General features: G+C 41.1%; 1 long non-coding RNA gene across 1 annotated transcript; it reads right to left on the minus strand.

Annotated features, from left to right (window-relative positions):
* Window positions 1-33,921: 33,921 nt before the first annotated feature.
* LOC309504286 lies at window positions 33,922-34,700 on the minus strand. The gene is made up of 2 exons (XR_014208050.1): window positions 34,629-34,700; window positions 33,922-34,501 (listed from the first exon to the last, which is right to left on the minus strand). It is a non-coding gene; the product is annotated as an uncharacterized lncRNA (long non-coding RNA).
* Window positions 34,701-72,089: the final 37,389 nt, after the last annotated feature.

Consider the following 72,089-nt stretch of genomic DNA (forward strand, 5'->3'; position numbering starts at 1 on the left):
CAACAATCCAAGAAGGGAACGGAGCTGATGTACATCTTTAGGAACAGGAGCATGAAGCATTGCACTAAGATGATCCTCATCTGGGTGAATACCCTGTGCAGACACAGTATGAGTGAATACCCTGTGCAGACACAGTGCAGACACAGACCCACAGTGCAGACACAGCGCTTCCTTTAAACGCTTCCTTGTTTAAAGGAAGCGCAAACTGCTTTTATTAAAGTGACATTTTGAATCATTCAACTGTAAGCCTGCATCATGTATACGCTGAAGAACCACTTTAAGCATGTGGTCATGGTCACTTTTTGTGCGTCCCCAGACAATGACATCATCCAAATAATTGGCTACGTTTGGCAATCCTTGTAATACAGTTGCTAGCATTTTCTGAAATGCAGATGGAGCTGAAGCAAGGCCATAAGGTACTCGACAGAATCTAAATAGTCCTTCATGGGTGATGAATGCAGTCAGATCACGACTTTCTTCATGTAACAAGAGCTGGAAATAAGCATTCTCTAAATCAATTGTAGAAAAGACAGTTGCTCCACGCAGCATAGACATCATCTCATCAATATGGGGCAAAGGATAACTGTCCGCAACAACAGCTTTATTTGGTTCTCGCAGGTCTACACACATGCGAATACCACCGGTCTTCTTCTGAACAACTACAATTGGAGAAATCCACGGTGATGCATCCACTCGTTCAATAACACCCAAGTCAAGAAGGCGTTGAAGTTCATCACTGACAGCATTTCGAACAGATAATGGCAACTGTCTGAGTTTCTGACGTACAGGTTTCTCCACTGAAGAAGTTTTTACCTTATGCTCAAATCCTTTTGCACATCCTAGCTTAGTAACAGGCACAGAAGCAGAAAGTCGCATTACAGAGGCTGAAGACGGAGTCGGTCCTGGAAGTATGGAAGAACCTTCAAACTTGAGATGCAATCCATTAATTAAATCCATTCCAAGAAGAGCAGTGCCACATTCGACTATAAAGATTGAAGTATTACAGGTCATATTATCTCTGGTAACAGTAACAGGTAGACAACCAAGCACTGGTATTGGATTTCGTGAATACGTCACCAATTTAACAGCAGGAGGCAGCAAAGAGTCTTGTTTAAAGTGTTTTTCATACACAGATTTAGGCAGAATGGAAATGGAAGATCCAGAATCCACAATCAACTCCACAGGTACAGAGACTGATGCAGTCATGATAGTAGTAGTACACTTTATCTTATTAGATACTGAATCATGCATGTAAAGAATCTGAAGCTCAGGAAGTTCAATCTCATGTACAGAATGTGTTTGCTGTGAACGACACACTCTTGAAAAATGTCCCAACTTTTGACAATTATTGCACTTTACAGAAACTGCAGGACATCTGGAATCATTTGCAAGATGTTTTGTAGATCCACATCGATAACATGCACGAGCCAAGGAAGTAGCAAAAGACTTTGAAGGCACAGGCAGAGGTTTCAAAGGTGATTGTCTTTTGTAACGATCAACAGCAGGCACACTTGTTGCTTGTATTGCTTGCACAGGTACTGAAGTCTGATTTGAAAAAAGTTTAGCTTGTTCACCAGCAGCCTCCCTTTGTGTAGCAATAGTAATAGCCTTGTTAAGCGTCAAATCAGTCTCTAACAACAGACGTTCTCTAATACGATGACTGTTTACATTCTCCACTAATTGATCTCGCAACATTTCATCATTATTAGATGCAAACTCACATGTGGTAGCTAAGTCCCGAAGAGAAGCAACATACTGCAGGATTGTTTCACCTGGTGCTTGAATTCGTTTTCTGAATGCATGACGCTCAGCCACAACATTACGTCGAGGAATAAAGTGTAGTTTCAAAGTCTCAATAGCATCCTCCATTGTTTCTCCTGGGTTTGGTAAAGTATAGAATAGTCTCTGCCCTTCTGTTCCCAGGCAATGAAGAAACAACGCTCGCTTTCTTGCAACTGGCCAGTCATCTCCTGATGCATTTATGACAAGTAAGTAATTCTCAAACATCTTCAACCAGACGCCAAAAGGAATAGACGGCTCACCCGGACATGGTAAGAATGGCGTAGGAAAAGAAGCAACAGCAGACATCTTTCATGTAGAACAGCAAAATCCTCGTCGCCAATTTGTTATGTCTAGGTCCAAGTAATCAGGAAGACAAGAAAGTTCTCATTTCTTCAAGGTTTATTCAAACCCACAAGCAATATAACAGTGCCAGCCATGTACATGATTAGGCAGCAGGTGCAACAACTTCCATTCTTACTCTACACCTTTTATAGGTATCAACATGTGAACTACAGCGCCATCTCCTGACAAGTACATAAACACAACAAGAATCAAACTCTCTTCGATACAAACACATACCCTGTGTGAGTTTCTGTGTTTAATGATGATCACATTATATGAAGATCCACATGATTGCGAATGTGACATTGATTTTATACAACAGTTCAACAAACGAAATATTAATATTAAGTGATGTTCATTTTCAACACAGTTGTCAACATTTTTTTTTACAACAAAATAATAGCTCCAACGAAAGCCACCGCAGAACTGCAGCACACAGCAGTGTTTGTGAACGAATCTGCGGTTTTGAATGAATCATTAGAGTCAATGATTCAATGATTAATTCATAAATACAGCCACTTGCTTCATTACTGAATGAATGACTCGATGACTCTCCACCTACTGGCGGTTTTAATTCAATATTTAAAAGCATCACTTCGTTTTTAGCATCATTGCATATTTCTCTATTGAACATTTATTATGAACATTCATTATTTAAATCATTATTTATTTTATAAAGGTATTTGTAAAGGTAAAAATGCACTGGAAAAATTGATTTAAGGGGGCAAATATTGTCCCTTACTGAAAAAGGTGCGACTGAAGAGTGGGTAACTTATGCAGAAGGATGTTAAAAGCCTCATGGGGTACAACTCTAAAAAGTTTGAGAACCACTGGGACAGGGTTAAAGAATAGAACAAAATAAACATCAACATCAAAGCACAATACACATATCAAGGGCAGAAAGTAGGCCTAATATACAGAGGTCACTTACAAAGTTAGGTTAAAGACACAAAACAAAGAGGGATTCAAACAAATAGCATATCAATAACAATGTAGAATTTACAGACTGTGAGCAGAAGAGTAATATTAAGATAAAAAATGTTTTTGAAGGAGAGAAGAGTGGATGTTTGACAGATGTCTTGAGGAAGAGCATTCCACAACCTCGGAGCCACTACGCTAAAAGACTCCCATGGTTACCAGACTATTGAAACCGACTGAATATAACACAGCCCCACCGAAGATATTTTTCACCAGCCGCCACTGACGATGAGTGAGTGTGTGTGTGTGTGTGTGTGTGTGTGTGTGTGTGTGTGTGTGTGTGTGTGTGTGTGTGTGTGTGAGAGAGAGAGAGTGTGTGAGAGTGAGTGTGTGTGAGAGAGAGGAGAAATGTAACAAAGTTTAATGTTGTAAGTAAACTGTGTTTGAGAGAGAGAGAGAGAGGGAGGTGTTCAGAGAGGAGTCTGTTGGATGTTAAGCTGTTATTTGTTTTATGGACTCAATGTTGACAATTTAAAACATTTCAAACACTGTTGGCAGAAGTGAAAAATACATAATTTTATGAAGTTACAATTTTGTTTGATTCCATGATGTATTTTACTGAACATGAGTATTTACATGCAAATCCAAATTATTGTAATTTACTGACAGTTAGGCTACTTATATCTTGTCTTTTCACTTTATTAAGATCAGATTCTGCAGGTAAAATTACAATAATAAGGTGACTTGACTTGACCTACTACAGGACTTGACTTGACTTGACATAGCCTGTGACTTGACTTGACTTGACTTGACTTGCCCAAGAAAAAAATACTTGGGACTAACTTGAGACTTGAAGGTTAAGACTTGAGACTTACTTGAGACTTACACATGTGTGACTTGGTCCCATCTCTGTGAAAATCCTGTCATCATTTACTCACCCTCAAGTTGTTCCAATCCTGTAGGGTTTCTCTGTCCTGCTGAACACAACATAAGATATTTTGAAGAGTATCGGTAACCAAACAGTTGATTGACCCCACTGACATCCATCATAATTTTTACCCCCATACTATGGAGGTCAATGGGGTCCATCAACTGTTTGGTTACCGATACTCTTCAAAATATCTTATGTTGTGTTCAGCAGGAGAAAGAAACTCATACAGGGCCATGAACTATTTGTTTGGTGTTTACTATTCCTTTAAAAGTACTAAACTGAAAGAAGGTCATGTGTGTTTTGGTGATTAAACCAAATGTTCCGTTACATATTACAATCATCTTGTGTTTTGAAACATTGATTATGTGGACTGAAAATGTGCATAACTGTAATGAAAGCATGGATCAGGTTTTGAAAGAATGACTAGCTGGGTTACAAGTGTGATCAGTTTGGATTTTTTTAGCTAAGAGTTTTGAAAATTGTAAAAATTTAATAAATACTTTTTTTTTACTAAAACAAGAGAAATTATCAAGACGAAAATATAGCAACGAAAAAACATCCTGCAATTATAAATGCTTAACAACATCATTTACCAATAAAGCCATTATCTGCAGTATATTTATCTATATAAAACGGGTAGTTCCAGTCCTTGGCTCTGGTTAACGTTAGTGGGGTTTTTTCCAGATAAAACACGGCAATGATCGCTTCAATGGTTCAACATTTCACTGCACAACACCCCTAGCAACCATCTTAGCAACATAAACATAAACTTCTCATTGATATTGTTCATTGAAGCTTATAGAGTAGAGTATTACGAGAGTACCTGCATTTACAGTAGATATAGTCATATATTCATAATAAAAATCTGTTTGAATGTCCGCTGCAATATCTTGAACTTTTAACAGTTAAGGGGTTTTCCCGTGCCCTGACACCCTAGTCATTTGCGTCTGACAGACTGTCTCATAAAGACAGTCTTTGCCGCCATCTAATGGCGAAATAATGTAAATATAGTTGTTCCTACCTCTGATGTCGCGCGATGCAGCAGATTCACTTCTCCACACTGCATTCACTCACCGAACTCTTGACTGAGTGCTTATGACGTCACAAAGGCCGCGCCAGAACTCCTGAGGATGGAAATGGTTATTATTTAAATGTTCTAGTTGTTGATTCAAACAATTACATGAACCTTTTTTTTTTTTTTTATCACGTGTGAATGTTTTAAATTACTTTTATATATAGATTTTGATTTACCCTGCCAGCTCTAGACTTTCAATCTAAAACTATGAAAATTCATTGTAAAACTATGATAAACCTAAAATAAATAAATATATAACATTTGAATAGCCTATTTATCAAGTGAAAATGATTTCTTAAAAAGTTATTGTTTCCAGTTACCAAAGAGCCAACAAAATGAAATGAGGTGAACAGTATACATAAAAACCAGGTACATTTCACATATAAAATATTCTTATTCTGCTGTTTTTGTCAAATTATGCACAAATAAAAAGATAATTTGTTAGTAGTTAATATAAAATATTATTGGTTTGTATTCATTCACCATCGTCAATATAAATGCTTCATTCATTCATTCATTCATCGTCAATTTCAACACTGAATATTATCAAAAAGAATACATATTATTTTTTTAGTTGGCCCATTGACTTCAATTTTAAAACATGTTTGCTCAACTAGTTTCATAGTTCATTCAACTGAGAAGTTTTATTTAGTCCAACATTTAGAAATCTAGTGTGAAGATTCTGTCAATTACAAATGACAAAAAACAGTTTATTGTTATTATTTTATTTGTTACATGTTATATGATAATAGGAATAGTTGTTGAATTAGTTACTAAGCAATTTTATACTGACGCTGCTAACATAAAATACTTAACTGCCAAAAGATACATACAATTATTTGCATTTAAAGCACAAAAAAAAAAAGCATGGAATAGTTCAATCAACAGATGCTTGACATACGCATGTTGAAATACAAATACAAAATTAAAATGTAGTCAACTGAAATGTGCTTAAACACTACCGATTTTTTTTTATATACAAACTCTTCAAAAAATGTCATCTTAAAAAATGAAAATGTACAGTTCACTTCACCTCTGAACCGTTACGAGCATCAAGACACCGTTATAGACTTAAAGCAACATCCAGTCTAAAGAGTCTATTTAGTCTGTTACAAAATCTATATTTACTGACAAATTTCCTGAATAAAGACTGAAAACCAATTAAGTATAAACTGTCTTTTACATTAAAATGTACAAAAACCCGTTGCTATAAGCATACTTACCATACTCAACTACATTAAAGATCATGATGTTTAATGTCAGAAATGTCAGACTTTAATCTGCAGGAAAACTAGGCTAGATCTGGTTGTGCTGAAGCTCTCTCTCACTCCTGATGTTCAAAACAAACAGTCAACACTTTGTTAAGCCTTCGCTCAGCCCAAAAGACCGGGACAGGAGAAGGAGAAGGACCAGGACACTAAAAGTGTTTGTAGAATAATCTTAATTACTTCTCAATGCTCAGTCGGACTTCATCTGACCAGCACAAAATCAACAAGTGTTCATGAAGACAATGGGAAATTACTGCTTCACAACATCATCCCGTGACGTTAAACACCTTCAAATTGAGACATATTTGTACAACACAGCACAAAACATACAGTAAAATTTGAGAAAAATAATGTAAAGAAAAAAATGACTGATATAGAAAGTAATATGACAGAGATAAAGTAATATGAAAAAAGATTTCAAATAGCATGAATGAAGGGCAATGCAGATGTATGTTTGCTCTCTTAAAGGGGTCATCGGATGCCCATTTTCCACAAGATGGTATGATTCTTTAGGGTCTTCATGTAAAGTGTGTAACGTATACTAAAATTCCTCAATGGGTGTGTAAAACAACACCCTTTTTACCTCCTCCAAAACAGCTCTGTTCACAGCGACCCGTTTCGGTGCATGTCTCTTTAAATGATAATGAGCAACTGCTCACCCATGAGGGGTGTCCACCCAGGGCCGTTTCAAGATATTTGGGGGCCCTAGGCAAAAGAGTGGTCCCAAGTCCTCCCTCAGGAAAATTTTTTAAATTCAGATGGGATTTCTTGAATTCTGGTGCATTTTAAGAGTCATGAATTACTGTTTAAGTGTTTAAGAAATTTAAGCAAAGCACCTAATAAAGCAACAAAATAAAAAATAAAAATAAAAAAAGTGAATAGCCATACGTTTATTGTTATTCTCATTGCATATCATGAAAGTGAAATGTGGAGGATTCGATATTTACTTTACAGGAAAAGAACTTAACTTCCCATAATGCCACAGACAGTAACGTCATACGCAAAACTACCTGTTGTTACGGTAGCCTACAAAGTGTTGAGATGTGTTGATGGAGAAGAATAAAAGGACAAACGCGAAGGAAAAAGGGCATTTTTCTCCAGATGGAATAGAAACATCACCAACGGAAATTGATAGCCTGCATACGCCTAAAATGTAACCGGACTTGATGGATTATTTTGTTTGGACCTAACTGCATGGGATGGGAGTCATAGGACCAGCTCATTTTGTTTGGAATTGACAAAGTTTTTACCGGTGACCGCAACCGCGGGCAGACAGCCGTCAAGAGTAAGTTACAACACTTCTCTAGCTTTTGCCTTTATACATGGCAAAAAATCTCATGCGATCGTAATCTGGGCTCGTGCATCAAGAGGATTTAGCTCAAAGGAAGTTTTCGAACGCTGTAGCTACAACAGTGAAGGGGCGAGAAGTTGTCTAGTGTGTATGTTATGCTTAAATTCTGCAAACAGAACAAAGTTGTGTATGACTATTAGTTTAACTTTTTCACCCTCTAACAACGCTCACATACCGTTGTGTTTGGTCACTGATGTCAAGGTTTATGTTCGCAGAGATGTGAAAACACGTCAGACAGTTGCATTTGGAGCTAATAATGGTTTACTTGCCGCTGTGTCTTGGGCGTTTTTATTCTTTCTTTCTCTGTCTTTTGGAAAATCCTGAAGGGTATGAGCGCTTCATGATGACATTTTTAAATTTAAATGCCCGCGTAGCGCTGTTACTGACAGCTAGTGGGGGACCTGATGGGGGGTGCGCGACGGTGGATGTCACTTCAACATTACAGTGATTAGGGCACTCATAGTGTTTGTCGTTGCATAGGAGGAATCCCTCTAGTTTGGGGGGCCCCTCTCACGGAGCAGTACTGGAGAGTGATTGCGCTGTCTCACTGTGATAGTTTGTTTACAGTGGTTGATACTGTTTGACGAGGGCAGATACACAACCTAAACGACCGTGCGGCCATCGGGGGCCCCCTTCAGCTGGGGGCCCTAGGCAGCTGCCTACCTTGCCTACCCCATTGCGACGGCTCTGTGTCCACCATAGACAGTATAAGAAGTGGACAGAGCCATCTCATTGGAACTCAATTGAGACAAGTGAAGCCCATTTTTAGCGATTTTTTTGGACTTCCGTTCCTGACGCGCAGACTCAAACCGAGCTTGACGACGTAGATGTGACGTGAGCAACCCGTCTGTCTTCTAGTGGCTGTGGCATGAGAAATCTGAATCATTCCCTTCCGAATCTTGCAGAGACGGAGAGCGTGAGTAGGAGGTATCCACGAGCTAGGAGCAGGAGAAACTTTTGCTAGGTATTCTGATTCATTATTTTGTCATTTTGCCTCCATATCCCCCCGATTGCCCGCGAGCTTCTCCTCCTGTCCATACGGTAATCTCTCTACTGTGCGACAGAGAGTCGCGTGGTTATGACGCAATCTTTAGCCTACTTTTACAAAAACTGCTTCTACCGGGCCATAACATAAGCTACAAGGTAATGGAGCATTTTATACATTGTTGTGTTTCTTTAGAAATAAATAATGGACAAATGGAGTCTTTAAACGCCTCAGATGTGAAGTTATTCGCTGTCAAAGTGACGCCAAAATGAATGGGAGTCAATGGGATGCTATAACAGCAGGTGAAGTTCTGCTACAAGATGGTGGCACGCGGCCGGCTTCAACTTCTGGTCGACTTCCTTCCCGCTTGGTGTCCACACAAGACATTTTTAAGTGTTGCCTTGGGCCCAGTTTACACGTACATGGTTATTTTGAAAAACGGAGACATTTCCCTTCGTTTGCACCCTTCGTTTTCACGCAAATGGAGAATTCGCCTCTGAAACCGATTCTTTCTAAAAACTCCGGCCAGAGTGGAGATTTTGAAAATCTTCGTTTGCATGTAAACTGAGACAAACGGATGTTTAGGCAGCCAACGTCACAGTATGCGCCAGAGCTCGCACCTACGCCAAAAGTGCGACCTATGTTTACATTTTCATTTGGCTTTGGTGATCATGGAAGCGTTCAGAGTAGCAGTCACATTTATGTTGGTGCAAACTCTTTTCGTGTGTTTGCATTTGCAAATACAGCTGCTCCATTATGTCGAGGAGCAGAGACGAATGAGTGCTCGGAGGTCAGCAATTTTGCAACAACTTCTCCTCCCTCCAACACGAAGAACCAGTCCGCGTCACCGCCAGCGTCGCCGGTTTTGGGTCCGACCTGGGCGAACTGCTGTCTGGTGGGAGAACTTTGAAAATGAAGATGTTGTCCCGGATGAGTGGCGTGAAAATTGTAGGATGTCAAGGTCATCGCTGCTGTCACTCTCCGAATTGCTGCGTCCCTACATCGAGGCTGAGACGACCGCCATGCGGTTCCCTGTCGCCTGCACCTTGTATTACCTGTCCGACGAGGGTAGACTGCGCAAGACAGCCAACGTTATGCCAACATAAATGTGTGTTGGCAGTGTGTGTACACAACCACCCTATAATGATAAAAATCCACCCAGTGCTTTTTTTATAATCCCAATAAATCATAAGCACTGTCTCAGAACAAGCCGTTCTCAGATTCGCGGCAATGTGACGTCACTTTGCACAGGCCCCTCCCACGACTGTTGATTGACACTGCAGTTTGAGCATAGACCCGCCCTGAGGGAGCGGGACACAGTCCGCCATTGTTTCGACGCTTGAGCAGCTGTAGACTAGCCTGACTACGTCAGACTTCGTACTTCCGCTCAATTTCAGTTCGCTTCTGTACTCAGTCTGAGATAGCGACCTATCTCTCAGTTTTCCTCCGGCCTCAAAACAGCCGGCCAATCAACGAACAGAGGGCGGGCTGAGAGCCGTGACGTAGACGCTGATTGTACCGTGGATGCGGAGATTTACTTCACATAATCTGCAAAAGTCGTTCACAGCCATGTTCACTCCGGTATTTCGCTCGATGGTTTTGTTTTCACATCATACATGTGTTTACAGTGGAAGTTCGATGCGGCTGAGCCAGCACATAACACACGTCATAACCAAACGTTATGTGATTGGCTTACGGGTAACCAATGATTTAAAACTTCAGACAAGCGCCGTCATGTGTCACTTTCACTTTCACTTTCACTTTATTAAAGGCACACTATGCAGCTTTCCGTTTTTGTCAAACAGCGACCCCTAGAGTCGCTGTGGAGTACTTGTATTTAATATTACTGTCGCCACTCGCGCAGAGCCGTCTCTGCACTCACGGCCTGATCCCTTCCGCCCTCTATACCGGTACCTGTTCAGTAGGATGGAGGCTGTAATGAGTGGAAATAAGGTGTGGCCCCTTTAAGAGCTGCGCGCGCCCTGTTGAACTGTCGGCAGTCTGTATTGTATGTGCACCTCGAACACCCCCATGTATGCGGGTTATTTCAGTTTGATGCTCATTCTTATCTTACTTTTGTTTATCAAGTAAAGCTGTGGACGGTAGAATGGGTGACAAACAGTTACACGAGTTCGATTGGGGAATAAAGTGCAAGTTGTGAGATGCCAATCGCCTCCGTGAGTCTGTCTGGCCTCTGTAATAACTTCATCTGTGAGCTATCCCTATTTCTCCTCCTGACACAACGCGTTACAAAGCGTCGGACATCGAACAGGCACAGATAAGCTCTGAAGATGTCTACTAGTCCATCAACAAGAACGATATTTACTCGAGTCTGACTCCTTGCTCGGTCAGTCTGCCGTTTCCTCTTTCTTTGGTCCTCCGACAAACCTTTCCTAGCTTTCTGCTTCTTTTTTACCGGTTCAGCCATGACGAAAGTGTGAAGAACTCAGTATCTAACTTTACCTTTTTCTACGTGTACGTGTGCACTGTGCAGTGCCATAAAGCAATTCGTTACAACGCGAGACCTGATATCAAGCGATACACGCCCGCCGGCCCAAAGTTGCAAGGGTGGTTTTTCGGCTCAAAGGCGCTTGGGGGGTGCGAGACGACCACCATTCAACCCGAAATAAGTCATATAACTATTCCAATGACTCCGAAGCTGTTCGGATAAGACTTAAATGCTCACATCTTATACTGTTTTTATTTAGCTGCTCTTACAGTGATTTTCTGGAGTAAAACTAACGCTTCATCTTTTGTGTGATGTACAATAAACTTAATCGAACTCATCAGTATATCTTGGTCATCATTCGGACGAGGTCTGCTACAGCAGGCTTGTATTAATAGTGGATAAAAGCAGATGACAAATAAGTTATAACCATAATTAAGCTAAACTATACCTGTTCAATCTCCATACAGTATATATTCTCTGGCTCTGTGGGCATTATTGTCCGACTCCGAGTCGAAATGAACACCACTAATGAGAGTTTCTGTTTTGATATTATCAGATGAGATTGTCCTGGCTCTGAGCGCGAGCTCGTAAGGCTCCACCCTTTGGGCGGCAGCAGCAGCTCATTTGCATTTAAAGGGATACACACTAAAACGGTGTGTTTTTCTGAGCCCCCCAAAAATGACAATTTAAACATGCTGTAAAAAAAATATCTGTTGGGTATTTTGAGCTAAAACTTCACATACATACTCTGGGGACATCAGAGACTTATTTTTTGTGAAAAGGGTCATAATAGGTGCCCTGTAAGCATAAATACTGTTAACAGGGTTCCCACTCTAAACCAAATGTCAAATTCCCTGACCTTTCCCTGACTTTCACTGACTTTGTTCACAAAACTTTTTTTTTGTTTCACTGACTTTTTTCACAAAAGATGAATTTCCATGACCTATGATGAACGGCAAAACAGGCCGCTGTTTTGCGGAGCACCGAGCAGACAAAAAACAGCCACAGACAGTGTTTTAAATCCAACCAATTTCAAACTTTATTTACCATTATAATCCTAATTGTATACTAGGTCTAAAGTTAGTGCGGCTTAATACACAATATTATACTACACCACGACTAGAATACCGCCTTTTCACATGACAAACGATCCCTCTCGCAAAGTCATTCCAAAAACCATGGCAATGGATGTTGGTAGGTTTACATATATCCCAGAATATTCCTTTTTTGAATTGCCTGAAAAACCACCTCATGAGAGCGTAAAAACGTTTTTGCGATAAACGGGAGTTTTTGCGAAATTGACGTGTTTCCATTGTGCGTATTTTCAATTCGCAATTTCAATTTGCGCAATTTGAAGGGTAATGGAAACGCGGCTTGTGTCTCACACTGCCGTCACTGCTGGGGGTGGGAGCGGCTTCATTAGCTGATTGCCGTTCTCTTGGAGCTATATGGGGAGGCTACCCTGGTAATCCAGAGTTCTCGCGAGAGCACACGTTGAATTTGCTCAGCGAGTTACTCTGGTGTCGAGTAATGATGCTCATTAAATATGCCTCTCGATCTGAGCTGCACCAATCACATCGGGTTACCTGATATAGGCGGGCCAGAGGCGAGCTAAACAGATGACGACAGCGCTGTGACTTCGAAGTCATTAGTAAACATTGCAAGATGGCTATGGATGAACACCATTTGTTTGAAACGGCTTTGGCCGCTACAATGAAAGAATTAGACTTTTTCTCTAAAAGAGGAACAGCGTTTTTGCTTTTTTACCGACTGGATACAGTAAGAGTCTAATCTACCAGTTAGCTCCACTGGTAGCTAAGCGATAACTTGTTGTGATTGGTCGTAGTGTTATCCAATTGCGTGCAGTGAGATTTTCAAATGTATGCTTGGTGCCGCCCCTCGAGCTTGCCGATTTTCATTAGTCGACGCCAGACCATTAATCTTTTAGATTTAGGTCTGGATTTCCAGGCTATGGGGAGGCTGCAGTAGAGCAGTGATGGGCACTTGGGCCGAAGATGATGCTCCTGTCGGCTATTTACGAGTAGCATGCTTCTTGCTGTTTGCGTGGCTGCGAAGTGCACCCTCACCCATATTTGATAGCTCAATAGTAGTTTTACAAACTTTACATTTAGCTTTTCTGTCGTCTACTTTTAACACCCAGGGCCCTATTTTAACGATCTGAAACGCAAGTGTCAAGCGCAAAGCGCAAGTAACTTTGTGGGCAGGTCTATCTATCTATCTATCTATCGTAATAATGTATGATTTGCAAAAATGAAAACTGCTGCTTCTGTGTAGATGAGAGAATCAAAGTGCGTGTTGTGCACACACTACATTGATTATGGCCAAGCTTGCGCCCTAAAAATAGCATATGAATAACATGCGCAACGCGCCACTGACTTTAAACAGTTTTTTTCCTGGTTAGTGGCGCAATTGTTTTCTAAACCTGCAAAATAGCATGAGGGAACGTTTGCGCCGGAACACGCCTCCTCTTTGCGCTGAACCGCCCCCCGGGAGCGCAAGTGTATTTCCTAACTTACCGACGTGCGTCTGAGGAGGGAAAAGTCCGCTTTGAGCGGGTGCAAAATAGGAATGATACATGTGTCGGTGTACAAAGTCAATTGCGCTGGGTGCAAGATAGGGCCCCCAGTCTTTAAATTGTTCATTTTGTAGCCAAAGCTCTTGAAATTTACATTTTCCTGGCATGTTTGCCTTAGTCGAATGCAGTCACCTGTACCTGTTAACTAAGTGATTTCCAATTGAGCGGGAAGGGAATAAATATGGTGCTCAAAATAGCCTAAGCACAACAATACAGAAAGATGTGTGAAACAGCGCGATAAAAAAATCGGTATAGAAAAATTACATTTTGATAAATGGAAACTAAAATTTAAAGCAACAAACTAAATTCCCTGATATTCCATGACTTGGACAAAAAATATATAAAATTCCCTGACTTTCAATGTCTGGAATAGACCTTTTAAAATTCCATGACATTCCAGAAATTCCATGACCCGTGGGAACCCTGTGTTAAGGAAGTTTGTAGTAGACTAATTCACACACACACACACACACACACACACACACACACACACACACACACACACACACACACACACCCTTCATGTTTTATGGGGATTTTCCATAGAAATAATGATTTGTTTTACTGTACAAATTATATCCCCTAATCTGAAACCTCCCATTACAGAAAATGTTCTGCATTATGTATGATTTACAAGCTGTTTTCCTTGTGGGGACCAAAAAAATGTCCCCATAAGATCAATAAGCAGGTGAGTTTGATCAAGGTTGCTGCTAAACTCTGCAGGAAAATAGACCTCGAGGACCAGAGTTGAGAACCCCTGCCCTACACATTGATTGCAAATGTTCTGATTCTTTATTATTGTTGGGTAATTGTCACGGATCTGGCTGTCACATCAGCCATTCACACAGCACACCTTCACCAGAGTACTGAACACTCACACCTGCACTTCATCTGCACCATCATCAAGCCAGCTACAAAAGCACACACCTCGTCTCACATCATTGTCTGGTCTTGTTTCTATGAAGTGCTTACCTGTTCTCCAGCGTTGGTACTCCAGTGTATTCCTCTCCTGTGTTCTCCTGTCATCATCCTGCATACTCACCAAACACGAAGAGGTGTGTGCGTCCATCCAGCCATCCGTCCAACTATCTATGATCTCCTGCACCTGTAAAACAATTAATTTCAACATTTAATAACACATTATTAAATTCAGAAGGATTTAATGGACCTGAGCTAACATGAACTAACAATGATCAGTTGTAGTTTTTTTTTAAACTAATGTTAACAAAGAATAACTATGGTAACAGATGTAGCTTTTGCTCAATGTTAATGTTGGTTAATGCATTAACTGACTTTACCTTATTGTAAAGTGTTACCTATTGTTCTTTATAATTCTTTATAACACTTGAATCAGTTTAAAACATTTGTTTACTTTATGTAGTTTTTGTGTGCATTACTTTATTGGATTGAAATATAATTTAGTTTGTTTTGTTTTAAGAAAAAATATATCCATCCATCCATCCATCTTCTTCCGCTTATCCGGGGCCGGGTCGCGGGGGCAGCAGTCTAAGCAGGGACGTCCAACTATCCATGATCTCCTGCACCTGTAAAACAAGGAAGGTCTTCGTTACTAAGCTTTACTCATTCTTCAAAGTCTATTTGAACTGCATACTCATCCGTATTCTCCATTCTGCTCAGTGCTGTTAATAAAGCTCACATTTCAATGTATTTCTTTGTGTCTGGATCTGCATTCTGTAACAGGTAACACTTTACAATAAGGCTTTATTAGTTAATTCACTATAGTTAACATAAACTGACAATGGACAATACTCCTAAAGCAGTTATTAATCTTGGTTAATGTTAATTTCAACATTTAATAACACATTATTAAATTCAGAAGGATTTAATGGACCTGAGCTAACATGAACTAACAATGATCAGTTGTAGTTTTTTTTTAAACTAATGTTAACAAAGAATAACTATGGTAACAGATGTAGCTTTTGCTCAATGTTAATGTTGGTTAATGCATTAACTGACTTTACCTTATTGTAAAGTGTTACCTATTGTTCTTTATAATTCTTTATTACACTTGAATCAGTTTAAAACATATGTTTACTTTATGTAGTTTTTGTGTGTATTACTTTATTGGATTTAAATATAATTTAGTTTGTTTTGTTTTAAGAAAAAATATATAAAACCTGTTATTGTTTGAAAACGCTCATTTCAATATCGTGATAATACCATATATATTCGGTCAAATTCCTAAAAAAAAACCCAATAATAATATTAATGTCCATGGGAAAATGTGGGTCCCATGGCCAAACCAGTTGAGAACTGCTGGTCCAGTATAAGGGACAATTTCAGATACAGCCGTAGTGTCTTAGTGACTGTTCAAAGTCTTGTTTGTTGAATTTTTCCAGTTGTAAATATTGTAAAAAAAAAAGAAAAAAAAATCAGCTTTCCCATTTATTTGTAATTTTACTTATAATGGCAGTAATTCTGAATTTAATATCTTTGTTACTGTGAAGATGTTTCATTCAAAAGGAATCGATAAAACAAAACTCTTTAATAATTATGTGGCCAAGACACAAACTGAAAAGATATATTGAAGCTCTACAACTATGATGTCACAGAGACATTCTATAGAACTCTCCTGAGCAAGAGTCCCACAAAGACACAATCCTGAGAAGACTTTAATCAGAGTTTGAGGAGAGAAGACTGAATACATTTACAGTCCTGAGAGAACATGGAGAACATTAGAGCAACAGCCTTTGACGTGTTTGATGAAGCACGTTTACTGGGCGAACACACTGACTTGATCATCAAGTCAAATGACAGAGAATTTCAAGTGCACAAGATCATCATGTGTGGCTGCAGCTCCTACTTTAGGTGAGAAGAAGCATTTGAACTGCAATTGTGTGCAAATTACCTAGAAATGATTATAATTATATACATCATTTCCACTGCCAACATTATACGGTTGAAACTGCCTAAGTCCAAATATATAAATGCATGAAAATGAATGAGTGTATTGCCAGAAAAAAGAATGTAACTATGATATCTAGGCAAACACATTCTTGAAATTTTATTCTGGAAGTGGCTATGAATGAAGTTTTACCCAGCATTTCAAATTTAATATAGGAAACTGCATTGGCATCTGCAAGTTGACAGAGGACTTTTCCTCCTGCTCAAAGCTCCGCTGTAAAGCACAGCACTACATCCTGCAGCACTTTGAGGAGGTTCTGCACGTACCTGAGGAGTTCCTGGAGCTCTTCCTGGAACAGCTGGAGGCAGACATGGGGACTTGTGACTTGGTGACTTGGACTCGAGTCGCTATTTTTATGACTTGTGACTTGACTTGACAAAAAATAAAATACTTGAGACTTGACTCGGACTTGGAAGTTAAAGACTCGGGACTTGACATGACTTGAGACACGATGACTTGAATGACTTGAGTGTTAATCACATCATGTTTTCAGTTTGAATATAAAATATAGAAATTATTTTAAAAAATCAAGTTGATTACCCAGCTGGAGCGCAGGCTGAGAATAGCGTTGTCATGACTGGATCATGAAACTATCATCAGTCATGCCCTCTCGTACCTTACGCACACCACGCCCACTTAGATCAGATATCACATCAACATGTCAGCTGGAGGGGTACCGAGGGTCATCGCTTTCGGCTTCAAGAATTGTTCACAAGATGGCAAAAGACGAACAGCGCTTTGCAAGACATGCAACATTAACAGCCATTCTGCCCAGTAAGTGCTTGTCAATTTGTTAATGTTATCTGGTTAGTTGGTAGTTAGCTAATGTAATAATAGCTAAAGTAGCCATAAGGTTTTATCAGCGATTTCAGGCCCAAAAAAGGCCCAAATATAAATGATCACATTCATCTAATCTTTCCTAACGATGAGTGAGTGTGTGTGTGTGTGTGTGTGTGTGTGTGTGTGTGTGTGTGTGTGTGTGTGTGAGAGAGAGAGTGTGTGAGAGTGAGTGTGTGTGAGAGAGAGGAGAAATGTAACAAAGTTTAATGTTGTAAGTAAACTGTGTTTGAGAGAGAGAGAGAGAGGGAGGTGTTCAGAGAGGAGTCTGTTGGATGTTAAGCTGTTATTTGTTTTATGGACTCAATGTTGACAATTTAAAACATTTCAAACACTGTTGGCAGAAGTGAAAAATAAATAATTTTCACTTCTGAGCGCAAACGAAGGGAGACATTTCCCTTCGTTTGCGCCCTTCGTTTACACGCAAATGGAGAATTTGCCTCTGAAACCGATTCTTTCTAAAAACTCCGGCCAGAGTGGAGATTTAGAAAATCTTCGTTTGCATGTAAACTGAGACAAACGGATGTTTAGGCAGCCAACGTCACAGTATGCGCCAGAGCTCGCACCTACGCCAAAAGTGCGACCTATGTTTACATTTTCATTTGGCTTTGGTGATCATGGAAGCGTTCAGAGTAGCAGTCACATTTATGTTGGTGCAAACTCTTTTCGTGTGTTTGCATTTGCAAATACAGCTGCTCCATTATGTCGAGGAGCAGAGACGAATGAGTGCTCGGAGGTCAGCAATTTTGCAACAACTTCTCCTCCCTCCAACACGAAGAACCAGTCCGCGTCACCGCCAGCGTCGCCGGTTTTGGGTCCGACCTGGGCGAACTGCTGTCTGGTGGGAGAACTTTGAAAATGAAGATGTTGTCCCGGATGAGTGGCGTGAAAATTGTAGGATGTCAAGGTCATCGCTGCTGTCACTCTCCGAATTGCTGCGTCGAGGCTGAGACGACCGTCATGCGGTTCCCTGTCGCCTGCACCTTGTATTACCTGTCCGACGAGGGTAGACTGCGCAAGACAGCCAACGTTATGCCAACATAAATGTGTGTTGGCAGTGTGTGTACACAACCACCCTATAATGATAAAAATCCACCCAGTGCTTTTTTTTATAATCCCAATAAATCATAAGCACTGTCTCAGAACAAGCCGTTCTCAGATTCGCGGCAATGTGACGTCACTTTGCACAGGCCCCTCCCACGACTGTTGATTGACACTGCAGTTTGAGCATAGACCCGCCCTGAGGGAGCGGGACACAGTCCGCCATTGTTTCGACGCTTGAGCAGCTGTAAACTAGCCTGACTACGTCAGACTTCGTACTTCCGCTCAATTTCAGTTCGCTTCTGTACTCAGTCTGAGATAGCGACCTATCTCTCAGTTTTCCTCCGGCCTCAAAACAGCCGGCCAATCAACGAACAGAGGGCGGGCTGAGAGCCGTGACGTAGACGCTGATTGTACCGTGGATGCGGAGATTTACTTCACATAATCTGCAAAAGTCGTTCACAGCCATGTTCACTCCGGTATTTCGCTCGATGGTTTTGTTTTCACATCATACATGTGTTTACAGTGGAAGTTCGATGCGGCTGAGCCAGCGCATAACACACGTCATAACCAAACGTTATGTGATTGGCTTACGGGTAACCAATGATTTAAAACTTCAGACAAGCGCCGTCATGTGTCACTTTCACTTTCACTTTCACTTTATTAAAGGCACACTATGCAGCTTTCCGTTTTTGTCAAACAGCGACCCCTAGAGTCGCTGTGGAGTACTTGTATTTAATATTACTGTCGCCACTCGCGCAGAGCCGTCTCTGCACTCACGGCCTGATCCCTTCCGCCCTCTATACCGGTACCTGTTCAGTAGGACGGAGGCTGTAATGAGTGGAAATAAGGTGTGGCCCCTTTAAGAGCTGCGCGCGCCCTGTTGAACTGTCGGCAGTCTGTATTGTATGTGCACCTCGAACACCCCCATGTATGCGGGTTATTTCAGTTTGATGCTCATTCTTATCTTACTTTTGTTTATCAAGTAAAGATCAATTCGCGTTATAAAAAGGCCCTAAAAGCTGCCAGGGCTGAGCACCTCCGCAAACTAATAGAAAACAACCAAAACAATCCAAGGTTTCTATTTAACACCGTGGCTAGACTAACAAATAAACAGACGTCACCCGAACAAAATATCCCGTTACAGTTCAGTAGTAATGATTTCATGAACTTCTTCACTGAGAAAATAGAAAGCATCAGAACCAATTATAAACGTTCAATCTTCAATCGCGCCTTATAATTCAGCTTCAATTATCACCCCGAAAGAACAATTACAGTGCTTTACAACTATAGAACAAAAAGAGTTAAATAAACGTATCACTTCATCTAAAACAACAACATGTTTATTAGATCCTATACCAACTAAACTACTGAAAGAAGTGTTACCTGTAGTGGAAGAGCCTCTCCTCAATATTATTAACTCGTCTTTATCTTTAGGTCATGTTCCAAGAACATTTAAACTGGCAGTTATAAAACCTCTCATTAAGAAACCACAATTAGATCATAATAATCTAGCAAATTATAGACCCATTTCAAATCTTCCATTTATGTCTAAAATATTAGAAAAAGTGGTGTCCGCTCAACTGGGATCTTTCTTGCAACAAAATGATATCTATGAAAAGTTTCAGTCTGGATTCAGACCGCATCATAGCACTGAAACTGCGCTCGTTAAAATCACAAATGATTTACTTTTAGCTTCTGACCAAGGCTGTATCTCAATACTAGTTTTACTTGATCTTAGTGCTGCGTTCGATACTATAGATCACACAATACTCTTAGATCGACTACAAAATTATACTGGTGTTCAAGGACAAGCACTAAGCTGGTTCAAATCATACCTATCTGACCGCTACCATTTTGTCTATTTAAATGGAGAAAAATCGATCATAACTCCAGTAAACTATGGAGTGCCGCAGGGATCTGTATTAGGCCCTCTGTTATTTTCAATATATATGATGCCACTTGGAAATATTATAAGGAAACATGGAATTAGTTTCCATTGTTATGCCGATGACACTCAAATATATATTTCATCACGGCCGGATGAAAACGCTACATTTTCCAAATTGACAGAGTGTGTTAAAGATATAAAAGATTGGATGACGCGTAATTTTCTTTTATTAAATCCAGACAAGACAGAGGTAATACTTATCGGTTCAAAAAACCGCCCACAAAACCTCGCACAATACAACTTTAACATCATAGGATGTCCTGTTACTTTATCCTCTACAGTAAAAGACCTGGGTGTTATACTCGATTGCAACCTGTCTTTTGAAAATCATATTTCATATGTTACAAAAACAGCCTTTTTCCACCTTAGAAACATTGCTAAGCTACGTAATATGCTATCAGTTTCTGATGCAGAAAAGTTAGTTCATGCATTCATGACCTCGAGACTGGATTACTGTAATGCTTTATTAGCTGGTTGTCCTGCATCCTCAATAAACAAGCTACAGTTAGTCCAAAATGCCGCCGCTAGAGTTCTTACGAGATCAAGAAAATATGATCATATAACACCGATTTTATCATCACTGCATTGGTTACCTATAAAGTTCCGTATTAATTACAAGGTATTGCTACTGACTTATAAAGCCCTAAACGGCTTAGCTCCAGTCTATTTAACGGATCTTCTATCGCCCTATAATCCATCGCGCTCTTTAAGATCACTAAATTCAAGGCTTTTGGTCATACCTAGGATATCCAGAACCACCAAAGGAGGGAGAGCATTTTCACATTTGGCTCCAAAACTCTGGAATAGTCTTCCTGATACTGTTCGTTGCTCAGACTCGCTCTCCCAGTTTAAAACTAGATTAAAGTCGCATCTCTTCAGCCAGGCATTCATATAATCCTACAGTTCAAACTACAATCCGGCCTCTATCCAATGCCAGAGGAGAACTGGCCCCCGACTGAGCCTGGGTTCTCCCAAGGTTTTTTTTTTCTCCATTAAGGCACCTGATGGAGTTTTAGGACACCATTAGGTCACTTGATGGAGTTTTTCGGTTCCTTGCCACTGTTGCCTTTGGCTTGCTCAGTTGGGGATATTTTGGGGATATTTAATTTAATTTTATCAATCAATAAATTCCTCTTGAAACAAACTTTGTTGTATTATTTTAATTTAATACTTTGAAGCTGCTTTGATGCAATCTGTATTGTGAAAAGCGCTATACAAATAAACTTGACTTGACTTGACTTAAAGCTGTGGACGGTAGAATGGGTGACAAACAGTTACACGAGTTCGATTGGGGAATAAAGTGCAAGTTGTGAGATGCCAATCGCCTCCGTGAGTCTGTCTGGCCTCTGAAATAACTTCATCTGTGAGCTATCCCTATTTCTCCTCCTGACACAACGCGTTACAAAGCGTCGGACATCGAACAGGCACAGATAAGCTCTGAAGATGTCTACTAGTCCATCAACAAGAACGATATTTACTCGAGTCTGACTCCTTGCTCGGTCAGTCTGCCGTTTCCTCTTTCTTTGGTCCTCCGACAAACCTTTCCTAGCTTTCTGCTTCTTTTTTACCGGTTCAGCCATGACGAAAGTGTGAAGAACTCAGTATCTAACGTTACCTTTTTCTACGTGTACGTGTGCACTGTGCAGTGCCATAAAGCAATTCGTTACAACGCGAGACCTGATATCAAGCGATACACGCCCGCCGGCCCAAAGTTGCAAGGGTGGTTTTTCGGCTCACAGGCGCTTGGGGGGTGCGAGACGACCACCATTCAACCCGAAATAAGTCATATAACTATTCCAATGACTCCGAAGCTGTTCGGATAAGACTTAAATGCTCACATCTTATACTGTTTTTATTTAGCTGTGACATTTCCACGAAGACATTTCCCTTCGTTTGCGCCCTTCGTTTACACGCAAATGGAGAATTCGACTCTGAAACCGATTCTTTCTAAAAACTCCGGCCAGAGTGGAGATTTTGAAAATCTTCGTTTGCATGTAAACTGAGACAAACGGATGTTTAGGCAGCCAACGTCACAGTATGCGCCAGAGTTCGCACCTACGCCAAAAGTGCGACCTATGTTTACATTTTCATTTGGCTTTGGTGATCATGGAAGCGTTCAGAGTAGCAGTCACATTTATGTTGGTGCAAACTCTTTTCGTGTGTTTGCATTTGCAAATACAGCTGCTCCATTATGTCGAGGAGCAGAGACGAATGAGTGCTCGGAGGTCAGCAATTTTGCAACAACTTCTCCTCCCTCCAACACGAAGAACCAGTCCGCGTCACCGCCAGCGTCGCCGGTTTTGGGTCCGACCTGGGCGAACTGCTGTCTGGTGGGAGAACTTTGAAAATGAAGATGTTGTCCCGGATGAGTGGCGTGAAAATTGTAGGATGTCAAGGTCATCGCTGCTGTCACTCACCGAATTGCTGCGTCCCTACATCGAGGCTGAGACGACCGTCATGCGGTTCCCTGTCGCCTGCACCTTGTATTACCTGTCCGACGAGGGTAGACTGCGCAAGACAGCCAACGTTATGCCAACATAAATGTGTGTTGGCAGTGTGTGTACACAACCACCCTATAATGATAAAAATCCACCCAGTGCTTTTTTTATAATCCCAATAAATCATAAGCACTGTCTCAGAACAAGCCGTTCTCAGATTCGCGGCAATGTGACGTCACTTTGCACAGGCCCCTCCCACGACTGTTGATTGACACTGCAGTTTGAGCATAGACCCGCCCTGAGGGAGCGGGACACAGTCCGCCATTGTTTCGACGCTTGAGCAGCTGTAGACTAGCCTGACTACGTCAGACTTCGTACTTCCGCTCAATTTCAGTTCGCTTCTGTACTCAGTCTGAGATAGCGACCTATCTCTCAGTTTTCCTCCGGCCTCAAAACAGCCGGCCAATCAACGAACAGAGGGCGGGCTGAGAGCAGTGACGTAGACGCTGATTGTACCGTGGATGCGGAGATTTACTTCACATAATCTGCAAAAGTCATTCACAGCCATGTTCACTCCGGTATTTCGCTCGATGGTTTTGTTTTCACATCATACATGTGTTTACAGTGGAAGTTCGATGCGGCTGAGCCAGCGCATAACACACGTCATAACCAAACGTTATGTGATTGGCTTACGGGTAACCAATGATTTAAAACTTCAGACAAGCGCCGTCATGTGTCACTTTCACTTTCACTTTATTAAAGGCACACTATGCAGCTTTCCGTTTTTGTCAAACAGCGACCCCTAGAGTCGCTGTGGAGTACTTGTATTTAATATTACTGTCGCCACTCGCGCAGAGCCGTCTCTGCACTCACGGCCTGATCCCTTCCGCCCTCTATACCGGTACCTGTTCAGTAGGACGGAGGCTGTAATGAGTGGAAATAAGGTGTGGCCCCTTTAAGAGCTGTGCGCGCCCTGTTGAACTGTCGGCAGTCTGTATTGTATGTGCACCTCGAACACCCCCATGTATGCGGGTTATTTCAGTTTGATGCTCATTCTTATCTTACTTTTGTTTATCAAGTAAAGATCAATTCGCGTTATAAAAAGGCCCTAAAAGCTGCCAGGGCTGAGCACCTCCGCAAACTAATAGAAAACAACCAAAACAATCCAAGGTTTCTATTTAACACCGTGGCTAGACTAACAAATAAACAGACGTCACCCGAACAAAATATCCCGTTACAGTTCAGTAGTAATGATTTCATGAACTTCTTCACTGAGAAAATAGAAAGCATCAGAACCACAATTATAAACGTTCAATCTTCAATCGCGCCTTATAATTCAGCTTCAATTATCACCCCGAAAGAACAATTACAGTGCTTTACAACTATAGAACAAAAAGAGTTAAATAAACGTATCACTTCATCTAAAACAACAACATGTTTATTAGATCCTATACCAACTAAACTACTGAAAGAAGTGTTACCTGTAGTGGAAGAGCCTCTCCTCAATATTATTAACTCGTCTTTATCTTTAGGTCATGTTCCAAGAACATTTAAACTGGCAGTTATAAAACCTCTCATTAAGAAACCACAATTAGATCATAATAATCAAGCAAATTATAGACCCATTTCAAATCTTCCATTTATGTCTAAAATATTAGAAAAAGTGGTGTCCGCTCAACTGGGATCTTTCTTGCAACAAAATGATATCTATGAAAAGTTTCAGTCTGGATTCAGACCGCATCATAGCACTGAAACTGCGCTCGTTAAAATCACAAATGATTTACTTTTAGCTTCTGACCAAGGCTGTATCTCAATACTAGTTTTACTTGATCTTAGTGCTGCGTTCGATACTATAGATCACACAATACTCTTAGATCGACTACAAAATTATACTGGTGTTCAAGGACAAGCACTAAGCTGGTTCAAATCATACCTATCTGACCGCTACCATTTTGTCTATTTAAATGGAGAAAAATCGATCATAACTCCAGTAAACTATGGAGTGCCGCAGGGATCTGTATTAGGCCCTCTGTTATTTTCAATATATATGATGCCACTTGGAAATATTATAAGGAAACATGGAATTAGTTTCCATTGTTATGCCGATGACACTCAAATATATATTTCATCACGGCCGGATGAAAACGCTACATTTTCCAAATTGACAGAGTGTGTTAAAGATATAAAAGATTGGATGACGCGTAATTTTCTTTTATTAAATCCAGACAAGACAGAGGTAATACTTATCGGTTCAAAAAACCGCCCACAAAACCTCGCACAATACAACTTTAACATCATAGGATGTCCTGTTACTTTATCCTCTACAGTAAAAGACCTGGGTGTTATACTCGATTGCAACCTGTCTTTTGAAAATCATATTTCATATGTTACAAAAACAGCCTTTTTCCACCTTAGAAACATTGCTAAGCTACGTAATATGCTATCAGTTTCTGATGCAGAAAAGTTAGTTCATGCATTCATGACCTCGAGACTGGATTACTGTAATGCTTTATTAGCTGGTTGTCCTGCATCCTCAATAAACAAGCTACAGTTAGTCCAAAATGCCGCCGCTAGAGTTCTTACGAGATCAAGAAAATATGATCATATAACACCGATTTTATCATCACTGCATTGGTTACCTATAAAGTTCCGTATTAATTACAAGGTATTGCTACTGACTTATAAAGCCCTAAACGGCTTAGCTCCAGTCTATTTAACGGATCTTCTATCGCCCTATAATCCATCGCGCTCTTTAAGATCACTAAATTCAAGGCTTTTGGTCATACCTAGGATATCCAGAACCACCAAAGGAGGGAGAGCATTTTCACATTTGGCTCCAAAACTCTGGAATAGTCTTCCTGATACTGTTCGTTGCTCAGACTCGCTCTCCCAGTTTAAAACTAGATTAAAGTCGCATCTCTTCAGCCAGGCATTCATATAATCCTACAGTTCAAACTACAATCCGGCCTCTATCCAATGCCAGAGGAGAACTGGCCCCCGACTGAGCCTGGGTTCTCCCAAGGTTTTTTTTTTCTCCATTAAGGCACCTGATGGAGTTTTAGGACACCATTAGGTCACTTGATGGAGTTTTTCGGTTCCTTGCCACTGTTGCCTTTGGCTTGCTCAGTTGGGGATATTTTGGGGATATTTAATTTAATTTTATCAATCAATAAATTCCTCTTGAAACAAACTTTGTTGTATTATTTTAATTTAATACTTTGAAGCTGCTTTGATGCAATCTGTATTGTGAAAAGCGCTATACAAATAAACTTGACTTGACTTGACTTAAAGCTGTGGACGGTAGAATGGGTGACAAACAGTTACACGAGTTCGATTGGGGAATAAAGTGCAAGTTGTGAGATGCCAATCGCCTCCGTGAGTCTGTCTGGCCTCTGAAATAACTTCATCTGTGAGCTATCCCTATTTCTCCTCCTGACACAACGCGTTACAAAGCGTCGGACATCGAACAGGCACAGATAAGCTCTGAAGATGTCTACTAGTCCATCAACAAGAACGATATTTACTCGAGTCTGACTCCTTGCTCGGTCAGTCTGCCGTTTCCTCTTTCTTTGGTCCTCCGACAAACCTTTCCTAGCTTTCTGCTTCTTTTTTACCGGTTCAGCCATGACGAAAGTGTGAAGAACTCAGTATCTAACGTTACCTTTTTCTACGTGTACGTGTGCACTGTGCAGTGCCATAAAGCAATTCGTTACAACGCGAGACCTGATATCAAGCGATACACGCCCGCCGGCCCAAAGTTGCAAGGGTGGTTTTTCGGCTCACAGGCGCTTGGGGGGTGCGAGACGACCACCATTCAACCCGAAATAAGTCATATAACTATTCCAATGACTCCGAAGCTGTTCGGATAAGACTTAAATGCTCACATCTTATACTGTTTTTATTTAGCTGCTCTTACAGTGATTTTCTGGAGTAAAACTAACGCTTCATCTTTTGTGTGATGTACAATAAACTTAATCGAACTCATCAGTATATTTTGGTCATCATTCGGACGAGGTCTGCTACAGCAGGCTTGTATTAATAGTGGATAAAAGCAGATGACAAATAAGTTATAACCATAATTAAGCTAAACTATACCTGTTCAATCTCCATACAGTATATATTCTCTGGCTCTGTGGGCATTATTGTCCGACTCCGAGTCGAAATGAACACCACTAATGAGAGTTTCTGTTTTGATATTATCAGATGAGATTGTCCTGGCTCTGAGCGCGAGCTCGTAAGGCTCCACCCTTTGGGCGGCAGCAGCAGCTCATTTGCATTTAAAGGGATACACACTAAAACGGTGTGTTTTTCTGAGCCCCCAAAAAATGACAATTTAAACATGCTGTAAAAAAAATATCTGTTGGGTATTATATTTATACATACTCTGGGGACATCAGAGACTTATTTTACATCTTGTGAAAAGGGTCATAATAGGTGCCCTGTAAGCATAAATACTGTTAAGGAAGTTTGTAGTAGACTAATTTACACACACACACACACACACACACGCACACACACACACCCTTCATGTTTTATGGGGATTTTCCATAGAAATAATGATTTGTTTTACTGTACAAATTATATCCCCTAATCTGAAACCTCCCATTACAGAAAATGTTCTGCATTATGTATGATTTACAAGCTGTTTTCCTTGTGGGGACCAAAAAAATGTCCCCATAAGATCAATAAGCAGGTGAGTTTGATCAAGGTTGCTGCTAAACTCTGCAGGAAAATAGACCTCGAGGACCAGAGTTGAGAACCCCTGCCCTACACATTGATTGCAAATGTTCTGATTCTTTATTATTGTTGGGTAATTGTCACGGATCTGCCAGGCTGTCACATCAGCCATTCACACAGCACACCTTCACCAGAGTACTGAACACTCACACCTGCACTTCATCTGCACCATCATCAAGCCAGCTACAAAAGCACACACCTCGTCTCACATCATTGTCTGGTCTTGTTTCTATGAAGTGCTTACCTGTTCTCCAGCGTTGGTACTCCAGTGTATTCCTCTCCTGTGTTCTCCTGTCATCATCCTGCATACTCACCAAACACGAAGAGGTGTGTGCGTCCATCCAGCCATCCGTCCAACTATCCATGATCTCCTGCACCTGTAAAACAAGGAAGGTCTTCGTTACTAAGCTTTACTCATTCTTCAAAGTCTATTTGAACTGCATACTCATCTGTATTCTCCATTCTGCTCAGTGCTGTTAATAAAGCTCACATTTCAATGTATTTCTTTGTGTCTGGATCTGCATTCTGTAACAGGTAACACTTTACAATAAGGCTTTATTAGTTAATTCACTATAGTTAACATAAACTGACAATGGACAATACTCCTAAAGCAGTTATTAATCTTGGTTAATGTTCATTTCAACATTTAATAACACATTATTAAATTCAGAAGGATTTAATGGACCTGAGCTAACATGAACTAACAATGATCAGTTGTATTTTTTTAAACTAATGTTAACAAAGAATAACTATGGTAACAGATGTAGCTTTTGCTCAATGTTAATGTTGGTTAATGCATTAACTGACTTTACCTTATTGTAAAGTGTTACCTATTGTTCTTTATAATTCTTTATAACACTTGAATCAGTTTAAAACATTTGTTTACTTTATGTAGTTTTTGTGTGCATTACTTTATTGGATTTAAACATAATTTAGTTTGTTTTGTTTTAAGAAAAAATATATAAAACCTGTTATTGTTTGAAAACGCTCATTTCAATATCGTGATAATACCATATATATTCGGTCAAATTCCTAAAAAAAAACCCAATAATAATATTAATGTCCATGGGAAAATGTGGGTCCCATGGCCAAACCAGTTGAGAACTGCTGGTCCAGTATAAGGGACAATTTCAGATACAGCCGTAGTGTCTTAGTGACTGTTCAAAGTCTTGTTTGTTGAATTTTTCCAGTTGTAAATATTGTAAAAAAAAATAAAAAATAAAAAAAAATAAAAAAAAATTAAAAAAATCAGCTTGCCCATTTATTTGTAATTTTACTTATAATGGCAGTAATTCTGAATTTAATATCTTTGTTACTGTGAAGATGTTTCATTCAAAAGGAATCGATAAAACAAAACTCGTTAATAATTATGTGGCCAAGACACAAACTGAAAAGATATATTGAAGCTCTACAACTATGATGTCACAGAGACATTCTATATAACTCTCCTGAGCAAAAGTCCCACAAAGACACAATCCTGAGGAGACTTTAATCAGAGTTTGAGGAGAGAAGACTGAATACATTTACAGTCCTGAGAGAACATGGAGAACATAAGAGCAACAGCCTTTGACGTGTTTGATGAAGCACGTTTACTGGGCGAACACACTGACTTGATCATCAAGTCAAATGACAGAGAATTTCAAGTGCACAAGATCATCATGTGTGGCTGCAGCTCCTACTTTAGGTGAGAAGAAGCATTTGAACTGCAATTGTGTGCAAATTACCTAGAAATGATTATAATTATATACATAATTTCCACTGCCAACATTATACGGTTGAAACTGCCTAAGTCCAAATATATAAATGCATGAAAATGAATGAGTGTATTGCCAGAAAAAAGAATGTAACTATGATATCTAGGCAAACACATTCTTGAAATTTTATTCTGGAAGTGGCTATGAATGAAGTTTTACCCAGCATTTCAAATTTAATATAGGAAACTGCATTGGCATCTGCAAGTTGACAGAGGACTTTTCCTCCTGCTCAAAGCTCCGCTGTAAAGCACAGCACTACATCCTGCAGCACTTTGAGGAGGTTCTGCACGTACCTGAGGAGTTCCTGGAGCTCTTCCTGGAACAGCTGGAGGCAGACATGGGGACTTGTGACTTGGTGACTTGGACTCGAGTCGCTATTTTTATGACTTGTGACTTGACTTGACAAAAAATAAAATACTTGAGACTTGACTCGGACTTGGAAGTTAAAGACTCGGGACTTGACATGACTTGAGACACGATGACTTGAATGACTTGAGTGTTAATCACATCATGTTTTCAGTTTGAATATAAAATATAGAAATGATTTTTAAAAATCAAGTTGATTACCCAGCTGGAGCGCAGGCTGAGAATAGCGTTTCAAGAAGGGGGATCGGAGGGTGTGCTCCAACTATAGGGGGATCACACTTCTCAGCCTCCCTGGGAAAGTCTATGCCAGGGTACTGGAGAGGAGAATCCGGCCGATAGTAGAACCTCGGATTCAGGAGGAACAGTGTGGTTTTCGTCCCGGTCGTGGAACACTGGACCAGCTCTATACCCTCTACAGGGTGCTGGAGGGCTCATGGGAGTTTGCCCAACCAATCTACATGTGCTTTGTGGATTTGGAGAAGGCATTCGACTGTGTCCCTCGCGGCGGCCTGTGGAGGGTGCTCCGGGAGTATGGGGTCTGGGGCCCTTTGCTAAGGGCTATCCGGTCCCTGTACGACCGGAGCAGGAGCTTGGTTCGTATTGCCAGCAGTAAGTCAGACTTGTTCCCGGTGCGTGTTGGACTCCGGCAGGGCTGCCCTTTGTCGCCGGTTCTGTTCATAATTTTTATGGACAGAATTTCTAGGCGCAGCCAGGGGCCGGAGGGGGTCGGGTTTGGGGACCACACGATTTCATCTCTGCTCTTTGCGGATGATGTTGTCGTGTTGGCCTCATCAGACCAGGACCTCCAGCATGCACTGGGACGGTTTGCAGCCGAGTGTGAAGCGGCTGGGATGAAAATCAGCACCTCCAAGTCCGAGGCCATGGTTCTCAGTCGGAAAAGGGTGGCTTGCTCGCTTCAGGTTGGTGGAGAGCTCCTGCCTCAAGTGGAGGAGTTCAAGTATCTTGGGGTCTTGTTCACGAGTGAGGGAAGGATGGAACGGGAGATTGACAGGCGGATCGGTGCAGCTTCTGCAGTAATGCGGTCCCTGTACCGGTCTGTCGTGGTAAAGAAGGAGCTGAGCCGCAAGGCGAAGCTCTCGATTTACCAGTCAATCTACGTTCCTACTCTCACCTATGGTCATGAGCTGTGGGTCATGACCGAAAGGACAAGATCCCGGATACAAGCGGCCGAAATGAGCTTTCTCCGCAGGGTGGCTGGGCGATCCCTTAGAGATAGGGTGAGAAGCTCGGTCACTCGGGAGGAGCTCAGAGTAGAGCCGCTGCTCCTCCACATCGAGAGGGGTCAGTTGAGGTGGCTCGGGCATCTTTTCCGGATGCCTCCTGGACGCCTTCCCGGGAAGGTGTTCCGGGCATGTCCCACCGGGAGGAGACCCCGGGGAAGACCTAGGACACGCTGGAGAGACTATGTCTCCCGGCTGGCCTGGGAACGCCTCGGTGTCCCCCCGGAAGAGCTGGAGGAAGTGTCTAGGGAGAGGGAAGTCTGGGCATCCCTGCTTAGACTGCTGCCCCCGCGACCCGGCCCCGGATAAGCGGTAGAAGATGGATGGATGGATGGATGGATGGATGGATGGATGGATGGATGGATGGATGGATGGATGGATGTTTTCAGTTTGAATATAAAATATAGAAATTATTTTTAAAAATCAAGTTGATTACCCAGCTGGAGCGCAGGCTGAGAATAGCGTTGTCATGACTGGATCATGAAACTATCATCAGTCATGCCCTCTCGTACCTTACGCACACCACGCCCACTTAGATCAGATATCACATCAACATGTCAGCCGGAGGGGTACCGAGGGTCATCGCTTTCGGCTTCAAGAATTGTTCACAAGATGGCAAAAGACGAACAGCGCTTTGCAAGACATGCAACATTAACAGCCATTCTGCCCAGTAAGTGCTTGTCAATTTGTTAATGTTATCTGGTTAGTTGGTAGTTAGCTAATGTAATAATAGCTAAAGTAGCCATAAGGTTTTATCAGCGATTTCAGGCCCAAAAAAGGCCCAAATATAAATGATCACATTCATCTAATCTTTCCTAACGATGAGTGAGTGTGTGTGTGTGTGTGCGTTTGATTTATATTACATTGTGGGAACCAAATGTCCCCACAAGAATAGTAAAACCTGAGATCACCTCCATTGTGGGGACCAGCCAGCGGTCCCCATGAGGGGAATGGGTAAAAAAACATACTAAATAATATTTTTTTGAAAATGTAAAAATGCAGAAAGTTTTCTGTGATGGGTAGGTTTAGGGGTAGGGTTAGTGTAAGGGGACAGAATATACAGTTTGTACTGTATAAAAACCATTAAGTCTATGGAGAGTCCCCACAAAGATAGTGAACCAGACGTGTGTGTGTGTTGTGTGTGTGTGTGTGTGTGTGTGTGTGTGTGTGTGTGTGTGTGTGTGTGTGTGTGTGTGTGTGTGTGTGTGTGTGTGTGTGAGAGAGAGAGAGAGAGAGTGTGTGAGAGTGAGTGTGTGTGAGAGAGAGGAGAAATGTAACAAAGTTTAATGTTGTAAGTAAACTGTGTTTGAGAGAGAGAGAGAGAGAGAGAGAGGGAGGTGTTCAGAGAGGAGTCTGTTGGATGTTAAGCTGTTATTTGTTTTATGGACTCAATGTTGACAATTTAAAACATTTCAAACACTGTTGGCAGAAGTGAAAAATACATAATTTTATGAAGTTACAATTTTGTTTGATTCCATGATGTATTTTACTGAACATGAGTATTTACAATGCAAATCCAAATTATTGTAATTTACTGACAGTTAGGCTACTTATATCTTGTCTTTTCACTTTATTAAGATCAGATTCTGCAGGTAAAATTACAATAATAAGGTGACTTGACTTGGACTTGACTTGACCTACTACAGGACTTGACTTGACTTGACATAGCCTGTGACTTGACTTGACTTGACTTGCCCAAGAAAAAAATACTTGGGACTAACTTGAGACTTGAAGGTTAAGACTTGAGACTTACTTGAGACTTACACATGTGTGACTTGGTCCCATCTCTGTGAAAATCCTGTCATCATTTACTCACCCTCAAGTTGTTCCAATCCTGTAGGGTTTCTCTGTCCTGCTGAACACAACATAAGATATTTTGAAGAGTATCGGTAACCAAACAGTTGATTGACCCCACTGACATCCATCATATTTTTTACCCCCATACTATGGAGGTCAATGGGGTCCATCAACTGTTTGGTTACCGATACTCTTCAAAATATCTTATTTTGTGTTCAGCAGGAGAAAGAAACTCATACAGGGCCATGAACTATTTGTTTGGTGTTTACTATTCCTTTAAAAGTACTAAACTGAAAGAAGGTCATGTGTGTTTTGGTGATTAAACCAAATGTTCCGTTACATATTACAATCATCTTGTGTTTTGAAACATTGATTATGTGGACTGAAAATGTGCATAACTGTAATGAAAGCATGGATCAGGTTTTGAAAGAATGACTAGCTGGGTTACAAGTGTGATCAGTTTGGATTTTTTTAGCTAAGAGTTTTGAAAATTGTAAAAATTTAATAAATACTTTTTTTTTACTAAAACAAGAGAAATTATCAAGACGAAAATATAGCAACGAAAAAACATCCTGCAATTATAAATGCTTAACAACATAATTTACCAATAAAGCCATTATCTGCAGTATATTTATCTATATAAAACGGGTAGTTCCAGTCCTTGGTTCTGATTAACGTTAGTGGGGTTTTTTTCCAGATAAAACTAGTGATCGACCGATATATCGGTCAGCCGATATATCGGGCCGATATTTGCGGGTTTGACGTGTATCGGCATCGGCCGATACGCGGCTGCTGCGTTCGCCGATAGTTTTTTCCCGGCATTATTTACAGACAGGCGTCCGCAGGCAGCTTTGTGTTGCTGGAGACGCTGCACGTGCAGCCCATGCACTGCCCCTCCCACACTAGCTGAGTGCTGGAAGCCTCTTCAAAACAACGTTAAGTTTTAAACTTTCAAAGCATCTTTTAACTGTTTGACTTAGCTGAAATATTGCCATACACTTTGAAAGTGGAAACACGTTGCTCTATATGTGTGTGCAACTATAGCTAAGCAAGTTTGAGGGTCCAAATGGAAAACGCGAATGCCGAATATATGCTTGTCATTGTATTTAGGGAGCTGCAAATAGCTAAGTTTGAGGCTATCCATATGCATACGGCAGCTGTTACAAACACTGGTCATAGGATTAAATAATGCCGACGTTGGTTCGTGATTCCGTGATATTTGTGGGAGTTTTATTCAGCGAGGTGGTCGAACTCAGTCAGAACACTCCCTGAGGTAAAAGAATCGACGCGGTTGCGACACGCATGCGATGCAGCGCGCTCGTTTGTCCCGGCGCTCATATGCCGTGGTGAGATGAAAAGTTGAAAACATTTAAACTTTTCAGAATGCCGCAAGCGCACGCAGGTTATGTGACAAAAAAACGGACCTTTCCATGACAACATCGAAAGCTCGGCCGAACAGCTGATCAAAGCTGGACAGGGCAGGTTTTTATTTTTCATCTCCATAAATATATGTGACGTTAGTCGTAAAGGGCTTGAAATAAATTAATCCTTACTTCCTCGTCATCATGATTAGAGTGCAGTTCATAGTTGCATAGCAACGACAGACGCCACGGGAGTGCAAGCGCTTGTAGAAAGGAGAAAGCGTCGCGGCTGTGCTTACCACACGTTTTTAGACGCGATATGTGAACAGTCCCTAATTCATAATAAACTGAGAATCTATTTAGTTTAAAATCGTTTTTGTTTTGTTTAAAATGGTGATCACAATTACATATCAGACAACTACACAGAGTAACATGTTCCAGTCTATTTATATAAAAAAAAAAATTGAATCATTAATTCAAACACGTTTAAAACGAATTAATTCAGTCTCATTCATAAATACCTGTTTAATTAATGGATGATTCACCGTTTTTTAATGAAGAGTCTTCTTGAATAAATGATTAAATGGATTTTTTTTAATCTTTTAGAATTTATTTTCAGAATTTGAATTATGCTTAAATATTTATTTTCAGTATTTTCAGCACTGAACTTTTTTTTTTACTTGTTCTACCTCACATGTTTTTAATATTTGTCAAATCTCAAATATTGTTTTTTTTTTAAGTTCAATAAATGTTCCTTTTTTAAGTTCAATAAATGTTCCTTTTATAAGTTCAATAAATGTTCCTTATTTTAAATTGAGACTTGTAACATTTGTTATCATCATTGTGTCATTTTTATGATGTAAATTGAGTGAGCAAAAGCAGTATCGGCTCCAAATATCGGCCCAAGAAAATCGGCAGCCCGTATCGGTCATCGGCTAAGGCTGATGAAAAAAAATCGGTATCGGCATCGGCACTAAAAAATCCATATCGGTCGATCCCTAGATAAAACACGGCAATGATCGCTTCAATGGTTCAACATTTCACTGCACAACACCCCTAGCAACCATCTTAGCAACATAAACATAAACTTCTCATTGATATTGTTCATTGAAGCTTATAGAGTAGAGTATTACGAGAGTACCTGCATTTACAGTAGATATAGTCATATATTCATAATAAAAATCTGTTTGAATGTCCGCTGCAATATCTTGAACTTTTAACAGTTAAGGGGTTTTCCCGTGCCCTGACACCCTAATCATTTGCGTCTGACAGACTGTCTCATAAAGACAGTCTTTGCCGCCATCTAATGGCGAAATAATGTAAATATAGTTGTTCCTACCTCTGATGTCGCGCGATGCAGCAGATTCACTTCTCCACACTGCATTCACTCACCGAACTCTTGACTGAGTGCTTATGACGTCACAAAGGCCGCGCCAGAACTCCTGAGGATGGAAATGGTTATTATTTAAATGTTCTAGTTGTTGATTCAAACAATTACATGAACCTTTTTTTTTTTTTTTTATCACGTGTGAATGTTTTAAATTACTTTTATATATAGATTTTGATTTACCCTGCCAGCTCTAGACTTTCAATCTAAAACTATGAAAATTCATTGTAAAACTATGATAAACCTAAAATAAATAAATATATAACATTTGAATAGCCTATTTATCAAGTGAAAATGATTTCTTAAAAAAGTTATTGTTTCCAGTTACCAAAGAGCCAACAAAATGAAATGAGGTGAACAGTATACATAAAAACCAGGTACATTTCACATATAAAATATTTTTATTCTGCTGTTTTTGTCAAATTATGCACAAATAAAAAGATAATTTGTTAGTAGTTAATATAAAATATTATTGGTTTGTATTCATTCACCATCGTCAATTTCAACACTGAATATTATCAAAAAGAATACATATTATTTTTTTAGTTGGCCCATTGACTTCAATTTTAAAACATGTTTGCTCAACTAGTTTCATAGTTCATTCAACTGAGAAGTTTTATTTAGTCCAACATTTAGAAATCTAGTGTGAAGATTCTGTCAATTACAAATGACAAAAAACAGTTTATTGTTTATCATTTTATTTGTTACATGTTATATGATAATAGGAATAGTTGTTGAATTAGTTACTAAGCAATTTTATACTGACGCTGCTAACATAAAATACTTAACTGCCAAAAGATACATACAATTATTTGCATTTAAAGCACAAAAAAAAACAAAAAAAAAATTACATTTTTTTTTTCTCAGCATGGAATAGTTCAATCAACAGATGCTTGACATACGCATGTTGAAATACAAATACAAAATTAAAATGTAGTCAACTGAAATGTGCTTAAACACTACCGATTTGTTTATATACAAACTCTTCAAAAAATGTCATCTTAAAAAATGAAAATGTACAGTTCACTTCACCTCTGAACCGTTACGAGCATCAAGACACCGTTATAGACTTGAAGCAACATCCAGTCTAAAGAGTCTATTTAGTCTGTTACAAAATCTATATTTACTGACAAATTTCCTGAATAAAGACTGAAAACCAATTAAGTATAAACTGTCTTTTACATTAAAATGTACAAAAACCCGTTGCTATAAGCATACTTACCATACTCAACTACATTAAAGATCATGATGTTTAATGTCAGAAATGTCAGACTTTAATCTGCAGGAAAACTAGGCTAGATCTGGTTGTGCTGAAGCTCTCTCTCACTCCTGATGTTCAAAACAAACAGTCAACACTTTGTTAAAACTTCGCTCAGCCCAAAAGACCGGGACAGGAGAAGGAGAAGGACCAGGACACTAAAAGTGTTTGTAGAATAATCTTAATTACTTCTCAATGCTCAGTCGGACTTCATCTGACCAGCACAAATTCAACAAGTGTTCATGAAGACAATGGGAAATTACTGCTTCACAACATCATCCCGTGACGTTAAACACCTTCAAATTGAGACATATTTGTACAACACAGCACAAAACATACGACAGAGATAAAGTAATATGAAAAAAGATTTCAAATAGCATGAATGAAGGGCAATGCAGATGTATGTTTGCTCTCTTAAAGGGGTCATCGGATGCCCATTTTCCACAAGTTGGTATGATTCTTTAGGGTCTTCATGTAAAGTGTGTAACGTATACTAAAATTCCTCAATGGGTGTGTAAAACAACACCCTTTTTACCTCCTCCAAAACAGCTCTGTTCACAGCGACCCGTTTCGGTGCATGTCTCTTTAAATGATAATGAGCAACTGCTCACCCATGAGGGGTGTCCACCATAGACAGTATAAGAAGTGGACAGAGCCATCTCATTGGAACTCAATTGAGACAAGTGAAGCCCATTTTTAGCGATTTTTTTGGACTTTCGTTCCTGACGCGCAGACTCAAACCGAGCTTGACGACGTAGATGTGACGTGAGCAACCCGTCTGTCTTCTAGTGGCTGTGGCATGAGAAATCTGAATCATTCCCTTCCGAATCTTGCAGAGACGGAGAGCGTGAGTAGGAGGTATCCACGAGCTAGGAGCAGGAGAAACTTTTGCTAGGTATTCTGATGAATTATTTTGTCATTTTGCCTCCATGTCCTCCCGATTGCCCGCGAGCTTCTCCTCCTGTCCATACGGTAATCTCTCTACTGTGCGACAGAGAGTCGCGTGGTTATGACGCAATCTTTAGCCTACTTTTACAAAAACTGCTTCTACGAGGCCATAACATAAGCTACAAGGTAATGGAGCATTTTATACATTGTTGTGTTTCTTTAGAAATAAATAATGGACAAATGGAGTCTTTAAACGCCTCAGATGTGAAGTTATTCGCTGTCAAAGTGACGCCAAAATGAATGGGAGTCAATGGGATGCTAACAGCAGGTGAAGTTCTGCTACAAGATGGTGGCACGCGGCCGGCTTCAACTTCCGGTCGACTTCCTTCCCGCTTGGTGTCCACACAAGACATTTTTAAGTGTTGCCTTGGGCCCAGTTTACACGTACATGGTTATTTTGAAAAACGGAGACGTTTCCCTTCGTTTGCGCCCTTCGTTTACACGCAAACGGAGAATTCGCCTCTGAAACCGATTCTTTCTAAAAACTCCGGCCAGAGTGGAGATTTTGAAAATCTTCGTTTGCATGTAAACTGAGACAAACGGATGTTTAGGCAGCCAACGTCACAGTGTGCCAGAGCTCGCACCTACGCCAAAAGTGCGACCTATGTTTACATTTTCATTTGGCTTTGGTGATCATGGAAGCGTTCAGAGTAGCAGTCACATTTATGTTGGTGCAAACTCTTTTCATGTTGTAGCAACAATGACATCTGCTTTTCACATTAAGTGAATCATGTGATGTCGAACACATCTTCTTTGTCCAAACAGCGCTGGTTAATAATTCCCCACGGAATAATTCACCAGCGCCGGGGTGTCTGTCGCCCCCCCCCCCCCCCCCCCAGTTCAGCGCGGACTCCCTGTGACTTTTACAACCTCACAGACTCGTGACATTCCACACACACACACACACACACACACACACACACACACACACACACACACACACACACACACACACACACACACCTTCATGTTTTATGGGGATTTTCCATAGAAATAATGATTTGTTTTACTGTACAAATGATATCCCCTAATCTGAAACCTCCCATTACAGAAAATGTTCTGCATTATGTATGATTTACAAGCTGTTTTCCTTGTGGGGACCAAAAAAATGTCCCCATAAGATCAATAAGCAGGTGAGTTTGATCAAGGTTGCTGCTAAACTCTGCAGGAAAATAGACCTCGAGGACCAGAGTTGAGAACCCCTGCCCTACACATTGATTGCAAATGTTCTGATTCTTTATTATTGTTGGGTAATTGTCACGGATCTGCCAGGCTGTCACATCAGCCATTCACACAACACACCTTCACCAGAGTACTGAACACTCACACCTGCACTTCATCTGCACCATCATCAAGCCAGCTACAAAAGCACACACCTCGTCTCACATCATTGTCTGGTCTTGTTTCTATGAAGTGCTTACCTGTTCTCCAGCGTTGGTACTCCAGTGTATTCCTCTCCTGTGTTCTCCTGTCATCATCCTGCATACTCACCAAACACGAAGAGGTGTGTGCGTCCATCCAGCCATCCGTCCAACTATCTATGATCTCCTGCACCTGTAAAACAATTAATTTCAACATTTAATAACACATTATTAAATTCAGAAGGATTTAATGGACCTGAGCTAACATGAACTAACAATGATCAGTTGTAGTTTTTTTTTAAACTAATGTTAACAAAGAATAACTATGGTAACAGATGTAGCTTTTGCTCAATGTTAATGTTGGTTAATGCATTAACTGACTTTACCTTATTGTAAAGTGTTACCTATTGTTCTTTATAATTCTTTATAACACTTGAATCAGTTTAAAACATTTGTTTACTTTATGTAGTTTTTGTGTGCATTACTTTATTGGATTGAAATATAATTTAGTTTGTTTTGTTTTAAGAAAAAATATATCCATCCATCCATCCATCTTCTTCCGCTTATCCGGGGCCGGGTCGCGGGGGCAGCAGTCTAAGCAGGGATGCCCAGACTTCCCTCTCCCTAGACACTTCCTCCAGCTCTTCCGGGGGGACCCCGAGGCGTTCCCAGGCCAGCCGGGAGACATAGTCCCTCCAGCGTGTCCTAGGTCTTCCCCGGGGTCTCTTCCCGGTGGGACATGCCCGGAACACCTTCCCGGGAAGGCGTCCAGGAGGCATCCGGAAAAGATGCCCGAGCCACCTCAGCTGGCCCCTCTCGATGTGGAGGAGCAGCGGCTCTACTCTGAGCTCCTCCCGAGTGACTGAGCTTCTCACCCTATCTCTAAGGGATCGCCCAGCCACCCTGCGGAGAAAGCTCATTTCGGCCGCCTGTATCCGGGATCTTGTCCTTTCGGTCATAACCCACAGCTCATGACCATAGGTGAGAGTAGGAACGTAGATTGACCGGTAAATCGAGAGCTTCGCCTTACGGCTCAGCTCCTTCTTCACCACGACAGACCGGTACAGCGACCGCATTACTGCAGAAGCTGCACCGATCCGTCTGTCAATCTCCCGTTCCATCCTTCCCTCACTCGTGAACAAGACCCCAAGATACTTGAACTCCTCCACTTGAGGCAGGAACTCTCCACCAACCTGAAGCGGGCAAACCACCCTTTTCCGACTGAGAACCATGGCCTCGGATTTGGAGGTGCTGATTCTCATCCCAGCCGCTTCACACTCGGCTGCAAACCGTCCCAGTGCATGCTGAAGGTCCTGGTCTGATGGGGCCAACACGACAACATCATCCGCAAAGAGCAGAGATGAAATTGTGTGGTCCCCAAACCTGACCCCCTCCGGCCCCTGGCTGCGCCTAGAAATTCTGTCCATAAAAGTTATGAACAGAACCGGCGACAAAGGGCAGCCCTGCCGGAGTCCAACATGCACCGGGAACAAGTCTGACTTATTGCCGGCAATGCGAACCAAGCTCCTGCTCCGGTCGTACAGGGACCGGGTAGCCCTTAGCAAAGGGCCCCGAACCCCATACTCCCAGAGCACCCTCCACAAGATGCCGCGAGGGACACAGTCGAATGCCTTCTCCAAATCCACAAAGCACATGTGGATTGGTTGGGCAAACTCCCATGAACCCTCCAGCACCCTGTAGAGGGTATAGAGCTGGTCCAGTGTTCCACGACCAGGACGAAAACCACACTGTTCCTCCTGAATCCGAGGTTCTACTATCGGCCGGATTCTCCTCTCCAGTACCCTGGAATAGACTTTCCCGGGGAGGCTGAGAAGTGTGATCCCCCTATAGTTGGAGCACACCCTCCGGTCCCCCTTCTAAAAAAAAGGGACCACCACCCCGGTCTGCCAGTCCAAAGGCACTGTCCCCGACCGCCACGCGATGCTGCAGAGGCGTGTCAGCCAAGACAGCCCCACAACATCCAGAGACTTGAGGTACTCAGGGCGGATCTCATCCACCCCCGGTGCCTTGCCACCGAGGAGTTTCTTGACTACCTCGGTGACTTCAGCTTGGGTGATGGACGAGTCCGTCTCCAAGTCCTCAGCCTCTGCTTCCTCAATGGAAGACGTGACGGCGGGATTGAGGAGATCCTCGAAGTATTCCTTCCACCGTCCGGTGATATCCCCAGTCGAGGTCAACAGCTGCCCACCTCCACTGTAAACAGCATTGGTAGGGCACTGCTTCCCCCTCCTGAGGCGCCGGACGGTTTGCCAGAATCTCTTCGAGGCCGACCGATAGTCCTTCTCCATGGCCTCACCGAACTCCTCCCAGGCCCGAGTTTTTGCCTCCCCAACCACCCGGGCTGCAGTCCGCTTGGCCCGTCGGTACCCATCAGCTGCCTCAGGAGTCCCACAAGCCAGCCAGGACCGATAGGACTCCTTCTTCAGCTTGACGGCATCCCTTACTTCCGGTGTCCACCACCGGGTTCGGGGATTGCCGCCTCGACAGGCACCGGAGACCTTACGGCCACAGCTCCGAGTGGCCGCGTTGGCAATGGAGGTGGAGAACATGGTCCACTCGGACTCAATATCTCCAGACTCCCTCGGGATCTGGTCGAAGCTCTGTCGGAGGTGGGAGTTGAAGATCTCTCTGACGGGGGATTCGGCCAAACGTTCCCAACAGACCCTCACAGTACGTTTGGGTCTGCCGAGTCTGTCCAGCTTCTTCCCCCGCCATCGGATCCAACTCACCACCAGGTGGTGATCAGTTGACAGCTCCGCCCCTCTCTTCACCCGAGTGTCCAAGACATACGGCCGGAGGTCAGATGAAACAACCACAAAGTCGATCATTGACTTCCGGCCTAGGGTGTCCTGGTGCCATGTGCACTGATGGACACCCTTATGCTTGAACATGGTGTTTGTTATGGACAAGCTGTAACTAGCACAGAAGTCCAATAACAGAACACCACTCGGGTTCAGATCAGGGGGGCCGTTCCTCCCAATCACGCCCCTCCAGGTGTCACTGTCGCTGCCCACGTGGGCGTTGAAGTCCCCCAGTAGAACGACGGAGTCCCCAGTCGGAGCACTTTCCAGCACCCCTCCCAGAGACTCCAAGAAGGCCGGGTACTCTGCACTGCCGTTTGGCCCGTAGGCACAAACAACAGTGAGAGACCTATCCCCGACCCGAAGGCGCAGGGAAGCGACCCTCTCGTTCACCGGGGTGAACTCCAACACATGGCGGCTGAGCTGGGGGGCTATAAGCAAACCCACACCAGCCCGCCGCCTCTCACCATGGGCAACTCCAGAGTGGTGAAGAGTCCATCCTCTCTCGAGGAGTGTGGTTCCAGAGCCCAAGCTGTGCGTAGAGGTGATCCCAACTATCTCTAGTCGGAATCTCTGAACCTCACGCACAATCTCAGGCTCCTTCCCCGCCAGAGAGGTGACGTTCCATGTCCCTAGAGCTAGATTCCGCGTCCAGGGATCGGGTTGTCTAGGCCCCCGCCTTCGACTGCCGCCCGATCCACTTTGCACCGGCCCCTTACGGTCCCTCCTGCAGGTGGTGGGTCCACGGGAGGGTGGCCCCACGTCGCTCCTTCGGGCTGAGCCCGGCCGGACCCCATGGGGGGAGGCCCGACCACCAGGCGCTCGCATACGAGCCCCAACCCCGGGCCTGGCTCCAGGGTGGGGCCCCGGCTGCGCCATACCGGGCGACGTCACGGTCCTCAATTTTGTTGGCATCATAAGAGTTTTTGAACCGCTCTTAGTCTGACCCGTCACCTAGGACCTGTTTGCCTTGGGAGACCCTACCAGGGGCATATAGCCCCAGACAACATAGCTCCTAGGGTCGTTCGGGTACTCAAACCCCTCCACCACGATAAGGTGGCAGTTCAAGGAGGGGAGAAAAAATATATAAAACCTCTTATTGTTTGAAAACGCTCATTTCAATATCGTGATAATACCATATATATTCGGTCAAATTCCTAAAACCACTTCCTGCTCAGCTACTGTTCGGACGCTCTTGCTTACAGCTCCGCGCTTTGCTCTATCGCTTTTATATTTTATCTTCTATACTTTTATCATTTTAGCTCCTTTTATCACCTAACTTTAACTTCAAATCAGCACAGTGCTCAAACGACAAAGTTTGGATTACTACAAAAACGCAGAATTCTTCTACCCGACCAGCTTACATTCCGGGGAAAGGAAAACACAACTGCCTACAAGGATAAGAGAGAAAATGCCTCTTCTGGAATCTACTTGCTGCACTAACTGCCACAGACTTTTACAAAGGATTGCAGTTCTTGAAACAAAGTTATTTACGGGACCACCAAACCAGACGGAACACACAACAGAGCTTCGTCAGGGACACCCTCAGCATATAGCCGGTGAGTCCCATGAAACTAGTGCTCCTCGACAGGTAGAGAAACAAGCCGATCGACTTACAAATCGATGGCACAAACAGGGAGCGAGACCCAAAGGCACTCGAGACATCAGATTGTCACGAGCCTCACATATTACCGCAGTAGCATCCTCTACCCCAGATACAGCTCTGACAAAGATTGCAAAGATTGGTCTCCTACCAACACCTATACATCTTGAGAACAGATTTGAAGTACTAATGAATGTAAATGAGGAACCCCCAAACGTGATGAATGTGATCGAACACAGACTGTATCAGCCAGTAGCTAACACTGATGCTAACTGGCGCTCAAGGTCGAGCAGACAGCGGCACTCAGCTCAGAGCGCAGCCGAGCCCAGGACTCTGATAGTGGGGGACTCCATAATCAGAAACATTAGCAGCAGGGATACAACTACATGCTGCCTTCCACAAGCAACAACTTCTGATATAAACAGGGAACTTCAAAACATTCTGATGAAACATAAGACTGCAAATCGACTCATAATTCATGTGGGGAAGAATGACATTCATAAAGAGCAGTCAGAACTCCTTAAGAAGGATTTCAATGAACTTTTTGAAACACTTAAAAAACTGAAAGTTCAGACATTCATCAGTGGACCACTCCCAGCAAGAGGAACAAACAGGTTTTCACGGTTGCTTGGGATTAATACATGGCTGCAAAAAACCTGCAATATAAAAGGAGTAAACTTCATTGACAACTTCAATCTCTTCTGGAGTCAGAGACAACTATTTCATCGGGATGGCCATCACCCAAACAAACTTGGTTCAAGAGTGTTAAAGGACAATATCTACTTCTCCCTCAATCATCCTTCTGCAGTGTGTGCCAATCCACTCAATCAGAATGGCACACACACACCTGGACACAGTATGAATGACCACAGGACTTCACTTCAGAATGGACATGATGTTGACATATCACACAAGGACAATGATAACACCACTGAGCCACAACAACCTCTGCTCACGGACACCATCTCAGCTGAGCCCTGCCCACAGAGCTCACCACAGACAGACATATTAGAACTGCTCCAAGATTCAGCACCCAAGGACGACTTCCTGGAAAACAGCCAGGGAAGCCAGGACAGCATATCCCAGCCTCCGATAACACCTGAGCAACAGCCCCTTTCACCAGACACTTTCACCCTCTCGCCAGCAACTCCACTCCTGTGCTTCTCACAGAAAATGGAAGAACTAGTGCATGCTGGAACCAGACTATCACACTCTTTTGCTGCAAGCCCCCAGATATCAACCAAAAAACGTAGGGCACCGCTCCCACCAAAGCCTGCAGGCCCAGCTCACCCTCCCCCTGCCTCTGTGAGAGCTCTTCGGCCTCTGCCACAACGCCAGGGCCCACACCCTCCTCCATCTGCTCGAGGTGAACCAAAAACAACTGATACCAGCTCTCAGTGTTGTATGTCGGGTCCCCGTTTTGATAACAGTAACTTTCTCAAATGTTTACAGAACAAGCGGGAACCCAGTGTGCCTGTATCTTTCTCTATTGCTGTTCTATTACAAGATAGAAAGTCTAAGGCCTTCAATAGCCGTACAGTAAACTCAACTAATCTGGTGCCTATTGCACATCTAACTAAGATTGGTGTAGGGAAAAAAAGTACGACTGTTAAGTTAGCAATTTTAAACATCCGCTCACTTAAAAATAAATCACTTCTAGTCAATGACTTAATAACCACAAACAACCTGGATTTTATGCTTCTAAATGAAACATGGCTAGAAGACAGCTGCAGTGCAACAATCCTCAATGAAACAGCCCCTCCTAACTTTACTTTTATGAGTGTCTGCAGAGCTGTTAAGAGAGGTGGGGGTCTAGCTGCTCTTTTTAAAGATATTTATCAATGTAAGCAAATATCATTTGGGAACTACTCGTCTTTCGAATATCTGGGTATTGTATTAAAAGGTGCTCCACGCATTTTACTCATCATTATTTACAGGCCTCCAAAATATTCTCCAGCCTTTGCTGAGGAATTTACAGAAATGTTATCAACAATTACCTCAGAGCTTGACTGTTTTGCCATTGCTGGAGATTTTAACATTCACATAGATAATGCAGAAAACAATATGGCAAAAGAAATCAAAACTGTTTTAAAAACTTTTGATCTGACTCAGCATGTACATGGACCCACACACAATCATGGACACACTCTAGATGTACTTATCAGTAAGGGTCTAAACATTTAATCGATTGTTATTAAGGATGTAGCACTGTCTGATCATTTCTGTATTTTCTTTGATATATTGATCTCTCCTGCCACTGAAGCTAGATCTGTGTCTGTCAAGAAGAGATGCTTAAATGAGAACACTAGTGTACTATTTATGAAGGCTATTTCCTTAACACCAAGCATATCTGCTGACTCTGTTGATTTTCTCCTTGATTCTTTTAACTCAAAAGTTAAAAGTGCAATTGATGATATTGCTCCTGTGAAAGTCAGGAAGAAGAGTGGCAGACAAAAAGCACCTTGGAGAAACTCAACAGCAGTGCAAAACATGAAAAGACAATGCAGAAAAGCAGAGCGCATGTGGCGGAAGACAAAACTTGTAGTCCATTATAACATCTACAAAGACAGCCTTCATGCTTTCAATATGGAACTAGGCAAAGCTAGACAGACTTTCTTCTCAAATATTATAAACTGCAATTTAAACAACACACGCACTCTTTTTGCTACTGTAGAGAGACTGACAAACCCCCCAAGCCAGATTCCCAGTGAAATGCTCTCAAACAGCAAGTGCAGTGAGTTTGCTTCCTTCTTCTCTGACAAAATCAATAATATCAGAAAGGTGATCAGCACATCATTGAGTTGCGCTGGGGTCAGACAGATCAGACCACCTGAAAAAGTAGTAACTTTGTCTGATTTCAATAAAATTGATGGCAAAATTTTGGTAGAAACCGTACAGCACCTTAAAACATCAACATGCGCTCTTGACACACTTCCCACATCTTTTTTTTTAAAGTGTGCTAAACAGTTTAGAAGCAGATCTTCTAGAAGTGGTAAATGCCTCACTTCTCTCTGGGAGTTTTCCAAACTCCCTGAAAACTGCAGTTGTCAAGCCCCTCCTGAAAAAGAACAATCTGGATAAGACCATATTAAGCAACTATAGACCGATCTCAAATCTTCCTTTCATAGGCAAGATCATAGAAAAAGTTGTCTTCAATCAGCTGAACAAATTCTTAAGCTCGAATGGATACTTTGACAATTTTCAATCTGGTTTCCGACCGCACCACAGCACAGAGACAGCGCTCATAAAGATAATAAACGATATTCGCTTAAATACTGATTCAGGCAAATTATCAGTGCTGGTACTACTCGACCTCAGTGCTGCATTTGACACTGTCGATCATAACATACTTCTTGACAGGCTGGAAAACTGGGTGGGGCTTTCTGGGATAGTCCTAAAATGGTTCAGGTCATACTTTTTTTTTTTTTTTCACAAATATGTTTATTATAATTTTCAATTTAAGGACAAAACACATAACACACACATAAGAAAATGAAATAAAGACCCTCCCCCCACCCTAAAACCCACCCTTCACTCAATTACAACAAAATTATTTTCTACAAATCAAAGTCTTTTACAAGGCGTAGAAAGGGCAACCAAATGTCTTTAAAGTCCTCCAGTTTTCCTTTGGCAATATATGTCAGTTTCTCCAGCGCCAAGTTACTGGACATCAGTTTGATCCACTGTTTCACTCCAGGTTTTTCTGTGTCCTTCCATTTCAAAGCAATAACATATTTCGCCTGCACCAGACAAAAGTTTACAAGTTTCTTGTTCTTTGTATTGCATTTGAAGCTATTTGGAAAAATGTGTAATATACAGAGTTTACCATCTAAGGGCATTTTACATTCAATTAGATCAGAGATTAGTGCACAGATTTGCTTCCAAAAGATTTGAAGTTCCTCGCATTGCCACATACAATGATATAGTGTCCCCTTTTCTTTACCACATTTGACACAATCATCTGGTATATTAGGGTTGAAATGATGGAGTTTCACTGGTGTGATGTACGTTCTGAACAACCACTTGTACTGTACTAATCGGAATCTTGTGTTGATAGTTTGTTTTTGTGCAAGAATACAGGAGTTATTCCACTCCTCAACTGAAATGTCTGTTTCCATATCAGATCTCCAAGCTTGTAAATATGAAAGGCTACTTTCTTTTGAGGCTGCGATTAAAATATTATAAAATTTGGAAAGTAAGCCCCTACTGTGATGATGGTTAATAGCCATATTCTCTATGGTGGACAGTGGGGGCTGCACAGTCGACTTCAATAAATTAGTAATAAAACTTCTGACCTGAAGATACTTAAAAAAATGTTTCTTAGGCAAGTCGTATTTGTTTGTCAACTGTTCAAAAGACATTAGAACTCCATCATTGTACAAGTCCCCTAATTTACACACACCTTTATTCATCCACATTTTAAAGCCCATATCCGCGCGTGCAGGTTTAAATGTAACATTGCCCCAAATGGGTGACAGAGTTGAAAGCTTAGACTCCTCATTCAAAGCAACATGTGCCTGGTGCCAGATCGAAACAGTGTTTCTGACAATTGGATTTTTTGTGTTTTTTAGCAGCTGTTTAGTTTCAGCTGAGTAAATATAGGATTTTAATGGCAATTCTATTGTGTTGTTTTCAATTTGTATCCAAGAAGGAATATCCTTACGTGAAAAATACGAAGTAGCGGCACATAATTGAGCTGCCCAGTAGTACAGCTTCATGTTAGGCAGTCTAAGCCCCCCTCGGTCGAAAGGTAAATATAGAAGAGAAAGTCGTAACCTGGGCCGTTTATTATTCCATATGAATTTGGTAAAGTTTTTATTTAATGATGAAAACAAAGAGGCCGGAATATGTAGGGGAATAGATTGAAAAAGATATAGAAACTTTGGAAGAATCGACATTTTTATTATATTAATGCGACCTATCATGGAGATTGGCATCGTGTCCCATCTCTCTAATGATTCTAAAACCTTTTGAACTAGAGGGTCATAATTGATAGAAACAATTTTCTTTATGTCCGGGTTAACCTGGATTCCCAAATAGGTAAAACCTTCGTAGGTGCAGGTAAATTGTGTTTGGATAGGAGGGTTGTTTTTGTTCAGAAATAATAGGGAGCTTTTCTTCTGGTTAACTTTGTATCCAGAAAAATGACCAAAAGTCTGTAAAATATTTCCCACTGCATGAACTGACTTCTCCAAGTTAGTTAAAAATAAAACAATATCATCCGCAAAAAGGGATAACCGATGTTCCGTTTGTCCTATTTTTATCCCAGTCAGCTCGTGGGAGTTGCGTATAGCCATAGCAAGCGGCTCAATGGCAAAAAGAAACAACAGCGGGCTAAGGGGACAGCCCTGTCGAGTGGATCTACAAAGTTGTATAGGTGTAGAGAACTGACTATTTGTTACAATTTTAGCAATCGGTTCTGTGTATAATAATCGGACCCATTTCAAATATTTCTCTCCCAGACCAAATCTTTTGAGGGTTTCAAAAAGGTATCTCCATTCTATTCTGTCAAACGCCTTTTCGGCGTCTAATGACAAAAAGGCGTGGTCAGTGGCGGATTGTTTTTCGTACAATATATTCAAAAGTCGACGAATATTATGAAAGGCTTGGCGGCCCAAAATAAATCCATTTTGATCATTAGAAATTAATTTTGGAGTGTGTGTTTCAATCCTGCGGGCCAAGGCCTTGCACAATATTTTTGTGTCACAGGACATTAGTGATATGGGGCGATATGAACCCATTTCTGTTGGAGTTTTACCTGGTTTTAAAATGACAGAAATGGAGGCCATTCTCAAAGATGGTGGTAGGATACCTTTTTCATAGGATTCATTAAACATATCAAGCAGGTGAGGCAATAATTTGTCAGGGAATCTCTTATAAATTTCAACTGGGAGTCCGTCAGGGCCTGGGGCTTTGCCACTGTTCATATGACGAAGTGCCTCTTTAAGTTCTTCTACACTCAGTTTTTCATCAAGGATATTTTTAGTCTCTTCAGGTAGGGTTGGAAATTGCAGCTGGTCTAGAAATTGATTCTGTGCATTTTCATTTTCAGGATATTCGGATTTATACAAATTTTCATAATATTTGGCAAAAGCATTGTTTATACGTGTTGGGTCTACAACATCTTCTCCATCGTCCAGTGTAATTGAGTTAATAGCTCTATCTGATTGTATTTTTTTGAGCCTCCAGGCCAGGAGCTTCCCTGCTTTCTCACCCTGATCATAGTAGGACTGTTTCAACCACAATAAGTTTGTAGCTATTTTGTTAGCGCTGAGTTCATTATATTCAGACTTTAATAACAGAAGTTTCTTATATTTGTCAGCGTCATCTTGCTGATATAAGTGGTCTTGCAGTTCTTTTATTTGTTTTTCAAGGTCTTTTAGTTTACTCAAATGTATTTTAGATTTACTTCTAGTATAGCTTATTATTTCCCCCCTTATATAGGCCTTAAATGCCTCCCATTTTATCGACGCACTGGTTTGGTTTGTATTGAAGAAGAAATAATCTGTTATCTTCCCTTCTAGAAATTCTTCAAACTCAACAGATTTCAACCATTTCGCTTGAAATCGAAATGGGGGTGGACGGGAACTAAAATTGGGCATCAGTAGGGATAAAATAACTGGGGCATGATCAGAGAGTAAAATAGTTTCGTACCAACACTTCTGAACCAGAGATACCAGACTGGAGGAGACCAAAAAAAAATCTATACGCGAATAAGTTTTGTACGTGCTGGAGAAACATGAGAACTCTGCCTTATCAGGGTAAAGATATCTCCAAACCTCCACCAAATTAAGGTCTCTCATGAATTTCCCAATAATCTTTCTTGCCTGTTGGTGGGAGGTGTCAGAGGTATTTGATCTGTCCATTGCAGGATTAATCACACAGTTGAAATCACCTCCAATGATGTACTGGCCACTATAAGATGACATAGTTAGGAAGAAATGTTGGTAGAAAGCAGGATCGTCCCCATTAGGGGCATATAAACAAACCAGATTAACTAAAGTTGAAATTATAGTACCACTGAGTATAATAAACCTCCCAGAAGGATCCAAGTATTTATCTCTTAATTGAAACGGAATTGACTTATGGATCAATATGATGACACCTCTAGAATGAGAGGAAAAACTAGAGAAGAATACCTGTCCAGGCCATCTGGACCTCACCCGGTTAATATCTTTCTCCAACAAATGAGTTTCTTGTAAAAAGCATATTGTGGTCTTCATCTGTTTTATTCTACCCAACACTTGCTTTAGTTTAACAATTTTATTTAGGCCGCGTACATTCCAAGTGGACACATTTATAGTGGAGCTACCTGACATAATAAAATTTACTTTTTATTTGACTATGCCAAAAGAGAGTAGCTGTACCCTTTTCAGTTTCACATCTAAATTTTGTAGAAACCTTAAATACAAACGACCTTGAGTGAAGCTCCCAAAATAAAACTCCGCACATTTCCCCAAACGAAATGTGACCGTGAACCCTTCTAGACTAAGAACTTGGGTTAAACAAGACGTTCCATCCACAATGTGGGTAACGTACAACTGCGCACACATGACAACACTGGTGTGCTCGCAATACCAGTAGTCTCCGTTGAGAAAACCAGCACCGACCAGCAGGAAAACCAGCGGCCCATACTGGTCCCCCAACAGGAGGACTTTGACCAAAAAATAAAAAAAAAAATAAAATAAAAAAAATAAAATAAAAAAAAATAATAATAAAAAAAAAAAAAAAAATGTTTGAATATGCCTCGATGTAAAAGCAGGTAAAATGGAAACTAGAAATAGTAGTGAACTAAAATGTATATCGTAAAATATGTATAGTCAAGCCGGTCACTTACTTATAGGTCCATTAGAACAACTTATACGGCTATTGCCTCACAGTGACAGTCCGCTAGAGTTAAGTAGAGTTTCTCAGTTCAGTCTCCATCGTCGTCAGCAGTTGGTTGTGGTCTCATTTTCCTAACGTAATCTTCAGCCTCTTCGTCCGACTTGAAGATGATACGCCTTTCGTTGTGCGTGATCATCAGCTGGGCCGGGTATAGCATCCCATAGCGGATATTCAGAGCGCGCAGCTTTGCTTTTACTCCATCGAAGCGCCGCTGCAGGCGGCGGGTTTCTGGCGACAGATCAGGGAACAGACTGAGCCGATGGTCCTTGTAGAAAATCTCCTTCATTTTCCTGGCAGCGGTCATGGCGGTCTCTCGATCCCGGTAATTCAGGAATTTCATGATTACTACCCTTGACGTCGTAGCTTTAGGGCTGTATGATCCAATCCTATGCGCTCTTTCGATAATGGGAGGCGAAGTAAAACAATCACCGAGCGCGTCTGTGAGCCATTTCTCCAGAAATCCGCACATGTCTTTGTCTTCAGATTTTTCGGGTAGTCCCACCAAACGGAGGTTAGAGCGTCTGTTTCTATCTTCATAACTTGTGATCTTGCTGGATAAGTCGGCAACCGTTTGCTCAAGCTGTTGAACTTTACCTTGGAGAGAGGCTACATCATCTTCAGCCCGTGATATTCGCTCCTCAGCCTCATCGAGTCTCTGTGAATGCGCTTGTACATCCCCTTTCACACTTCTGATGGCCTCCAGTGTGTCAGCAGAATGTTTCTCCATGTCGGCCCGTAATGAACGAATGGCGTCGAGGATTTCACTGTTAGTAGTTGTCTCTCGAGCAGCGTCCTCAAAGTGGGTCAGATGCGGCGGCTGCGTAGCCTTGTTAACACTAGCTGTAGCAACCATAGCGCCGTTGTTCGATCTTGTTGTTTTTGTAGTTTGTTGGCCTGGTGTGGCACCTTTAGGTGGTGGCATGATGAACAAAAGATTACTAAAGACAAAAATGCGTCAAAATGATAGTTGGTCAAAAGTTAAGGATAAATCTGAAGGATTTAGTTGCGAGCCACTCACACGTGCGACCTCTTACCAAGCAGCCATAACCGGAAGTCCCGTTCAGGTCATACTTAGATGAGAGAGGTTATTATGTGAGTATAGGAGACTGAGTGGACATCCATGACATGCGGAGTCCCTCAAGGCTCAATTCTTGCGCCACTCCTGTTCAACCTGTATATGCTCCCAATGAGCCAAATAATGAGAAAGAACCAAATTGCTTACCACAGCTATGCAGACGACACACAGCTGTACTTAGCCCTATCGCCTAACGATTACAGCCCAATTGACTCCCTGTGCCAATGCATTGATGAAGTCAACAGTTGGATGTGCCAAAACTTTCTTCAGTTAAACAAAGATAAAACTGAAGTCATTGCATTTGGAAACAAAGATGAAGTTCTCAAGGTGAACGCATACCTTCACTCCAGGGGTCAAACAACTAAAAATCAAGTCAGGAATCTTGGTGTGACACTAGAGTCAGACCTTAGTTTCAGTAGTCATGTCAAAGCAATAACTAAATCAGCATACTATCATCTGAAAAATATTGCAAGAATTAGATGCTTTGTTTCCAGACAAGACTTAGAGAAACTTGTGCATGCTTTCATCACCAGCAGGGTGGATTATTGTAATGGACTCCTCACTGGCCTTCCCAAAAAGACCATAAGACAGTTGCAGCTCATACAGAACGCTGCCGCTAGGATTCTGAGCAGAACCAGAAAATATGAACATATCACACCAGTCCTCAGGTCTTTACACTGGCTCCCAGTTAGATTTAGGATTGATTTTAAAGTATTATTACTGGTATATAAATCATTCAATGGCCTAGGACCTCAATACATTGCAGATATGCTCACTGAATATAAACCCAACAGATCACTCAGATCATTAGGATCATATCAGCTAGAAATACCAAGGGTTCACTCTAAGCATGGTGAGTCTGCTTTTAGCTATTATGCCAGCCACAGCTGGAACCAGCTTCCAGAAGAGATCAGATGTGCTCCTACAGTGGTCACATTCAAATCCAGACTCAAAACACTTTTGTTTAGCTATGCATTTACTGAATGAGCACTGTGCCACTGTTCGTCCGACTGTACTGTACTGTATTTCATTTTATTTTTCTAAACTGTTTTAATTATTCTTATTTCTTTTTATTATTTTTATTTCTTCTATGTAAAGCACTTTGAATTGCCATTGTGTATGAAATGTGCTATATAAATAAACTTGCCTTGCCTTGCCTTGCCTTGCCTAAAAAAAACAAAACAATAATAATATTAATGTCCATGGGAAAATGTGGGTCCCATGGCCAAACCAGTTGAGAACTGCTGGTCCAGTATAAGGGACAATTTCAGATACAGCCGTAGTGTCTTAGTGACTGTTCAAAGTCTTGTTTGTTGAATTTTTCCAGTTGTAAATATTGTAAAAAAAAAGAAAAAAAAAGAAAAAAAAATCAGCTTGCCCATTTATTTGTAATTTTACTTATAATGGCAGTAATTCTGAATTTAATATCTTTGTTACTGTGAAGATGTTTCATTCAAAAGGAATCGATAAAACAAAACTCTTTAATAATTATGTGGCCAAGACACAAACTGAAAAGATATATTGAAGCTCTACAACTATGATGTCACAGAGACATTCTATAGAACTCTCCTGAGCAAAAGTCCTACAAAGACACAATCCTGAGGAGACTTTAATCAGAGTTTGAGGAGAGAAGACTGAATACATTTACAGTCCTGAGAGAACATGGAGAACATAAGAGCAACAGCCTTTGACGTGTTTGATGAAGCACGTTTACTGGGCGAACACACTGACTTGATCATCAAGTCAAATGACAGAGAATTTCAAGTGCACAAGATCATCATGTGTGGCTGCAGCTCCTACTTTAGGTGAGAAGAAGCATTTGAACTGCAATTGTGTGCAAATTACCTAGAAATGATTATAATTATATACATCATTTCCACTGCCAACATTATACGGTTGAAACTGCCTAAGTCCAAATATATAAATGCATGAAAATGAATGAGTGTATTGCCAGAAAAAAAGAATGTAACTATGATATCTAGGCAAACACATTCTTGAAATTTTATTCTGGAAGTGGCTATGAATGAAGTTTTACCCAGCATTTCAAATTTAATATAGGAAACTGCATTGGCATCTGCAAGTTGACAGAGGACTTTTCCTCCTGCTCAAAGCTCCGCTGTAAAGCACAGCACTACATCCTGAAGCACTTTGAGGAGGTTCTGCACGTACCTGAGGAGTTCCTGGAGCTCTTCCTGGAACAGCTGGAGGCAGACATGGGGACTTGTGACTTGGTGACTTGGACTCGAGTCGCTATTTTTATGACTTGTGACTTGACTTGACAAAAAATAAAATACTTGAGACTTGACTCGGACTTGGAAGTTAAAGACTCGGGACTTGACATGACTTGAGACACGATGACTTGAATGACTTGAGTGTTAATCACATCATGTTTTCAGTTTGAATATAAAATATAGAAATGATTTTAAAAAATCAAGTTGATTACCCAGCTGGAGCGCAGGCTGAGAATAGCGTTGTCATGACTGGATCATGAAACTATCATCAGTCATGCCCTCTCGTACCTTACGCACACCACGCCCACTTAGATCAGATATCACATCAACATGTCAGCCGGAGGGGTACCGAGGGTAATCGCTTTCGGCTTCAAGAATTGTTCACAAGATGGCAAAAGACGAACAGCGCTTTGCAAGACATGCAACATTAACAGCCATTCTGCCCAGTAAGTGCTTGTCAATTTGTTAATGTTATCTGGTTAGTTGGTAGTTAGCTAATGTAATAATAGCTAAAGTAGCCATAAGTTTTTATCAGCGATTTCAGGCCCAAAAAAGGCCCAAATATAAATGATCACATTCATCTAATCTTTCCTAACGATGAGTGAGTGTGTGTGTGTGTGTGTGTGTGTGTGTGTGTGTGTGTGTGTGTGTGTGTGTGTGTGTGTGTGTGTGTGTGTGTGTGAGAGAGAGAGAGAGAGTGTGTGAGAGTGAGTGTGTGTGAGAGAGAGGAGAAATGTAACAAAGTTTAATGTTGTAAGTAAACTGTGTTTGAGAGAGAGAGAGAGAGAGAGGGAGGTGTTCAGAGAGGAGTCTGTTGGATGTTAAGCTGTTATTTGTTTTATGGACTCAATGTTGACAATTTAAAACATTTCAAACACTGTTGGCAGAAGTGAAAAATAAATAATTTTCACTTCTGAGCGCAAACGAAGGGAGACATTTCCCTTCGTTTGCGCCCTTCGTTTACACGCAAATGGAGAATTCGCCTCTGAAACCGATTCTTTCTAAAAACTCCGGCCAGAGTGGAGATTTTGAAAATCTTCGTTTGCATGTAAACTGAGACAAGCGGATGTTTAGGCAGCCAACGTCACAGTATGCGCCAGAGCTCGCACCTACGCCAAAAGTGCGACCTATGTTTACATTTTCATTTGGCTTTGGTGATCATGGAAGCGTTCAGAGTAGCAGTCACATTTATGTTGGTGCAAACTCTTTTCGTGTGTTTGCATTTGCAAATACAGCTGCTCCATTATGTCGAGGAGCAGAGACGAATGAGTGCTCGGAGGTCAGCAATTTTGCAACAACTTCTCCTCCCTCCAACACGAAGAACCAGTCCGCGTCACCGCCAGCGTCGCCGGTTTTGGGTCCGACCTGGGCGAACTGCTGTCTGGTGGGAGAACTTTGAAAATGAAGATGTTGTCCCGGATGAGTGGCGTGAAAATTGTAGGATGTCAAGGTCATCGCTGCTGTCACTCTCCGAATTGCTGCGTCGAGGCTGAGACGACCGTCATGCGGTTCCCTGTCGCCTGCACCTTGTATTACCTGTCCGACGAGGGTAGACTGCGCAAGACAGCCAACGTTATGCCAACATAAATGTGTGTTGGCAGTGTGTGTACACAACCACCCTATAATGATAAAAATCCACCCAGTGCTTTTTTTTATAATCCCAATAAATCATAAGCACTGTCTCAGAACAAGCCATTCTCAGATTCGCGGCAATGTGACGTCACTTTGCACAGGCCCCTCCCACGACTGTTGATTGACACTGCAGTTTGAGCATAGACCCGCCCTGAGGGAGCGGGACACAGTCCGCCATTGTTTCGACGCTTGAGCAGCTGTAAACTAGCCTGACTACGTCAGACTTCGTACTTCCGCTCAATTTCAGTTCGCTTCTGTACTCAGTCTGAGATAGCGACCTATCTCTCAGTTTTCCTCCGGCCTCAAAACAGCCGGCCAATCAACGAACAGAGGGCGGGCTGAGAGCCGTGACGTAGACGCTGATTGTACCGTGGATGCGGAGATTTACTTCACATAATCTGCAAAAGTCGTTCACAGCCATGTTCACTCCGGTATTTCGCTCGATGGTTCTGTTTTCACATCATACATGTGTTTACAGTGGAAGTTCGATGCGGCTGAGCCAGCGCATAACACACGTCATAACCAAACGTTATGTGATTGGCTTACGGGTAACCAATGATTTAAAACTTCAGACAAGCGCCGTCATGTGTCACTTTCACTTTCACTTTCACTTTATTAAAGGCACACTATGCAGCTTTCCGTTTTTGTCAAACAGCGCCCCCTAGAGTCGCTGTGGAGTACTTGTATTTAATATTACTGTCGCCACTCGAGCAGAGCCGTCTCTGCACTCACGGCCTGATCCCTTCCGCCCTCTATACCGGTACCTGTTCAGTAGGATGGAGGCTGTAATGAGTGGAAATAAGGTGTGGCCCCTTTAAGAGCTGCGCGCGCCCTGTTGAACTGTCGGCAGTCTGTATTGTATGTGCACCTCGAACACCCCCATGTATGCGGGTTATTTCAGTTTGATGCTCATTCTTATCTTACTTTTGTTGATCAAGTAAAGCTGTGGACGATAGAATGGGTGACAAACAGTTACACGAGTTCGATTGGGGAATAAAGTGCAAGTTGTGAGATGCCAATCGCCTCCGTGAGTCTGTCTGGCCTCTGTAATAACTTCATCTGTGAGCTATCCCTATTTCTCCTCCTGACACAACGCGTTACAAAGCGTCGGACATCGAACAGGCACAGATAAGCTCTGAAGATGTCTACTAGTCCATCAACAAGAACGATATTTACTCGAGTCTGACTCCTTGCTCGGTCAGTCTGCCGTTTCCTCTTTCTTTGGTCCTCCGACAAACCTTTCCTAGCTTTCTGCTTCTTTTTTACCGGTTCAGCCATGACGAAAGTGTGAAGAACTCAGTATCTAACGTTACCTTTTTCTACGTGTACGTGTGCACAGTGCAGTGCCATAAAGCAATTCGTTACAACGCGAGACCTGATATCAAGCGATATACGCCCGCCGGCCCAAAGTTGCAAGGGTGGTTTTTCGGCTCACAGGCGCTTGGGGGGTGCGAGACGACCACCATTCAACCCGAAATAAGTCATATAACTATTCCAATGACTCCGAAGCTGTTCGGATAAGACTTAAATGCTCACATCTTATACTGTTTTTATTTAGCTGCTCTTACAGTGATTTTCTGGAGTAAAACTAACGCTTCATCTTTTGTGTGATGTACAATAAACTTAATCGAACTCATCAGTATATTTTGGTCATCATTCGGACGAGGTCTGCTACAGCAGGCTTGTATTAATAGTGGATAAAAGCAGATGACAAATAAGTTATAACCATAATTAAGCTAAACTATACCTGTTCAATCTCCATACAGTATATATTCTCTGGCTCTGTGGGCATTATTGTCCGACTCCGAGTCGAAATGAACACCACTAATGAGAGTTTCTGTTTTGATATTATCAGATGAGATTGTCCTGGCTCTGAGCGCGAGCTCGTAAGGCTCCACCCTTTGGGCGGCAGCAGCAGCTCATTTGCATTTAAAGGGATACACACTAAAACGGTGTGTTTTTCTGAGCCCCCAAAAAATGACAATTTAAACATGCTGTAAAAAAAATATCTGTTGGGTATTTTGAGCTAAAACTTCACATACATACTCTGGGGACATCAGAGACTTATTTTTTGTGAAAAGGGTCATAATAGGTGCCCTGTAAGCATAAATACTGTTAAGGAAGTTTGTAGTAGACTAATTCACACACACACACACACACACACACACACACACACACACACACACACACACTCACACACACACACACACACACACACACACACACACACACACACACACACACACACACACACACACACACACACACACACACCCTTCATGTTTTATGGGGATTTTCCATAGAAATAATGATTTGTTTTACTTATGGAAGTAGAATAATGTCAAATGTTTTTGAAATAAAAAGCCTGTTGAATTGCACTACTTGAAAAAAAATAGGCATTGCATTAACCATGCTTGCATTTTAATGCATTGTATTTTTAGTGCTTACATTTTTATGGGCTGAAATTCAGCATGGTTGAATATTTAAGCTGTGAATATTTCAATTAAAAACATTTCAAACACCTTTTCATTATTAAAAATTCAATAATCCATATTCACCTTTCATATTTCACTTCCAAAATATTCAAACTGTTTAAAAATACAACCAATAATATTCAACAGGCAATTTTCGGTCCATTTTATTTCGCTTTGCAAATTCGCTTCCACAAATTCAGTGGTTCAAATTCGACAGTAAATTCAACATTGACGTCCAGGAACTGCAGGAAAAGCAGTAGATTGCCGAGCATACTCTCCATCTGCTGTTAGTCTACCTCACCAGCAGATGGTGCAAAAGCGCGTGTTGAAGACCAGCAACAGTTAGAACAAGTCATTCATTCATAAAACTCATTTACAGCAATGTAAGTGTATTTGTGATTATTATGACGGCTGTTTTATGTTAAATTCAGTGTCTTCACGGTTACTTTTCCTGTGTAGCCTACATGCATCTTTCTCTACCGTGAACGAGATTATAATGTTATTCCCCGATGCGGATATACAGATCCAATGTTACATTTTTGAGGTTGACATATATTTCTCTTGGTTGTTTAGTTGCCTCAACTTTATATTGTGGATGTGCTGCATGCAGGCTATTAGGGTTTCCCTCAATACTTAAGGATTCTCCTGCTGGACATATACAACGCTTAACAGCTTAATGGACTACAGTGATGTAAAAGACCAAACTCGCAGGCAAGCAGATGGACTCAGAATAACGCGCAAAGCTTAATGCTGAGCGTTTCACAGTGATAGACTGGCATACAGATGGCTTGATGTTGGACATTCGAACATTTAGGGACCGTCTCTAGTGTATACGACTTTGGTATACACGTTTCTAACTCCGATAGCATTTGAATAGAACGACTTACAGTCATAAAACCTACTGTAAAGTGTTCATTTAGTGTCAGGCATAATGCGCACCCTTTGGATTTTTGATATTTATTCAAATAAATTTAAGTTTGCTATTGAAGTTAGAAACGTGTATGCCAATGTTGTATGCAACTTTAGAGACGGTCCCTAAATGTGCGAATGTCCAATGTCAAGCCAATTTTTACATTTAGTCATTTAGCAGAAGCTTTTATCCAAACCCAGATAGCAGGCAGACGTCGATTCAACGTTGATTCTTAGTTGTAAAGGTTAGTATCAATCATCAATCAAATTTCAACGTTGGATCAATCTTTACTATTTATTACGTTGAAAATAAAACATTGATTCAATGTTGAAATGCGGTTGAATGGCGTGTCTGACGTTGATTCAGCGTTAATTCGATGAGCAAAGTGATGTTGTTTCAATGTCAGGAGAGACGTCGTTTCCATGTTGGTTCAATGTCAGTTTGCTATCTGGGAAGCGATTTACAGTTAAACTAACAATAGGAGGACAATATGCAAGTGCTGTGACAGTTTAAGCTAATGCAATACACGTATGCATACTATATATATATAGGCTATGTATGTGTTGATTTTATGCCAGTATATCACGAAACGCTCAGCATGAAACTTTGCACTTTGGACTCATATTCTGAGTCCATCTTCTTGCCTGTAGGCTGTAGCCTACAGCCTACTTCCCTAATAAGGTGCAAGATTGGTCTTTCATATCACTGTATCAACGGAAGGGAAATCCTTGAGTATGAGGTATTGAGGGAAACCGATTATAATCCTGTTCATGGTAGAGAAAGCTGATGACATGTAGAATACACAGGGAAAGTAACAATGAAGTTATTGAATGAAACATAAACACAGCTTTTGTGTGTTTATCATCTTTTCCGCATATACTGACACAGATAATCATTTTCATTTTATGAATGAATGTCTTCGTCAACAACAAGCGCTTTTGCACCATCTGATGGTGAGGTCGACTAACAGCAGATGGAGAGTATGCTCGGCAATCTACTGCTTTTCCTGCAGTTCCTGGACGTCAATGTTGAATTTACTGTCGAATTTGAACCACTGAATTTGTGGAAGCGAATTTGCAAAGCGAAATAAAATGGACCGAAAATTGCCTGTTGAATATTATTGGTTGTATTTTTAAACAGTTTGAATATTTTGGAAGTGAAATATGAAAGGTGAATATGGATTATTGAATTTTTAATAATGAAAAGGTGTTTGAAATGTTTTTAATTGAAATATTCACAACTTAAATATTCAACCATGTTGAATTTCAGCCCATAAAAATGTAAGCACTAAAAATACAATGCATTAAAATGCAAGCATGGTTAATGCAATGCCTATTTTTTTTCAAGTAGTGCAATTCAACAGGCTTTTTATTTCAAAAACATTTGACATTATTCTACTTCCATATTTACTGTACAAATTATATCCCCTAATCTGAAACCTCCCATTACAGAAAATGTTCTGCATTATGTATGATTTACAAGCTGTTTTCCTTGTGGGGACCAAAAAAATGTCCCCATAAGATCAATAAGCAGGTGAGTTTGATCAAGGTTGCTGCTAAACTCTGCAGGAAAATAGACCTCGAGGACCAGAGTTGAGAACCCCTGCCCTACACATTGATTGCAAATGTTCTGATTCTTTATTATTGTTGGGTAATTGTCACGGATCTGCCAGGCTGTCACATCAGCCATTCACACAGCACACCTTCACCAGAGTACTGAACACTCACACCTGCACTTCATCTGCACCATCATCAAGCCAGCTACAAAAGCACACACCTCGTCTCACATCATTGTCTGGTCTTGTTTCTATGAAGTGCTTACCTGTTCTCCAGCGTTGGTACTCCAGTGTATTCCTCTCCTGTGTTCTCCTGTCATCATCCTGCATACTCACCAAACACGAAGAGGTGTGTGCGTCCATCCAGCCATCCGTCCAACTATCCATGATCTCCTGCACCTGTAAAACAAGGAAGGTCTTCGTTACTAAGCTTTACTCATTCTTCAAAGTCTATTTGAACTGCATACTCATCCGTATTCTCCATTCTGCTCAGTGCTGTTAATAAAGCTCACATTTCAATGTATTTCTTTGTGTCTGGATCTGCATTCTGTAACAGGTAACACTTTACAATAAGGCTTTATTAGTTAATTCACTATAGTTAACATAAACTGACAATGGACAATACTCCTAAAGCAGTTATTAATCTTGGTTAATGTTTATTTCAACATTTAATAACACATTATTAAATTCAGAAGGATTTAATGGACCTGAGCTAACATGAACTAACAATGATCAGTTGTATTTTTTTTAAACTAATGTTAACAAAGAATAACTATGGTAACAGATGTAGCTTTTGCTCAATGTTAATGTTGGTTAATGCATTAACTGACTTTACCTTATTGTAAAGTGTTACCTATTGTTCTTTATAATTCTTTATAACACTTGAATCAGTTTAAAACATTTGTTTACTTTATGTAGTTTTTGTGTGCATTACTTTATTGGATTTAAATATAATTTAGTTTGTTTTGTTTTAAGAAAAAATATATAAAACCTGTTATTGTTTGAAAACGCTCATTTCAATATCGTGATAATACCATATATATTCGGTCAAATTCCTAAAAAAAAAAACAATAATAATATAAATGTCCATGGGAAAATGTGGGTCCCATGGCCAAACCAGTTGAGAACTGCTGGTCCAGTATAAGGGACAATTTCAGATACAGCCGTAGTGTCTTAGTGACTGTTCAAAGTCTTGTTTGTTGAATTTTTCCAGTTGTAAATATTGTAAAAAAAAAAAAAAAAAAAAAAAAAATCAGCTTGCCCATTTATTTGTAATTTTACTGATAATGGCAGTAATTCTGAATTTAATATCTTTGTTACTGTGAAGATGTTTCATTCAAAAGGAATCGATAAAACAAAACTCTTTAATAATTATGTGGCCAAGACACAAACTGAAAAGATATATTGAAGCTCTACAACTATGATGTCACAGAGACATTCTATAGAACTCTCCTGAGCAAAAGTCCCACAAAGACACAATCCTGAGGAGACTTTAATCAGAGTTTGAGGAGAGAAGACTGAATACATTTACAGTCCTGAGAGAACATGGAGAACATAAGAGCAACAGCCTTTGACGTGTTTGATGAAGCACGTTTACTGGGCGAACACACTGACTTGATCATCAAGTCAAATGACAGAGAATTTCAAGTGCACAAGATCATCATGTGTGGCTGCAGCTCCTACTTTAGGTGAGAAGAAGCATTTGAACTGCAATTGTGTGCAAATTACCTAGAAATGATTATAATTATATACATCATTTCCACTGCCAACATTATACGGTTGAAACTGCCTAAGTCCAAATATATAAATGCATGAAAATGAATGAGTGTATTGCCAGAAAAAAGAATGTAACTATGATATTCTTGAAATTTTATTCTGGAAGTGGCTATGAATGAAGTTTTACCCAGCATTTCAAATTTAATATAGGAAACTGCATTGGCATCTGCAAGTTGACAGAGGACTTTTCCTCCTGCTCAAAGCTCCGCTGTAAAGCACAGCACTACATCCTGCAGCACTTTGAGGAGGTTCTGCACGTACCTGAGGAGTTCCTGGAGCTCTTCCTGGAACAGCTGGAGGCAGACATGGGGACTTGTGACTTGGTGACTTGGACTCGAGTCGCTATTTTTATGACTTGTGACTTGACTTGACAAAAAATAAAATACTTGAGACTTGACTCGGACTTGGAAGTTAAAGACTCGGGACTTGACATGACTTGAGACACGATGACTTGAATGACTTGAGTGTTAATCACATCATGTTTTCAGTTTGAATATAAAATATAGAAATTATTTTTAAAAATCAAGTTGATTACCCAGCTGGAGCGCAGGCTGAGAATAGCGTTGTCATGACTGGATCATGAAACTATCATCAGTCATGCCCTCTCGTACCTTACGCACACCACGCCCACTTAGATCAGATATCACATCAACATGTCAGCCGGAGGGGTACCGAGGGTCATCGCTTTCGGCTTCAAGAATTGTTCACAAGATGGCAAAAGACGAGCAGCGCTTTGCAAGACATGCAACATTAACAGCCATTCTGCCCAGTAAGTGCTTGTCAATTTGTTAATGTTATCTGGTTAGTTGGTAGTTAGCTAATGTAATAATAGCTAAAGTAGCCATAAGGTTTTATCAGCGATTTCAGGCCCAAAAAAGGCCCAAATATAAATGATCACATTCATCTAATCTTTCCTAACGATGAGTGAGTGTGTGTGTGTGTGTGTGTGTGTGTGTGTGTGTGTGTGTGTGTGTGTGTGTGTGTGTGTGTGTGTGTGTGAGAGAGAGAGAGTGTGTGAGAGTGAGTGTGTGTGAGAGAGAGGAGAAATGTAACAAAGTTTAATGTTGTAAGTAAACTGTGTTTGAGAGAGAGAGAGGGAGGTGTTCAGAGAGGAGTCTGTTGGATGTTAAGCTGTTATTTGTTTTATGGACTCAATGTTGACAATTTAAAACATTTCAAACACTGTTGGCAGAAGTGAAAAATAAATAATTTTCACTTCTGAGTGCAAACGAAGGGAGACATTTCCCTTCGTTTGCGCCCTTCGTTTACACGCAAATGGAGAATTTGCCTCTGAAACCGATTCTTTCTAAAAACTCCGGCCAGAGTGGAGATTTTGAAAATCTTCGTTTGCATGTAAACTGAGACAAACGGATGTTTAGGGAGCCAACGTCACAGTATGTGCCAGAGCTCGCACCTACGCCAAAAGTGCGACCTATGTTTACATTTTCATTTGGCTTTGGTGATCATGGAAGCGTTCAGAGTAGCAGTCACATTTATGTTGGTGCAAACTCTTTTCGTGTGTTTGCATTTGCAAATACAGCTGCTCCATTATGTCGAGGAGCAGAGACGAATGAGTGCTCGGAGGTCAGCAATTTTGCAACAACTTCTCCTCCCTCCAACACGAAGAACCAGTCCGCGTCACCGCCAGCGTCGCCGGTTTTGGGTCCGACCTGGGCGAACTGCTGTCTGGTGGGAGAACTTTGAAAATGAAGATGTTGTCCCGGATGAGTGGCGTGAAAATTGTAGGATGTCAAGGTCATCGCTGCTGTCACTCTCCGAATTGCTGCGTCGAGGCTGAGACGACCGTCATGCGGTTCCCTGTCGCCTGCACCTTGTATTACCTGTCCGACGAGGGTAGACTGCGCAAGACAGCCAACGTTATGCCAACATAAATGTGTGTTGGCAGTGTGTGTACACAACCACCCTATAATGATAAAAATCCACCCAGTGCTTTTTTTTATAATCCCAATAAATCATAAGCACTGTCTCAGAACAAGCCATTCTCAGATTCGCGGCAATGTGACGTCACTTTGCACAGGCCCCTCCCACGACTGTTGATTGACACTGCAGTTTGAGCATAGACCCGCCCTGAGGGAGCGGGACACAGTCCGCCATTGTTTCGACGCTTGAGCAGCTGTAAACTAGCCTGACTACGTCAGACTTCGTACTTCCGCTCAATTTCAGTTCGCTTCTGTACTCAGTCTGAGATAGCGACCTATCTCTCAGTTTTCCTCCGGCCTCAAAACAGCCGGCCAATCAACGAACAGAGGGCGGGCTGAGAGCCGTGACGTAGACGCTGATTGTACCGTGGATGCGGAGATTTACTTCACATAATCTGCAAAAGTCGTTCACAGCCATGTTCACTCCGGTATTTCGCTCGATGGTTCTGTTTTCACATCATACATGTGTTTACAGTGGAAGTTCGATGCGGCTGAGCCAGCGCATAACACACGTCATAACCAAACGTTATGTGATTGGCTTACGGGTAACCAATGATTTAAAACTTCAGACAAGCGCCGTCATGTGTCACTTTCACTTTCACTTTATTAAAGGCACACTATGCAGCTTTCCGTTTTTGTCAAACAGCGCCCCCTAGAGTCGCTGTGGAGTACTTGTATTTAATATTACTGTCGCCACTCGAGCAGAGCCGTCTCTGCACTCACGGCCTGATCCCTTCCGCCCTCTATACCGGTACCTGTTCAGTAGGATGGAGGCTGTAATGAGTGGAAATAAGGTGTGGCCCCTTTAAGAGCTGCGCGCGCCCTGTTGAACTGTCGGCAGTCTGTATTGTATGTGCACCTCGAACACCCCCATGTATGCGGGTTATTTCAGTTTGATGCTCATTCTTATCTTACTTTTGTTGATCAAGTAAAGCTGTGGACGATAGAATGGGTGACAAACAGTTACACGAGTTCGATTGGGGAATAAAGTGCAAGTTGTGAGATGCCAATCGCCTCCGTGAGTCTGTCTGGCCTCTGTAATAACTTCATCTGTGAGCTATCCCTATTTCTCCTCCTGACACAACGCATTACAAAGCGTCGGACATCGAACAGGCACAGATAAGCTCTGAAGATGTCTACTAGTCCATCAACAAGAACGATATTTACTCGAGTCTGACTCCTTGCTCGGTCAGTCTGCCGTTTCCTCTTTCTTTGGTCCTCCGACAAACCTTTCCTAGCTTTCTGCTTCTTTTTTACCGGTTCAGCCATGACGAAAGTGTGAAGAACTCAGTATCTAACGTTACCTTTTTCTACGTGTACGTGTGCACAGTGCAGTGCCATAAAGCAATTCGTTACAACGCGAGACCTGATATCAAGCGATACACGCCCGCCGGCCCAAAGTTGCAAGGGTGGTTTTTCGGCTCACAGGCGCTTGGGGGGTGCGAGACGACCACCATTCAACCCGAAATAAGTCATATAACTATTCCAATGACTCCGAAGCTGTTCGGATAAGACTTAAATGCTCACATCTTATACTGTTTTTATTTAGCTGCTCTTACAGTGATTTTCTGGAGTAAAACTAACGCTTCATCTTTTGTGTGATGTACAATAAACTTAATCGAACTCATCAGTATATTTTGGTCATCATTCGGACGAGGTCTGCTACAGCAGGCTTGTATTAATAGTGGATAAAAGCAGATGACAAATAAGTTATAACCATAATTAAGCTAAACTATACCTGTTCAATCTCCATACAGTATATATTCTCTGGCTCTGTGGGCATTATTGTCCGACTCCGAGTCGAAATGAACACCACTAATGAGAGTTTCTGTTTTGATATTATCAGATGAGATTGTCCTGGCTCTGAGCGCGAGCTCGTAAGGCTCCACCCTTTGGGCGGCAGCAGCAGCTCATTTGCATTTAAAGGGATACACACTAAAACGGTGTGTTTTTCTGAGCCCCCAAAAAATGACAATTTAAACATGCTGTAAAAAAAATATCTGTTGGGTATTTTGAGCTAAAACTTCACATACATACTCTGGGGACATCAGAGACTTATTTTTTGTGAAAAGGGTCATAATAGGTGCCCTGTAAGCATAAATACTGTTAAGGAAGTTTGTAGTAGACTAATTCACACACACACACACACACACACACACACACACACACACACACACACACACACACACACACACACACACACACACACACACACACACACCCTTCATGTTTTATGGGGATTTTCCATAGAAATAATGATTTGTTTTACTTATGGAAGTAGAATAATGTCAAATGTTTTTGAAATAAAAAGCCTGTTGAATTGCACTACTTGAAAAAAAATAGGCATTGCATTAACCATGCTTGCATTTTAATGCATTGTATTTTTAGTGCTTACATTTTTATGGGCTGAAATTCAGCATGGTTGAATATTTAAGCTGTGAATATTTCAATTAAAAACATTTCAAACACCTTTTCATTATTAAAAATTCAATAATCCATATTCACCTTTCATATTTCACTTCCAAAATATTCAAACTGTTTAAAAATACAACCAATAATATTCAACAGGCAATTTTCGGTCCATTTTATTTCGCTTTGCAAATTCGCTTCCACAAATTCAGTGGTTCAAATTCGACAGTAAATTCAACATTGACGTCCAGGAACTGCAGGAAAAGCAGTAGATTGCCGAGCATACTCTCCATCTGCTGTTAGTCTACCTCACCAGCAGATGGTGCAAAAGCGCGTGTTGAAGACCAGCAACAGTTAGAACAAGTCATTCATTCATAAAACTCATTTACAGCAATGTAAGTGTATTTGTGATTATTATGACGGCTGTTTTATGTTAAATTCAGTGTCTTCACGGTTACTTTTCCTGTGTAGCCTACATGCATCTTTCTCTACCGTGAACGAGATTATAATGTTATTCCCCGATGCGGATATACAGATCCAATGTTACATTTTTGAGGTTGACATATATTTCTCTTGGTTGTTTAGTTGCCTCAACTTTATATTGTGGATGTGCTGCATGCAGGCTATTAGGGTTTCCCTCAATACTTAAGGATTCTCCTGCTGGACATATACAACGCTTAACAGCTTAATGGACTACAGTGATGTAAAAGACCAAACTCGCAGGCAAGCAGATGGACTCAGAATAACGCGCAAAGCTTAATGCTGAGCGTTTCACAGTGATAGACTGGCATACAGATGGCTTGATGTTGGACATTCGAACATTTAGGGACCGTCTCTAGTGTATACGACTTTGGTATACACGTTTCTAACTCCGATAGCATTTGAATAGAACGACTTACAGTCATAAAACCTACTGTAAAGTGTTCATTTAGTGTCAGGCATAATGCGCACCCTTTGGATTTTTGATATTTATTCAAATAAATTTAAGTTTGCTATTGAAGTTAGAAACGTGTATGCCAATGTTGTATGCAACTTTAGAGACGGTCCCTAAATGTGCGAATGTCCAATGTCAAGCCAATTTTTACATTTAGTCATTTAGCAGAAGCTTTTATCCAAACCCAGATAGCAGGCAGACGTCGATTCAACGTTGATTCTTAGTTGTAAAGGTTAGTATCAATCATCAATCAAATTTCAACGTTGGATCAATCTTTACTATTTATTACGTTGAAAATAAAACATTGATTCAATGTTGAAATGCGGTTGAATGGCGTGTCTGACGTTGATTCAACGTTAATTCGATGAGCAAAGTGATGTTGTTTCAATGTCAGGAGAGACGTCGTTTCCATGTTGGTTCAATGTCAGTTTGCTATCTGGGAAGCGATTTACAGTTAAACTAACAATAGGAGGACAATATGCAAGTGCTGTGACAGTTTAAGCTAATGCAATACACGTATGCATACTATATATATATAGGCTATGTATGTGTTGATTTTATGCCAGTATATCACGAAACGCTCAGCATGAAACTTTGCACTTTGGACTCATATTCTGAGTCCATCTTCTTGCCTGTAGGCTGTAGCCTACAGCCTACTTCCCTAATAAGGTGCAAGATTGGTCTTTCATATCACTGTATCAACGGAAGGGAAATCCTTGAGTATGAGGTATTGAGGGAAACCGATTATAATCCTGTTCATGGTAGAGAAAGCTGATGACATGTAGAATACACAGGGAAAGTAACAATGAAGTTATTGAATGAAACATAAACACAGCTTTTGTGTGTTTATCATCTTTTCCGCATATACTGACACAGATAATCATTTTCATTTTATGAATGAATGTCTTCGTCAACAACAAGCGCTTTTGCACCATCTGATGGTGAGGTCGACTAACAGCAGATGGAGAGTATGCTCGGCAATCTACTGCTTTTCCTGCAGTTCCTGGACGTCAATGTTGAATTTACTGTCGAATTTGAACCACTGAATTTGTGGAAGCGAATTTGCAAAGCGAAATAAAATGGACCGAAAATTGCCTGTTGAATATTATTGGTTGTATTTTTAAACAGTTTGAATATTTTGGAAGTGAAATATGAAAGGTGAATATGGATTATTGAATTTTTAATAATGAAAAGGTGTTTGAAATGTTTTTAATTGAAATATTCACAACTTAAATATTCAACCATGTTGAATTTCAGCCCATAAAAATGTAAGCACTAAAAATACAATGCATTAAAATGCAAGCATGGTTAATGCAATGCCTATTTTTTTTCAAGTAGTGCAATTCAACAGGCTTTTTATTTCAAAAACATTTGACATTATTCTACTTCCATATTTACTGTACAAATTATATCCCCTAATCTGAAACCTCCCATTACAGAAAATGTTCTGCATTATGTATGATTTACAAGCTGTTTTCCTTGTGGGGACCAAAAAAATGTCCCCATAAGATCAATAAGCAGGTGAGTTTGATCAAGGTTGCTGCTAAACTCTGCAGGAAAATAGACCTCGAGGACCAGAGTTGAGAACCCCTGCCCTACACATTGATTGCAAATGTTCTGATTCTTTATTATTGTTGGGTAATTGTCACGGATCTGCCAGGCTGTCACATCAGCCATTCACACAGCACACCTTCACCAGAGTACTGAACACTCACACCTGCACTTCATCTGCACCATCATCAAGCCAGCTACAAAAGCACACACCTCGTCTCACATCATTGTCTGGTCTTGTTTCTATGAAGTGCTTACCTGTTCTCCAGCGTTGGTACTCCAGTGTATTCCTCTCCTGTGTTCTCCTGTCATCATCCTGCATACTCACCAAACACGAAGAGGTGTGTGCGTCCATCCAGCCATCCGTCCAACTATCCATGATCTCCTGCACCTGTAAAACAAGGAAGGTCTTCGTTACTAAGCTTTACTCATTCTTCAAAGTCTATTTGAACTGCATACTCATCCGTATTCTCCATTCTGCTCAGTGCTGTTAATAAAGCTCACATTTCAATGTATTTCTTTGTGTCTGGATCTGCATTCTGTAACAGGTAACACTTTACAATAAGGCTTTATTAGTTAATTCACTATAGTTAACATAAACTGACAATGGACAATACTCCTAAAGCAGTTATTAATCTTGGTTAATGTTCATTTCAACATTTAATAACACATTATTAAATTCAGAAGGATTTAATGGACCTGAGCTAACATGAACTAACAATGATCAGTTGTATTTTTTTTAAACTAATGTTAACAAAGAATAACTATGGTAACAGATGTAGCTTTTGCTCAATGTTAATGTTGGTTAATGCATTAACTGACTTTACCTTATTGTAAAGTGTTACCTATTGTTCTTTATAATTCTTTATAACACTTGAATCAGTTTAAAACATTTGTTTACTTTATGTAGTTTTTGTGTGCATTACTTTATTGGATTTAAATATAATTTAGTTTGTTTTGTTTTAAGAAAAAATATATAAAACCTGTTATTGTTTGAAAACGCTCATTTCAATATCGTGATAATACCATATATATTCGGTCAAATTCCTAAAAAAAAAAACAATAATAATATAAATGTCCATGGGAAAATGTGGGTCCCATGGCCAAACCAGTTGAGAACTGCTGGTCCAGTATAAGGGACAATTTCAGATACAGCCGTAGTGTCTTAGTGACTGTTCAAAGTCTTGTTTGTTGAATTTTTCCAGTTGTAAATATTGTAAAAAAAAAAAAAAAAAAAAAAAAATCAGCTTGCCCATTTATTTGTAATTTTACTGATAATGGCAGTAATTCTGAATTTAATATCTTTGTTACTGTGAAGATGTTTCATTCAAAAGGAATCGATAAAACAAAACTCTTTAATAATTATGTGGCCAAGACACAAACTGAAAAGATATATTGAAGCTCTACAACTATGATGTCACAGAGACATTCTATAGAACTCTCCTGAGCAAAAGTCCCACAAAGACACAATCCTGAGGAGACTTTAATCAGAGTTTGAGGAGAGAAGACTGAATACATTTACAGTCCTGAGAGAACATGGAGAACATAAGAGCAACAGCCTTTGACGTGTTTGATGAAGCACGTTTACTGGGCGAACACACTGACTTGATCATCAAGTCAAATGACAGAGAATTTCAAGTGCACAAGATCATCATGTGTGGCTGCAGCTCCTACTTTAGGTGAGAAGAAGCATTTGAACTGCAATTGTGTGCAAATTACCTAGAAATGATTATAATTATATACATCATTTCCACTGCCAACATTATACGGTTGAAACTGCCTAAGTCCAAATATATAAATGCATGAAAATGAATGAGTGTATTGCCAGAAAAAAGAATGTAACTATGATATTCTTGAAATTTTATTCTGGAAGTGGCTATGAATGAAGTTTTACCCAGCATTTCAAATTTAATATAGGAAACTGCATTGGCATCTGCAAGTTGACAGAGGACTTTTCCTCCTGCTCAAAGCTCCGCTGTAAAGCACAGCACTACATCCTGCAGCACTTTGAGGAGGTTCTGCACGTACCTGAGGAGTTCCTGGAGCTCTTCCTGGAACAGCTGGAGGCAGACATGGGGACTTGTGACTTGGTGACTTGGACTCGAGTCGCTATTTTTATGACTTGTGACTTGACTTGACAAAAAATAAAATACTTGAGACTTGACTCGGACTTGGAAGTTAAAGACTCGG

This window comes from Leuciscus leuciscus (assembly GCF_965113295.1).
Source record: "Leuciscus leuciscus genome assembly, chromosome: 8".
NCBI classification, from domain to species: domain Eukaryota; kingdom Metazoa; phylum Chordata; class Actinopteri; order Cypriniformes; family Leuciscidae; genus Leuciscus; species Leuciscus leuciscus.